The following is a 72,089-nucleotide window of genomic DNA, read 5'->3' as shown; positions in this document are numbered from 1 at the left end:
GGCATTCCGATTCAGCACATATTTTTCTTTAGAGATGAAAACCTTTGCTATTGCTCCCTTGTGATCAAGGACATACAATAGAAGATTGTTTATTTATTTATTACTGGTATTTATAAAGCGCCAACAGATTCCGCAGCGCTGTGCAATTAGTGGAGCACATACAATATACACACACAAATACAAAAGGTAGAAAGGGGCTTCCCCGTAAGCTGAAATGTTGCCATTTAAGCTCTTTTATACAAAGTGCATAGGTAGATAGCCCGTGAGCTTACAATCTAAAGGATACCGTGGGGATTTGAGACAAGAGGTAGCAGGGGAAGTTTGAAGTGACGGCTAAATAAGGAAACAGAGAGTTGCAGCTGTTGGTAGAATATAGAGGGAATGAAGAGGTAAGTGAGTAATAATCTCAAACAGCTGGAGGAGCAGGCTATACATTTAGGGGGAACCTGGGTGGGCCGCTATAAATTTAGGGGGAACCTGGGTGGGCGAGAGGAGGGGCAGGTGGGCGGGTGGGCGAGAGGACGGGCGGGTGGGTGGTTGGGTGGGTGGGTTGAGCCGAGTAGAATTGTAGAGGCTTGCAGTAGAGATGTTAGGGGAAATGGGCCTAGGGAGGGAGTAGAGGTAAACAGTTATAGCAATGTATTTACAGCTAGGAGTGGCAAGCATGGGGGGAGGAGTGGGAGGGGACAAGTTGTGATTTACAATTTAGAATTTTGCCAATCTAATCCAAACAGCCAGATTATTAATTAATGCATGTAGCTGCAAGTATAAGATACTACAGTAGTACACTATAGATAACAATGAAAACATTATTATAAAGAAGTAATCTAGTGGCAAAGGTGAAAGAAATCCGGTGGAGCATCTTCTGAACTCCAAGTTTGTACCTTAAAGCTGTAGCGTTCAATTGTAGAGGCTTGCAGTAGGGATGGTATGGAAAATGGGCCTTAAAGCTGTAGCGGTGTCAGGCATAGCTCCCATCATCATAGCACTGTATGGTAAACAGGGAAAGTACGGTGATTACTGAGTACCACTCCACATCGTGAATCTAGATTTCTATGCATTTTGGAATCAGGAATATTTTAATACCTCAGTTATTAAGATAGAAAATAATTTGTAAAACATGCTGTGCTGAGATTGCATTAAATAGTGCTTACTATGACAAAATGTCAAGGTTTTTGAAACCTGTATTACAACACACAGAGCAGATTGATTGCACACACACTTCCCTTAACAGCTTCTTACACTGGATACCTTTTGTTCTGGTTTTTAGTTTATTTTTTCACAATAGGAAATTAAAGATTGATGTATTGCAATGCTTGGGAAAACTAACTGTTGTAAATAATGTTACTCCTGCCTATATCTATAGACCATTGAATACAGTTTAACATACATTGTTGATGCATGCATTAATTCCAAGAAATCACTTTTCCACAGTTCTCCCAGAATTCACCATATTTCCTATATATTCACCAATCCCGAATTTTAATATTCTAGTGTTCATACCAGTATACAGGAGTCCACAGGGACATCATAATATATACATGACATTGGAAGTGTGGGAGGTAATTATATATATCATATTTCGTGTTTTGAAGCATGGGATATATATGTGACATTTTTAGTAACTGAATGTTTGCATTGCTTACAGATAAATAAACCCTTTTCTTTATTCATGAATATGTTTTGTATATTATCTCCATTTATTAAACTCTTCACTAATTAGTTTTTTAAAGGGACACATGTATTCCTAATGCTATATTGTACCCTACCTAAATAATTGCCCCCTCACAATGGAAGGGTTAAAAAAAAGTTTAACTTACATTTAACTTTCCTTACATCCAACAGCTTGTTTGTTTACTGCTCCACCTCCCTGGCTGAGATCATCAAGGTTGATGATCTCAGCAAATCCAATGCTTTTACATATAGGGAAGCATCAGGGGCAAAAACACCACGCTGCTCTTATCAAGTGTTCTCTAAGAGAGTCTTTGGAGCCGTAACTGAGTTTAATTTAACACTAATGAGATCATTGCCATTACTGCAAAATGGCAATGTTTTCAGTTGCATGGATAAAAAGATGGGGACATTGCACCAAGACCACTTCACTGGGATGATCTCAGTCTATGGAGTCCCTTTAATATTTTAGGACCCCCTAAAGATGATTTTATATTTATTTCTAAAAAAGTTGATCATCTTTTAAGTCATACCAGTATTTTTATTGAAAAAAAGTCTTGTCATTACTAGTGATGTCGCGAACATAACATTCTGCAAATGTTCGCGAACCCGCAAACCGGGCGAACCGCCATAGACTTCAATAGGCAGGCGAATTTTAAAACCTACAAGTTGTTTCAAGGGGACTAACACCTGGACTGTGGCATGCAAACTCCGATCCGCGGCTGCATCTTGCAGCCGCTCAGTAGATAACTCCCTAATTCCCACGGTATTAGGGAGTTATCTACTAAAAGGCTGAAAGACCTAAATTGGTCTTTCAGCCACATTTACTAATACTAAGTAAAGATTACTTAGTATTAGTAAATTCTGCCCCTACTCGCTATACCACGAGTAGGGGCATGTCTAGTAAGCAGTGAGCAGCCAGTGACTGCTCACTGTAAAAAAAACACACAAAAAAAACAACCTATTGGCTCCCACCCCTGTGCGACGGGTGGGGGCCATAAATTACAATGGGGGAGGGGACCTACTGCCCTCCCCCCGGCCCCCACCCTTGAGCGGTGGGTGGGGGCCATAAAGATAATGAGGGGGGGAACTACTGTCCTCCCCCCCCCGGCCCCCATCCCTGGGTAGCGGGTGGGGGCCATAAAGATAATGAGGGGGGACCTACTGTCCTCCCCCCGGCCCCCACCCCTGGGCGGCGGGTGGGGGCCAAAAGATAATGAAGGGGGGGACCTACTGTCCTCCCCCACCACCCCCACCCTTGCACGGTGGGTGGGGGCCATAAAAATAATGAGGGGTGGGACCTACTGTCCTCCCACCCGCCCCCACCCCTGCGCAGTGGGTGGGGGCCATAAAAATAATGAGGGGGGGACCTACTGTCCTCCCCCACCCCTGCGCGGTGGGTGGGGGCCATAAATCACAATGGGGGGACCTAATGTCCTCCCCCCTATCCCCCACCCCTGAGCGGCGGGTGGGGGCCCTAAATACTAAAAAGGGGGGGACCTAAGGTCCTCCCCCCTGGCCCCCACCCCTGAGCGGCGGGTGGGGGCCCTAAATGCTAAAAAGGGGGACCTAAGGTCCTCCCCCTGGCCCCCACCTCTGAGCGGCGGGTGGGGGCCCTATATACTAAAAGGGGGGGTCCTAATGTCCTCCCCACCCGGCCCCCACCCCTGAGCGGCGGGTGGGGGCCCTAAATACTAAAAAGGGGGGACCTAATGTCCTCCCCCCCGGCCCCCACCCCAGGTGACTAGGGGTCCCCAAACTCCTAGTCACCCCCTCCCCCCCAAAAAAAAATAATGAGGGGGCGACCTTTAACTAAGTACCTGTAAAAAAAAAAAAATTAACATTCGATGTTTTCTTTCTTCTAAAATCTTCTTTTTTCAGCCCCAAAAATGGCCAAATAAAAAACCATAATAACCGACGCAATTAACAAAAAAACCCAAAAAATAAAAAACCAGCGCAAAAAAAAAAAACCCTGTTCACCCGGCGAGGGCTCCGCGCAGGCTGAGCTCTGCAGTTTTGAGGAAGGCTTATAAAGCCTTGCCCCGCCCTGCAATTAGGCTCAGAGCACGCTGATTGGTGGGTTTAATCCATCCAATCAGAGTGCTCTGACAGGTAAATGAAGAGACTGACAGGTAAGTCTCTACATTTACCTGTCACAGCACTCTGATTGGTTGGTTTGAAATCCACCAATCAGAGTGCTCTGTGTCATTTTACACAGCGTGGGAAAGTTCTTTGGAATTTTCCCACGCTGTGTAATTTTACTCATAACACTCTGATTGGTGGATTAAGTAACCATTCAGAGAGTTATGAGTCAAATTACACAGTGTGGGAAAATTCCAAAGAACTTTCCCACGCTGTGTAAAATGACACAGAGCACTCTGATTGGTGGATTTCAAACCAACCAATCAGAGTGCTGTGACAGGTAAATGTAGAGACTTACCTGTCAGTCTCTTCATTTACCTGTCATAGCACTCTGATTGGATGGCTTAAACCCACCAATCAGAGTGCTCTGAGCCTAATTGCAGGGCGGGGCAAGGCTTTTTAAGCCTTCCCCCGCCCTGCAGAGCTCAGTATGCGCGGAGCCCTCGCCGGGTGAACATGGATTATTTTTTTAGCGTTTTTTTTTTTTTATTGCGTTGGTTATTACGGTTTTTTATTTGGCCTTTTTGGGGCTGAAAAAAGAAGATTTAGAAGAAAGAAAACATTGAATGGTAAGTTTTATTTTTTTTACAGGTACTTAGTTAAAGGTCCCCCCTCATTATTTTTAGGGTGAGGGGGTAGGTAGGGGGTTAATTTTTTTTTGGGGGGGAGGGGGTGACTAGGGGTTTGGGGACCCCTAGTCACCTGGGAGGGACACACATTTTTTTAGGGCCCCCACCCGCCGCTCAGGGGTGGGGGCCAGGGGGGAGGCCATTAGGTCCCCCCCTTTGTTAGTATTTAGGGCCCCCACCCGCCGCTCAGGGGTGGGGGCCAGGGGAGAGGACCTTAGGTCCCCCCCCCTCTTAGTATTTATGACCCCCGCCCGCTGCTCAGGGATAGGGGCCAGGGGGGAGGACCTTAGGTCCCCCCTTATTAGTATTTAGGGCACCCACCCGCCGCTCAGGGATGGGGGCCAGGGGGGAGGACCTTAGGTCCCCCCCTTATTAGTATTTAGGGCACCCACCCGCCGCTCAGGGGTGGGGGCCAGGGGGCAGGACTTTAGGTCCCCCCCTTTTTAGTATTTAGGGCCCCCACCCGCCACTCAGGGGTGGGGGCCAGGGGGGAGGACATTAGGCCCCCCCTTCTTAGTATTTAGGGCCCCCACCCACCACTCAGGGGTGGGGGCCGGGGGGAGGACAGTAGGTCCCCCCATCTCATTGAGTAAACTTTGACAACCCCCCCCGCCCCCACCCCCGAGCGGCGGGTGGGGGGGTTGTCTAAGTTTACTCAATGATATGGAATAGGGGGCAGACCGAACATCGCATATGTTCGCCCGCCGTGAACTATTCGCCGACGAACTGTTCGGGAAATCTCTAGTCATTACCACTTAAAATAACAACAGGAATTTTCCTAATACCATGTTTATATCTATTTCAGCAGTTCATTTATTTGTACACTTTCAGCAATGGGTCTTTAATTTTAGGGTCTGCTTTCTATAAACCTTTTTTCTCATAATAGAATTCTAATGAATTGCCGGTTTTGGCTCATTTTTCAATGCGAGAAACAACAACAAGTCAACATATATCCTGTCTATAGCCTTTAAAGCAACAGATATAGTTTTTTAAGTATCTGACTTTACTCTTGTTATACAGTTAAGTATTCTTCCCTTGATACTATTAAAAGATCATATTTTAATTTATTTCATTACCCCTGTGTCCTGCTGTTACACTTGATGAAATACACACCTCTCCTCTATACCCTTGTTTGGGAAGCACAGACTTGCTTCCCATAAGAGGTTAAAAGTCCCCAAACTTTATGTTGGATTTATGGTATATAAAAAAACCTTATAGTTTCTCTTTTGATTCTCAAATTGAGGGTTAAGGGTAGGGTTTGGGGTAGGGTTAGAGCTATGGGTAGGGGTAGGATTAGGGGTAGGGTAATTGGTAGGGGTAAGGTTAGGGTTAGGTGTAGGGGTTAGGGAATTGGTGAATTCCCGAATTGCTGAAGTCCGGAAGTGCCGAAGCCCCGAAGTGCCAAAGTCCGGAAGTGCCAAACTGCCGAAGTCCCGAATTTTGGAAGTGCCCGACCGAACCGAAGTGGCAAATTGCTTGAAGTCCCGAATTTTGGAAGTACTGAATTGCCGAAGTCTCGAATTTCGGAAGTGCCGAACCTAACCAAATTTGTTGCCCATGCACATCCCTATTTGTAAGACAGACTAAGTGAATCTCATGAATGTCTTCTCATGTTGGTTTCCTGATTGTTGTGTACATAAATAAAAATAAAAGCAGGCACTGAAGAGATGACAATATAACACTTTTATTGAAAATAATTAAAACATATCTGTGGCGAAACCAACCTCGCCACTGGGCCCTGGAAAAGCCTGTTTGCTAGCCTCCTACCTACTGACTATGGCCCCTGGGTTATTTGGGGCATATTGTACTGTATATTGCTGCTACTGGCCCTTTTAACAGCATCTATGGACACATTGGGACTTTTGGGACTACTGTCCCTTTAAGACTGTGATACATATTCTAGTGTACTGCCTGTAATATTATATGTGTATTTGTGTGTTAAGTTTATCCTGGGTGATTTGTATGCAGCATTCATCTGATTGTTCGGTAGAATCACTCCATTCAGTATATTGAGTGAAACTACCGAACAACCAGACCACCCAGGAATAAGTGTGCCTCCAATTACACGTTGGAGCCGAACACGTGGCGGCGGCCATCTTAAACTACCGAACAGCGGTGTTTTGCCGTCGAGTGTCTGGAACTGAAATCGGACACTCGACTAGGCAAACACCGCTGAGACCTCCAGACTTTCAGGATTTCGTGGGGAAACTACCGAACGGCCCGCCGTTCGGTAGAAAGAAACTCACGAACTAGGGGATTCATGCGAATCCCTCTTAGTCTCTATAACACCAGTAATTCGTCTGTTTCATTCCCTTGTTTGTGACCAACCGCAGGGCCAAAATGCATGGAACTGTTTTCGGATACTTTACCCATGCGGTCGGTCAAATCTTTGGAACCCCATATCTCCCGAACCGTTTATCCGAATGAATGATTTTTTGGATATGTTGTCCCCCTGAATAAGGGCTATCCAGCGATGCTGGATTTAAAGGTGTACCCCCTGTTTTTGGGGTACATCCAGAACCTGGCTAAAAATGTGTGCCGTATAATTGGGTTTACTGTTATCTGAGGGGAGGGGATGTGTGGGTGGAACCCTGTATGTGATTGGTTATTTTATGCCTCCCCCTGGGTGTGGCCTGTAAGTGTACAAGTGTAATAAAAGCCAGGCTGGATGAGCCAGTCCAGAGTTCCTGTTTTACCCTCAAAGTGATGTGTCGTCTCATTATTGGGGGAAGGATTTATTGCATGCTGTTCCAGTTGACTGCTAGGAGTACAAGCCTATTCGTATGGTTCCTATTCAATGGTCTACAGCATTCATATGCTTGGGAGAATTTAAAGGTTTCTCGGATTCAGTGATTGTGGTGTCTGCCAGAGTGCTTGGAGTCCTCAGGAAGCGCCAGGCGATCCGTTACAATATCTAATTGCCACTGGGGTTCAGCATTGCAAGAAAAAAAAAACACCATAACAATTAAACAGGTTATCTTGAAGCAAAGTGTTATACATCTGGCTGTTTAACAAATACTATGCAAAACACCCAGAACACCAGTGGAAACAATATTTAAAGAGACACAAAAAGACTCCTCTTTGTCATCAGAAATATAGCAAAAATGCAAATATCAAATATCCTGCTGTTTAACCTATTGAGCTGACAATCACTTTTTCTTTATACGTTGAGCATCAGCTATAATAATATAAAAGATGGTCATCAAGAGAGGTTTGCTATTGAGGGGGCGGAGTCTGACCGCCAAGCCGAACAGACGTGGGGAAGAAGAGCTCCCGCCGGGCAGGCGGCACAAAGGGCACAAACGGAGGCTAAACAGCCTAAAACGTCCACCGAGGGCACTGTATGAACCGGGGGTATTCTCCTCTACCGGGTGATACCTCCCTGGAACCCGTCGGGACCAAGCGACTGTACCGCCGGCTGCGGCCTACTAAGGCGAGGGCCGGAGTGAGGCGGCCGCTCACTCCGGCATCGGAACCCCCACAAGACCTCGTTACTCTCCTACCCCCCCCCCTGGACCGGTGGGGTCATCCCGGTCCCCACTTGACAAGTGGATTAAACGTCTGGGCAAGGGAGACTAGCCACAAGGCCTGCGGGGTGACAGTGCCGCTGGGCCCAATCCAAGATGGCCGACCGGCAAGGCACTCAGAAGGAGAACACAGGCGGTCATCTACCTTCGCATCCCCTGGAAATCCTGGACCAGCTTTACCTAAGCTTCTGCACGACCCTATGTGACAGAGGGGTACCCTCTAGCCGAGCAACCCGTTTGGTGGCCTCATGGCTCCGGCCCGCTACACGCCGTCGCCATTTTGACTTCCCACTCCGAGTCTACCATGCGGCCACCCGACCACACAGACACAACAAGCCGTCAAAGCGGGAAACTGCTCCAACCTACCCGGACACAAGTACCCGCTCCCACTCAACAGAGAGCGAGCCCGCCGGGCAACCCTCTAGCTCAGGCACCTTACCTGAGCGCAGACCCTCAGACCAGCAGGATCCTCACCGACACCATGGGGCCTTCTCTCTGCACCACTCTGATGCACAACAGACACTACCGCGGTACCAAGCCAGAAAAAGGCTGCAGCGACTTCTCTCATACCCGCATCCACATGATGGGAAGACAAACCAGAGCACCAAACTGACGACCACTCCACCACTGGAGATGCCCCCCAAACCGGAGAATTCATTGAGGCTGGAACACAGCAACCAGGAGAAATGATCGCACAAGGCATTGGCTGAGACACGGGCATTGCAGGACTCTAGGGGTCTGACGGACACTGGCTGCTACCTCAGGTGCCCCCATTTCACAGAAAACATCATAGCTCCCTGCAGTTCACAACTCAGATGCTAGCGAACTGGCAGAATGGACACTCTTTTAGTTAATGTTTTTCGTTATCCTAATGGCATCTTAGCAACATAATTAAGCCTGTTAAACGCTCTAGCATTGTCTTTAGTGTTAATATTCTATAGCAGAGGCGGCCCTCTAATTAGGCGGTTTAGGCGGCCGCCTAAGGCCTCGCGCTGGCTGGGGCCTCGCGGCCGCCTAAACCGCCTGTTGGCAGAGTGTGTCAGGTCCTCGGTCAGTGACCGAGGACCTGACACCAGGAGGGGGCCCGGCGGGTTGCCCGGTATGCCGCCGGGTGCGAGGCCCCTCCTGGCTGCCCGGCCACCGCAGACACCGGTCTGCAGCTCCGCAGTCAGCAGAGCTGCAGACCATGTGTCTCGCGAAAACCGGCCAATCAGAGCGTTGCCGCGGGTTACCACGGCAACGCTCTGACATCTCGCGAGATTACATGGTCTGCAGCTCTGTGGAGCTGCAGACCGGAAGGCAGCAATGGCCACCAGACCACCAGGGAGCCCACACTGTACCACCAGGGAAGGGTGACCACCAGGAAAGGTAGGCTCTCACCCCCCTCAGCCTTACCCCCCACACCACCCTCAGCCTCACTACCCCTCAGCCTCACTACCCCCACCACCCTCAGCCTCACCCTCCCACCACCCTCAGTCTCACTACCCCCACCACCCTCAGTCTCACTACCCCCACCACCCTCAGCCTCACTACCCCCACCACCCTCAGCCTTACCAAACCCACCAGCCTCAGCCTCACTAACCCCACCCTCAGCCTCACCATCCCCCACCCTCAGCCTCACTACCCCCACCACCCTCAGCCTCACTACCCCCCACACCACCCTCAGCCTCACTACCCCCCAAACCACCCTCAGCCTCACCCCCCACCACCCTCAGCCTCACCCCCCACCACCCTTAGCCTCACTACCTCCACACCACCCACAGCATCACCACCCCCAACCACCCCCCCTCAGCCTCACTACCCCCCACACCACCCTCAGCATCACCACCCCAACCACCCTCAGCCTCACTACCCCCCACACCACCCTCAGCCTCACTACCCCCCACACCACCCTCAGCCTCACTACCCCCCACACCACCCTCAGCCTCACTACCCCCCACACCAACCTCAGCCTCACTACCGCCCACACCACCCTCAGCCTCACTACCCCCACCACCCTCAGCCTCACTACCACCCTCAGCCTCACTACCCCCCACACCACCCTCAGCCTCACTACCCCCCACACCACCCTCAGCCTCACTACCCCCAACACCACCCTCAGCCTCACTACCACCCTCAGCCTCACTACCCCCCACACCACCCTCAGCCTTACTACCCCCCTCACCACCCTCAGCCTCACTGCCCCCCACACCACCCTCAGCATCAGGCACCACCATCCCCCACCACCCTCAGCCTCACCATCCCCCACCACCCTCAGCATCACCCCTCACCACCCTCAGCATCAACCCCCCTCACCATCAACCCTCACATCACCCCCTCCCTCTCACATCACCCCCTCCCTCTCACATCACCCCCCTCCCACTCACATCACCCCCCTCCCTCTCACATCACCCCCCTCCCTCTCACATCACCCCCCTCCCTCTCACATCACCCCCCTCCCTCTCACATCACCCCCCTCCCTCTCACATCACCCCCCTCCCTCTCACATCACCCCCCTCCCTCTCACATCACCCCCTCCCTCTCACATCACCCCCCTCCCTCTCACATCACCCCCTCCCTCTCACATCACCCCCTCCCTCTCACATCACCCCCTCCCTCTCACATCACCCCCCTCCCTCTCACATCACCCCCCCTCCCTCTCACATCACCCCCTCCCTCTCACATCACCCCCCTCCCTCTCACATCACCCCCCTCCCTCTCACATCACCCCCCTCCCTCTCACATCACCCCCCTCCCTCTCACATCACCCCCCTCCCTCTCACATCACCCCCCTCCCTCTCACATCACCCCCCTCCCTCTCACATCACCCCCCTCCCTCTCACATCACCCCCCTCCCTCTCACATCACCCCCCCTCTCACATCACCCCCCTCCCTCTCACATCACCCCCCTCCCTCTCACATCACCCCCCTCCCTCTCACATCACCCCCTCCCTCTCACATCACCCCCTCCCTCTCACATCACCCCCCCTCCTTCTCACATCACCCCCCCTCCTTCTCACATCACCCCCCCTCCTTCTCACATCACCCCCCTCCCTCTCACATCACCCCCCTCCCTCTCACATCACCCCCCTCCCTCTCACATCACCCCCTCCCTCTCACATCACCCCCTCCCTCTCACATCACCCCCTCCCTCTCACATCACCCCCCCTCCTTCTCACATCACCCCCCCTTCTCACATCACCCCCCCCTCCTTCTGACATCATCCCCCCCCTCCTTCTGACATCACCCCCCCTCCTTCTGACATCACCCCCCCTCCTTCTGACATCACCCCCCCTCCTTCTGACATCACCCCCCCTCCTTCTGACATCACCCCCCCTCCTTCTGACATCACCCCCCCTCCTTCTGACATCACCCCCCTCCTTCTCACATCACCCCCCCTCCTTCTCACATCACCCCCCCTCCTTCTCACATCACCCCCCCCTCCTTCTCACATCACCATCACCCCTCTCACATTACAATCACCCCCCACACCATCACCTTCCTGTCACCATCACCCCCTCTCACCATCACCCGCCTCTCCTTCTCACCATCACCCTCCTATACACACAACACACTTCAAGCAGCTACCCCATACACATAGGGTCTCAGACAAAAATGCAAACATGCTCACAGAGACATACATTCACACACAAGGATACTCCGTCACACACACTTTAAGGCACATACAGAGGTAAACTGTGCATCAATGTGTATATGTGACACTTTTTTGTTAGTGGGGCCTCATGTTTGAGTTTCGCCTAAGGCCTCATAAAGTCTAGAGCCGCCTCTGTTCTATAGACATAATCATTTTTATTTTAGGCCCACGAGAAGTGACAAATGTAACCTGCTAAATAAGTAAGCGACAAATGTCTAGGCGACCAAGGTGTAAGCGTCAAATGTTCAAGCGACAACGGTCTCAGCGACAGTTTAAGCTAATAATCTTAAAAGACCTAGCATTATTTCTGCACCTAAATACATGTGTTCAGTTCTTAAACAAAGCAATCTAAATGCCTAGACAATGAAGCGATGTTACTCAATATTAATCATAAAATACTGCTATTAATCGACAATTTAACTCACTAAGTACTTAGCGTGTATTGGTCACCTAACAAGCATGCCTGAAGGTCAACCGTATAATACTGTCATGTCAGAACGTGAAAATACCTAGGCAATGTTAAGTCACACTGTTCATAACTAGATACTGTTCTTCTCTAGCATAGGTGATCTAGCAATGTTAAGCAACTAACACCTTTATTATATTTTACTATATCTAAGCCTACTCTGATAACCTCCTGTTTAGTTCAGCATGTTAAACTTAAAAAATTGTGCGAATTACTATGCCACTGTCTAACTTTTAAGACATCTGAAATACGCTGATGTGGCGTCTGTTGTTATATTATGTTCATCTGCACAACAAAAATAAAGAATTGAAAAAAAAAAAGAGAGGTTTGCTATTAAGCTTGCCTTGCCACACTACAGCCCTTGCTTTTGGAAAGGTTATACAGTATAGTAAATAAATAAATGTATAGCTGGTGAAATTATCTCTTTTGTTCCCACAACACCAAGAAAATTACCCTACTTTAGTTTTCCTAAATTGAGGTAGCCATTGACTACCATCTAGTACAAGACTGCCAACCTGCGGCCCCCCAGATGTTGCTGAACTACAACTCCCATGATTCTTTCAATGAAACAGATAGCCAGGGGATCATGGGAGTTGTAGTTCAGCAACATCTGGGGGCCGCCGGTTGGACAGCCCTGATCTAGTATTTTTCTTCTCTCCTAGGATTGTGGCCATATCTTCATTTCCCATACCTTGTACAAATAATCCAGTGTTTCGCGTTTGGACCTGAAAAGGTCTTCTTCTGTGTGCTATAGACTTCGTCTGGATCTTCATGCTTTTTATTCCAAAAGCGGTTTCACCCTAATTCCTCGTGGCATCTTCTTCCAGGATATCATTTCCGGCACACTAGTGTCACTTTTGGAATATAAAAGCTGAAGATCCACCAGCTATCATTCTTCACTTTTATCATACTATTTTACGCTTCTCTTTGCAGTCTTCCCTTTCAAGGGGACTTATTACGTGGAAACGTCCTTAATGAGTCCATTCAGAAGGCAACTGATGGGAAAAAAAATCCTTTCTACCTCAAGAAAAAAGGAGACCAATTTCATCATCCTGGAGAAATAAAAGATACAGATATCTGTCCTTTCAGGAAACTAGAAGCTACAGACCTGAAAGGAAGTACTCTAGAAGCACAAGCTGGAGGAGTCATCCTCAGACAACTGCTTCTAAGACCTGAAGAGAGAAAGGATATCATTTCACATAGCAACTATAAGAGAATATAACCATATATCATGGTTTGTCCAAGATTATTGTGAGCTAATAATAACTAAAGTAGAAAAGCTACAATTTCTGGGGAAATTGTGTGGTGTTCTTGCCTCCACCAGTAGTCTTCATCTGGAGTGGGCGGAGTAACTGGGTCTAGTGGCTTGCGTAACTGTTGTGTGGTTGGAGTGGCTGGAGTAACTGTGGAAAGGTTGGACTGGGCAGAGTAACTTTATGAAACATCGATTAGCTGTATTGTTGTAACATTGTATGTTACTGTTTTTCTGTTACAGGTATAACGAATTGACTAACATGGAAATATATTTATTAAATGTGATAGTGCTCACTTTTGTGTTATCAAAACTGTAGGAATGATAGCAGTTTAGAGAATGTGTTTCATCTAGCAGCCTCTGTGTTCCAGAACACTCTGCTGGCGGCTCACACACCTGGGTTCCTATGGCAACTCACTCTACAGCAAGGGCAGAGAAGAGCGGTTAAAAACAAACTGCTCCAAATTGCTCACTTCACTGACGGTTGCCATCTTCAAATGGTCGTAGTTTAAAAACTATACATCATCCTTTATATTGTGAGAATCACAAGACCAAGACCTACATTTTGATGCATAGTATGTCTCTGAAATATTAAAAATGAAGGCACAGTCGCAGTTTAGAAATTGCCCTTCAAATTTGAGGTGGCTAGAGTGGAGTTTCAATGAATGTCAATGGACGGCGTGAGTTGCAAACAAATGGTCATATTGTGAAAACTATCAGGACTATGGCTTAGCCGTGCCCATATTTAGTGGCAGCAGGGATAGCTGGACGTTTTGATATAAGATTTGTGTAGGTGGGCTTGATAATGAGGGAGTGGTGGCAGTTTCGAAATCCTGTCCTGATTTTTCAGCTTTTGCCAGCTCCCACTCTAGTTTTCAACATTCCGCCATTCATTCCTATGGGACCAATTTCGCTACAAAAACGACGATATTTCGTGAAATATTCGGTGAAACGTTCCACAAAGTAGTAGCAATCCGATCAGGAACAATCCGCACGTTTCTGTATATTACTGTCTATGTAGTGTAAAAACTGTGGGGGAGTTAGGGTGGTAAATTTGGCTATAATAATAAGAATAATATATATGTGAGATAATAGTAAGTGGTCTTGCCATGCAAAAACACTTAATAACAGACTAGTAGACATTATTGCTAACTTTTATTTAGTGTTTTGCTACTTTGCTATTTAGTGTCCCAAGCTTTGATTACTCTAGTTTTGTTTTGATTACTTCATCGTGGCTGCAGTGTGCGCCATAGGCTGGGCCTGCCGCTTTTTATTGAAGACCATCAGGTACCACCTGTCACCTTTTCCTTTCAAAGACTGCTGAAACAAGATGTTTTATTATTTTTACATGCTTTGTAAGGCAAACTAAGTGAATCACATGTATAACTTTCTTTGTTTGTTCATGTTTTCTGTACATAAAGTAAAAATAAAAATATCACCAGGCAGGGAAGGGCTGACGGAATAATACTTTTATTATTTTATTTTTTTTTTTAATTATAAAATTGCCACTGGGGCTTCTTCAAATAAAGCACCATAAGAACCGGATAATAAACACCCCCTGCAGCAAATCCTGTCGCTTTTTGTGTATAATGCTTACACTTCAATTGAGTGTCACTCTTATGGGGAGAACAATGTTAATTCATAAGTTAACCCTGAATTGAATTTCACTCTTATGTGGAGGACCAAGTTAGTATGCGAGCTAACCCTTGTATTTTAGCAACGGGTGTATATTATTATTTTTTATCATAGTATTTCCTGCAGCACTTTACAAGTCTGGAAAAAAAGGAAAAGAAAACATGAGATAAATTAAGACACCGCAAGATAACCCTTAGTGACCAGACCGCTTTTCAATTTTCTTACCGTTTGGCTGTAATTTCCCTCTTACTCGTTTACTGTACCCACACATATTATATACAATTTTTCTTGCCATTAAATGGTCTTTCTAAAGATAACATTACTTTCATCATATCATATAACTTACTACAAAAAAAATTATTTATAAATATGATGACAAAATGTGAAAAAACACACTTTTTCTAACTTTGACCCCCAAAATCTGTTACTCCATCTACAACTGCCAAAAAATACATGTGCTAAATAGTTTCAAAATTTTGTCCTAAGTTTAGAAATACCCAATGTTAACATGTTCTTAGCTTTTTTTTGCAAGTGACAGGGCAACAAGTACAAGTAGCACTTTGCTATTTCCAAACCATTTTTTTTCCCCAAAATTAACTCAAGTTACAATGTAACACTGATATCTGTCAGGAATTCCTGAATAACCCTTCACATGTATATATTTTTTTAAAGGAAGACAGACTAAGATATTTAACTTGGGGAATTTGACTCTTTTCATTCTCTTTTCATGCAACCATTTTACCACCAACCTATGCCAAATTTTAAAAAGTAAAATAATTGGTAAATTTTTTGACATAAATAGCAATTTAAGAAGACATGTACTGAGCACTTTAACCCCTTAAGGACACATGACATGTGTGACATGTCATGATTCCCTTTGATTCCAGAAGTTTGGTCCTTAAGGGGTTATGGGTTACTGCCAAGTTTCGGAAAGTTGCAGGTTCAAATATAGGGATTTCCCATTTTCAGTTTTTACATTCTGAAATTTGCCAGTGTAACGGACCGTTTCGCTCACAAGAGGATAAAAACCGTTTGGGCGATAATCCCCTTTCAGATGGACCAGCAGCTACTGCAATCACCAACCTCCCGAACTCCAAACTGCATGTATTCACCAACTCTCGAACAAGAGACACACGAACCCTGGAAGCAGCCGAACAGGAAAAGCAATACGAACAGCTTATACTCCTGGCAATCGGCATACAGTAAAATTCCCCCCAAGAATGAGACAACACTTCACTTTGAGGGTGAAAACAGGAACTCCGGTGCTGGGACACGCAGCCTGGTGTTTATTACAGTTGTTGCAAATACAGGACCGCCCACAGGGAGGGATAAAACAACCAATCATATCACAGTTACACCCCACATATTCCCTCCCCTTATCCTAATGGGAAACTCAATTACACATACAGTTAAAACATACTTTCTACCCAACTTTTATAACTCTAAAACCATACACCCAATCTCCATAAAAATAACATATTCAGACTCAGCATACTTTAAACATAAACATTCTCAAAAATCATACAAATCCCTCCAGTATATCAAACGTTAGACGGAAGTTCTTTTATGACCGACCGCAAGCACATTTTCTTGCCAAAAACAGTTCCATGGATTTGGGCTGTGCGGTCGGTCAGTTTCCTGCATAAAAATGGCTAAGTCCCGTTCGAAGAGTTGCCGGTAATTCGACTTTAGTCGAAGTGTCGAAGTGGAGGCGATGGTAAGGGTCGTCAGTGTTCGATGTTAAAATGGCCGCCGCCACGTGGTCCTTTGTCCGATGCCGGTCACTTCGACGACTTCGACAACTTCAGTAACTTCGGCAACTTTGGCACTTCGGCTGCATCCGAAGTGCCATAGAAAAAGTGCCAATCCTTCTCCCACAGTAATTGAAGGGCCAGAATGAGTGACATGCACTCTGTTAGGACCGAACACTGTTTTTAAAGGCCCAACCTCCCAGGGCCATAGTCCAAAGGCAGTAGGCGGGCAACCAGGCTTCACAGTGGCGAGGTTGGTTTTGCCACAGCCAGGTTGGTTACATTGCCTTTGAGACTGTATGGCATTCCAGGAATGAGTATTACCTCCATCATGATATACCATTTGCAAAAGTAGACAACCCAAAGTATTCAAAATGGGTTATGTCCAGTCTTTTTTAGTAGCCACCTAGTCACAAACCCTGGCTAAAGTTAACATTCATATTTGTTTTTTGCATTTTTCACAAAAAGAACCCTGCACTTTCACTTATGATATATACAGCATTATACATTGTATGGCTCGAAAAACTCATATTTGTGTCCAGCAATGTCTTTCAAGTTCAAAAGTACCCTCCGTGTTCAGGTTTTATGTTGTTTTGGAAAGTTACAGGGTCAAATATAAGGCTTGATATATATATTAATATTATATATTAAATATAAGACTTGCCCATTTCAGTTTTTACTAATTGAAATTTGCCAGATTGGTTATGTTGCCTTTGAGACATTATGCCAGCCCAGGAATAGGTATCACCCCCATCATGGCATACCATTTGCAAAAGTAGACAATGCAAGGTATTCAAAAATGGGTATATCCAGTCTTTTTTAGTAGCACAAACACTGGCCAAAGTTAGCATTCAAATTATTTTTTTGCATTTTTCCCACAAAAACTGCCAGCTGTTTTCAGGTCACAGGTCTCGCATACCAACTCTACAACCTCAAATGGCACACCTTACAATTACTAAGCCTCGTTTGGCCTGTTTTAGCTTTTTTCTTATGTACTTTACTAGGCCACACTACCACAAATCCTAAATACAACCTTTCATCATAAATACAAGAACCTTTAGCTTCCACACATTTGAGCTACATTTGGCTCTATTACATAACTACAATCTTAAACGGTTACACATACATTTATATTCCTCGATTTGTGAATAATATATAGTCATTACTTATCGTTACTCATTAAATAAATAAGTTAGGGTGATGACTAGTGATGTACCGAACTGTTCGCTGGCGAATAGTTCCTGGCGAACATAGCGTGTTTCGAACATATGCACAGTTCGATCCGCCCCCTATTCGTCATCATTGAGTAAACTGTGACCCTGTGCCTCACGGTCAGCAGACACATTCCAGAAAATTAGCAGCAGACCCTCCCTTCCAGACCCTCCTACCTCCTGTACAGCATCCATTTTAGATTAATTCTGAAGCTGCATTCTTAGATAGAGGAGGGAAAGTGTAGCTGCTGCTCATTTGAAAAACAGTTTTTCACTGTAAGCTAATAGCAGTCAGTGTCCTTCAAGCGGGTGTCAGGCCTTCAGCGTGTACTCTGCCAACCTCTGCCAGTCCACTTTGCCACTCATATCTGGTGTCACAATAGCGTGCCTTTAAAAGAAAAAAAGTTTTTCACTGTAAGCTAATAGCAGTCAGTGTCCTTCAAGCGGGTGTCAGGCCTTCAGCGTGTACTCTGCCAACCTCTGCAAGTGCACATTGCCACTGACATCTGGTGTCACTATAGCGTGCATTTAAAACCAAAAATGCTGTTATAGATTGAATAGCAGTTACTTGTCTTCAAGCGGGTGTCAGGACTACAGCGTGTACTCTTCCAACCTCTGCCAGTGTACTTTGCCACTCATATCTGGTCTCACAGAATAATGCCCAATTTTCAGAGGCCACGTACCCTGAACTTGAAAAGTTCTGAGGACATAGTTGACTGGCTAACACAGGACACCCAATATTCTACAGCTTCCGCTCGGAACCTTGACGCACCATCGTCCTCCAGCTTAGCTTCGGGCACCTCTCAAGATACCACTCACCCGCCTGCCGCCACCACCAACACTAGCACCACAGCCGCTTTACTTGGTATGTCCGAGGAGTTATTCACACATCCGTTTGAAGAAACGAGTGATGCGCAACCATTATTGCCAGAGGATGTAGATAACAGGGATATGTCTCAGTCAGGCAGCATTACACACATTGACGTACGGTGTGATGATGATGATGTTGTACCCGCTGCTGCTTCCTTTGCTGAGTTGTCAGATACAAGTGAAGCGGTTGATGATGACGATGCGTCCATGGATGTCACGTGGGTGCCTGCTCGGCAAGAAGAAGAACAGGGCGAAAGTTCAGATGGGGAGACAGAGAGGAGGAGGAGACGAGTTGGAAGCAGGGGAAGGTCATCGCAAGGAGCTAGTGGCACAGTCAGACAGCATGCATCGGCACCCGGGGTCAGCCCGACAGCACGCCAATCAGCGCATGCTGTGTCCACCACCAGAATGCCGTCATTGCAGAGCTCAGCAGTGTGGCATTTCTTTTGTGTGTCTGCCTCTGACAACAGCGATGCCATTTGCAACCTGTGCCAAAAGAAACTGAGTCGTGGGAAGTCCAACACTCACCTAGGTACAACTGCTTTGCGTAGGCACATGATCGCACATCACAAACGCCTATGGGATCAACACATGAGTACAAGCAGCACACAAACTCAAAGCCGCCATCCTCCTCCTGGTCCAGCATCTTCAGCCACGTCAACCACTGCTGTCCTCCTTGCCCCCTCTCAACCATCCGCCACTCTGTCTCTCACCTTAAGCAGTTCCCGCTCATCTGCCCACAGTCAGGTGTCTGTCAAGGACATGTTTGAGCGTAAGAAGCCAATGTCAGAAAGTCACTCCCTTGCCCAGCATCTGACAGCTGGCTTGTCTGAACTATTAGCCCGCCAGCTTTTACCATACAAGCTGGTGGAGTCTGAGGCGTTAAAAAAATTTGTGGCTATTGGGATACCGCAGTGGAAGGTACCCGGACGAAATTTCTTTGCACAAAAGGCAATCCCCAACCTGTACTCGATTGTACAAAAGGAAGTAATGGCATGTCTGGCACACAGTGTTGGGGCAAGGGTCCACCTGACCACTGATACCTGGTCTGCAAAGCATGGTCAGGGCAGGTATATCACCTATACTGCGCATTGGGTAAACCTGCTGATGACTGCCAAGCATGGAATGCGTGGCTCTGTAGAGGAGTTGGTGACACCGCCACGACTTGCAGGCAGGCCTGCTGCCACTTCCTCTACTCCTCCTACTCCATCCTCTTCCATAACCTCCTCGGCTGAGTCCTCTTCTGCTGCTGTGTCTTGCTCCACATCAACGGCACCCCCCCAGCTCCCCAGGTACTATTCCACATCCCGGATACGGCAGTGTCACGCCATCTTGGGTTTGACTTGCTTGAAAGCAGAGAGTCACACCGGACAAGCACTCCTGTCCGCCCTGAACGCACAGGTGGAAAAGTGGCTGACTCCGCAGCAACTGGATATCGGCAAAGTGGTTTGTGACAACGGAACAAATTTGTTGGCGGCATTGAAGTTGGGCAAGTTAACACATGTGCTGTGCATGGCACATGTGTGTAATCTGATCGTACAACGCTTTGTGCATAAGTACACAGGCTTACAGGATGTCCTGAAGCAGGCCAGGAAGGTGTGTGGCCATTTCAGGCATTCCTACACGGCCATGGCGCACTTTGCAGATATCCAGCGGCGAAACAACATGCCAGTGAGGCGCTTGATTTGCGACAGCCCGACACATTGGAATTCAACACTCCTAATGTTCGACTGCCTGCTCCAACAAGAAAAAGCCGTTAATGAATATTGGTATGACCGGGGTGCTAGGACAGCCCCCGGGGAGCTGGGATTCTTTTTGCCACGTTACTGGACGCTCATGCGCAATGCCTGTAGGCTCATGCGTCCTTTTGAGGAGGTGACAAACCTAGTCAGTCGCACCGAAGGTACCATCAGCGACATCATACCATTTGTTTTCTTCCTGGAGCGTGCCCTGTGAAGAGTGCTGGTTCAGGCCGTAGATGAGCGTGAAGAGGAAGAGTTGTGGTCACCATCACCACCAGAAACAGCCTTATCAGCATTGCTTGCTGGACCTGCGGCAACGCTGGAAGAGGATTGTGAGGAAGAGGAGTCAGAGGAAGAATGTGGCTTTGAGGAGGAGGAGGAAGACCAACCACAACAGGCATCCAAGGGTGCTCGTTGTCACCTATCTGGTACCCGTGGTGTTGTACGTGGCTGGGGGGAAGAATATACGTTCATTGAGATCACTGAGGAGGAGGAACGGGAAATGAGTAGCTCGGCATCCAATCTTGTGCAAATGGGGTCTTTCATGCTGTCGTGCCTGTTAAGGGACCCTCGTATAAAAAGGCTGAAGGAGAACGACCTGTACTGGGTGTCCACGATACTAGACCCCCGGTATAAGCAGAAAGTGGCTGAAATGTTACCAAATTACAACAAGTCGGAAAGGATGCAGCATTTGCAAAATAAATTCAAAAGTATGCTTTACACAGCGTATAAGGGTGATGTCACAGCACAACGGGAATCTAACAGGGGAAGAGGTGAAAGTCATCCTTCTCCTCCCACGACCACGCCAGCAAGGACAGGACGCTTTAAAGATGTGTTGTTGATGGAGGACATGTGCAGTGTTTTAAGTCCTACGCATCGCCACAGCCCTTTGGGATCCACCCTTAGAGGACGACTCGACCGACAGGTAGCAGACTACCTTGCCTTAACCGCAGATATCGACACTCTGAGGAGCAATGGACCCCTTGACTACTGGGTGTGCAGTTCATGGAATATCCAATAAAAAGCACTGTTTGAGTTTTTCTGTAATGGTATGTATGTATAATAAAAATCTTCAGATATAAAATGGAAAAGGCTCAGAAAATAGTCAAAGCCAGAGCAAAAAAATGTTTTGGGCACCCCTACTAGCTATGCCAGCTGAAGATCTACCATGTGTCCATCCTTGCAGTATTTTATTTGTAAGCAATGTTTGTGTGTTAGTGGATGTCTGCCTCTGTGTGTGTGTGTGTGGATGTCTGCCTCTGAGTGTGTGGATGTCTTTGTGTGTGCATCTGCTAGTGAGTGAGTGAGCTTCTGTGTGTGTGTGTGCACATCTGCTAGTGAGTGAGCTTCTGTATGTGTGTGCATCTGCTAGTGAGGTAGCTTCAGTGTGTGTGTGCCTGCTAGTGAGTTTGTGTGTGTGTGTGTGTGCCTGCTAGTGAGTGAGCTTGTATGTATGTCAGTGAGCTTGTCTGTAGGGATCGTGTGTGTGTGTGTGTGTTAATGAGCTTGTCTGTAGGGAGCATGGGTGTGTCTGAGCCTGTCTGTGGTGAGAATGTGTGTGCAGTGAGCTTGTCTGTAGTAAGCATGTCTGTGATCGTGAGCTTGTCTGTAGTGACCATATGTGTGTCAGTGAGCTTGTCTGTAGTGACCATGTGCATGTCAGTGAGCTTGTCTGTAGTGAATCTGTGTCAGTGAGCTCTTCTGTAGGGAGCATGTGTGTGTCAATGGGCTTGTCTGTAGGGAGAGTGTGTGCGCATCAGTGAGCTTGTCTGTAGTGAGCGTGTTTGTGTGACAGTGAGCTTGTCTGTAGTAAGCTTGGGTGTGTATCAGAGTTTGTCTGTAGTAAATTTGTGTGTACACCAGTAACCTTGTCTGTTTGTGTCATTGAGATTGTCTGTCAATGAGTCTATGTGTGTGCGTCAGTAAGATTGTCTGTGTCTGCATGTGAGTATACTTTACTGTATAATTTAATTACCCTGAAAGGACTAATATTTTGAATTAGAAAAATAAATATGCCAATAATATATATTGTGATGGACCGCTGGCTCTCCGACCGAGTACCTCCGCCAATCGATGCTCCTAGTGCTTGCCGAGGACTCCAAGCACTCCAACCGACGTCATCAGCACTACAGACCCCACTTCCAGCGATGCAGCTACGCCGGGGTCTCGCCGTCCATCACCCAACCTAGACCCAAGGCCAGGATCCAGCTTCCAGTGGGCAGGCCTCTCTTCCTTAAGAGAGCGTAGCAGGAACAAGAACAGCTCTTACAAGAGCTTACCCTGGGGAGTATAGTGTGATTATAGCAATCCCCAGAGTGTACTTATCCCATCCCCCAAGCATGAGCCAAGGCTTCAAGAAAGCTTCAAGCAGGTCTGTTTAATGAGCACCAAAGGACTTTCTTTTATACAAGTTTTCCCACCAGGTTACCACCCACGTGCAGAGAATGGGATACGGCTATACAGTCTATAGAGGGAACATACAAAGAAAAAAACAATAGTGTGATACAGTATATACAGTGAATTGTGCGCTTAATTGGATGCACTCACGAGATAATAGAGATAGAAGAGCATACAAGGTGCCTCCCCAGGAAATATAGGGGGATATTGGTATCCTTTGCCAATGTCGAGCAGCCAATGGGACACAGGACTCCAGGTGAGTAGTAGTAGAAAAATGCGAGATTTTATTCTTTTTTAAAAGGTGATACAACACCATAAAGATAAAATATAAAAGTGCAGCAATAGGTCCAACGCGTTTCGTTCAACACAGGAACTTCATCAGGGACCGCACAATAAAAGAAATCACCAGCAGTATTGCAGATAGTAAAAAAACACATCCTACTCACCCTAACAATAATCACTATAAATAGGGCTAGTCCCAAAGTCCCATTTGTCCAAGAAGTGGGGGTGTCTTCCAAATAGCTCTCCATTGGTCTAGGGAAGGTATCCTCCAGCTGATTCAATTTTCGGCATATTGATGTTCAAAAAACGACCGCGTTTATTTCAAATACCGGAACCGGAAGTGGACAATTTCAATCACTTCCGCGTGTCACTTGCGTTCCACGTGCGTTCCACGTGCGTTCCAAGAGCAGTCCGCACATGCTCAGTAAGTATTACATGATTATCTCAATCGGAAGCATCCTCATACATTAGAAACTAACACCAAAAGACTTAAAACATAATTGAAAGTGCAATAAATCTCTAGAAGGAGAGAAAGGTGGATTAGTATACAATGTACAAACATCATTAATTACTTAAATAAATTTCAAATTATAATATAACAAATTTTCGTGATTTAACCCCATTGTATGATATCTGCAGGTCTGTTAAAGGTACAAACACCTACTCTGCAGATCTATTAAAAGTGACATACCCTTCATAAATCCATTTGGGTCACAAGCCCTTACTATAAAAGATTATTAACATAGTGGACTCCTTTAGGGTCCATTAAAGTTATAGACACCTCATCTACAAGTGTATTTAAAGAGATAGACTCCTTTATGAATCCATAAAAGTGACCAGCACCAATTGAAATAAAAAAGTGAAAAACATAACCGGTAAAAAAATGTTCCCTCAATATTATTAATTATAGATGGTAATAAATACCTAATCGGTACACATAACCGTATAGTGTGAACTACATTCATTATTTTTTTTTTTTTTTTTTTTAGAACTAGTTCTTTCATATATAGTATTTATATTTTTGTCTTTTTGTCTTAGGTCTCTTTTTTGTATAGTTTGTATATCTATATGTACATTGAGTATGACCGTTTAATCATATCCCCGAAAAAAAGGGGGGAAGGAGAAAGAGAGGTATCCTTGGTATCCCATAAAATGAATAAATGGTACTCCTGATTCAAAAGGAACTTCTAAGAAAGGAAAGTGGTTATAGTGGTTACTCCAAAAAACACACCAGATCAATCCCGATATGGTACCTGGTGGTACACAGGACATGCAGTTAAAATAGCCAATCAAAGCAGAACAGTACAGTCAGACACTCCCGGCCAAGGCACACAAACCCTCCCTTCTGCCTGTGATGTAATTACTAAACACAATGAGCTAACTTAATTATCACAGGCAGATAAATATACAGTTTTACACAATATTCATAACTTTAAAAGTATACATCACATTGAAATAAAACTTACATCCAGACCAAGCATCACTAGGGGACAAACATATTAAAAAATCACCCTAATCTGTTCAGAGGTTCAGGAGATAGGTATAAGTCACCTTTGACCGACCGCAAACATGGCTTTCCTGCCCAAAAGAGTTCCATAGATTTGGGCTGTGTGGCCGGTCTATTCATCCCAGTAAACTTCAGCGGTGTTCATGCCGTTGAGTAGCCGATTTTAGTTCCATGAACTCGACGGCAAAACACAGCTGACCACGTTCGAATGAATCAAAATGGCCACCGCCACATGTTCGGTTGTCGAATGGCGGCCACTTCGACTACTTCGGCTGAATCCGAAGTGCCATAGTAAAGATTGTAGAATTGTGCCATTTCCATTTAAAGGGCCAGAACAGACTTTTAAGCACCAATAAGTCCAAATAGCGTTTTTAACTGGCAAAGTCTCCCAGGGACCATAGTCACATGGCAGGAGGCTGGCAATTAGTCCTCTCCAAGCACAAGTGGCGAAGGGCACTTTGTCATATGTATTAAGGCCTTTTGGCCTGTAATTGTGGGAGGGGCGTATGACACACCTCTTCCCTACTTAAGGGACACCCCTTACCTGGCTCCATATCGTTCGAGGTCAGCGCTGCATCATTTCCACTTCCGGGTCATCCAGATGCCATTTTACCTGATTACTCCATGAGGTTTTTTAAGCAGAGCTGTGTCAGGAATCCAGCCACAGGCTTTTCCGGCCTACCACTTTCTTTCTTCAATCCATCGCCGTGGATGGTGTCCAAGTGACTCACAAACTGTAAGTCAACCTACCCGTTATGCCAGGCATCAGTCCCACGGCACCATGCACGGGTCAGGTCCTCACTTTACGGCTGCATTTTGTTTAAGTCTGTTCTAAAACCATTGCATGTTCATGCATATCATTCGTTTAAACCCCCTACCGGTCTTTGGGTGTACTACAGGCTTCTTAGACATTATCGCATTTCATGTACAAACCAACGAACCACTGCATTTTCGCCTACACACTGACCCCTACCGGTTATTCGGTGTACTACAGGCTTCTCAGACATTATTGCATTTCATGTACAAACCATCGAACCACTGCATTTTCGCCTACACACTGACCCCTACCGGTCATTCAGTGTACTACAGGCTTCTCAGACATTGCATTTCATGTAAAAAACAACCTTGCTTCATTTAAATGATTGTCATTTCGGTTTGTGTTTTCTGGTCGGCACTTATTCATAGTATATTCTATGCACGATTGCTGTTCGCATTAAAATGCATATGGTTAAGCTATTCATGCTAACTTCTGTTTCCCTTCATACTAAGATTCGGTTATTCTGCTATGTATTCACATAGATCTTTTTCGTGAGTTACATTTCATCATTTCATGTATTTACATTTGGTTAAAAAGTTGCTTGGTTAAATAGACAGACCATTTTCATGCTATTTTTAAGGTATCACTTATTACATCAAGGGTATGAAACCAGCTAACGTTTCTGTATAGACAGTGGACTCCCACGCTTACTGGAGTTTTTTTTTATAATTATCCATTTCATTACAATTAAATCAGCCTACGTTACAGGCCTCATTTCTTTGTTGTTAACCATGACACAAGGATTTAATTCCTTTTCATGCATACTCGGGTTGAATCACACGTACTGATCCAACCAATCATACGTTTCCTGCACAGTAATCGGTTAAACTTTCAAATACTTATTTTACACGATCTTAGGTTGTCTATTTTGTTTCAGTTTGCTTATTATATATATATGGTTTTAATAATAATAGTTATTTTATTTTACAATGCAGATATTAAATGTATATTACAGTTATGGTTAGCCTACATTACGGCTCCTTTTTCTGTCATGCTCGTACGACATACCACGAGTTCAAGGACATGGTCCTATTTTCAAAGAGTATAATGGAGATATGATGTTATTACAACCATGTACATTACGATTACATGGCACTAACTATTCAGGCCATTTCTTATCATACTCATACGATATACCACGAGTATATAAGAACACGGTCCTACCTTCCACAGAGGGTTTCGGGTTGAATCACACGCATTGGTTCAACCACTCATACGTCACGTTACAACATTTTCTGCATAGATTGTCATTTCACATAATTTCACATGGCATTTACAAACTCAGGCCTTTTCTTGACACACTCAGACGACGTAACACGAGTATTCAAGAACACGGCATATACGTCTCACAAGACTTTCGGTTTTTGAATCACACGTTCTGGTTCATACATTCATACGTCACTTTACAGCAACATTTATGATTCTGCATATTGTCACTTCACATTAAAAAGTCCCTTGCATTCCCAGATCAGTTTAGTGACATGCATATCATCTGATCACCTTCCATATATACACATTACACGGCCAATCCCCTGCTGCCAGGTATCGGACTCAGCGTAACGCTTGTCACCAGGCATGGGCAGTCATGTCACTATCATACTCATAGATTTTACACCTCCCACACATACTGCTAGAAGCCCTAATCCCAGCCTATACAGATTACACAGCTCTCACAGGATCCATTCTCACTCTATCCCTTTTTAGGTTTATCCAGGTTTTCATACCTGTCGAATCTCAAAACTTCATACATACTACCAGGTACGTAAGCCTGCTCACGTTGTAGTTCACATACGTTTCATTCTTCTAGGCCATAGAGTACTGGCAAGTTAGGGTATAGGCCCAAATAGGTACCTCCCTTCTTGGCATTTCTGCCTATCGTTTAGTGGTCCGCGAGGCCAACACCCCGCCTCAACGTTTCGGAGGCAAACGCCATCGGGCCACACGTGAGTTAGCCGCCTCGCAATATTATAGAGAGGGCCTCACCTGTCACTCCCTCCCCCTGTTTTCTTTTACTATCACCGAGAGGCCTACGATTCCTGCCACTACGACGGGTGGCCTCAATAACCCCTCGCGCCAACTCATAGACAGAGCCTCTCATAGCCACTTGGCAACTAGCAGGGCCTCACCTGTCACAAAACAAGCTTAATTTTTCACCTTTCAGGCCTAGTTAGCCTGCCAGTATCACCCCTGGGGAATCGGTCACTACACCCCTTACCATGGCTGGGTCGGCCGCTGCGACCCCTCCAGCACTGGTTGAGTTGCAATCACTTTCTACAGCCATCTGTTTCAGGGCACATGCTAAATCTGTGTCCAAATAAAATGTATCCCAAAACTATACTTAACATCAATAAACATTTCTGTACTTACGACATTACTGCCACATCATCCATCTAGACATTTGGTGGAATTCATTATCTTGGGTCTATCAGAATGATTCACACAGGCCTCATACACATGCCTTTCGGAATCCTGGAATGTCCTAATTTACAATCCGCACAACAAACCCTACAGCGGTGGAGACACTCATAGCCAGGAAGTGGCAGAGGACTTCCTATGGGGGCCCTTCCAGTCCCCTCCGTTCACCACATGGCGGACAAACCCCATCGGTATTGTCACGGGGAAATCTTCTCACAAACAGAGACTTATCATTGATCTATCAACACCTCACACCTCTGCCACTCCTAGTCTGAACTCCCTCATACCCTCTGAGGAATTTTCACTGCAATATTCCACCATAGATCACGCCATTACGGCTATCATGCAGGCAGGGGCCGGAGCATGGCTCAGTAAGACTGATGTCACAATGCTTTCAAGTTACTGCCTATCCACCCTACACTGTGTCACCTGCATGGTATCAAGTGGGCAGGGAACTACTATTTTGCTCACGTTTAACATTTAGGTTCCAAAGTAGTCCGGCCATTTTCGACGTATTCGCCGAAACCCTATGCTGGTTTTATTAAATATAGCCAGATGCCCTACAGTTATACATTATCTGGATGATTTCTTACTGGTCGAGGAGAATATTTCCCCTCCCAGTAGCCTAAAAGAAACCATCAGTCTATTCGAACAGGTGGGTGTCCCAGTCTCCTCCACCAAGACTGAAGGACCAGGCCACCATGCAAGCTAGCCTGCCACGCCCAAGGTAGAAAACATTCTGATCAACATAATCTCTACATACAACTCGGTACTTGCAACCGCAAGAATTACAGTCTCTGCTTGGGTCACTGAATTTTGCCATTCGCATCATACCTCAAGGCCGGGCTTTCATCTCACAACTCCTTTACATGTTTCCCACTTTTAGACATGATGGACACAGGTCACCCCTGGATACCCAAGCCACGGCAGGCGTAATTATGTGGAGAAAATTTTTTAACTACCTTGAATGGTAAAAGCATGTTCCTTCCAAAATTGTCTGACTCCTCACCTACCATTTGGTCAGACGCGGCGTCTACCACAGGTTTTGCAGCAATTTTTCAGGAACGAATGGCTTTGGGGCAGCTGGCCTTCAGAAGTTCAGGACATGGAGGGTTTTTCCACTACCTCAGCTCTGTTTGAGATATATCCCATCGTGACGGTTGCCATGGCATGGGTGCATTTATGGGCAGGTTCGTCTGTACGTTGCTACTCAGACAGCCAAGTAACTTGTCACATTATAAACAAGGCCGATCCAAATCACTGACTATTATGAGATTCTTGAGGAAACTCACTTGGCTGGCTGCATGTCATAATTTTCTCTTGTTTTGTATTCATGTTCCAGGTGTATGTAACACTGCTGCTGACAATTTGTCTCGCTTTAATTTCCAGGCTTTTCGTCAAATACTCCCGTCAGCCGCACTCACAGCCACGAACACCCCACTATTCCACCATCTAGTAATGGACTAGATGCTATTATGCAACATAGCAGAACATTGTCCCAATTAGCACTGTCTACTAATACCCGGGAAACTTACGATAGAGCTTTCATTTGATTTAAAGATTCCTTTCTGAACACAACATCTTACAACCTTTCATCGTGACATCCTGGTTGGGCTTTGCTTCTTTTTGCCACCTCAAACTCAAACTATCATACAACACAATCAAACCATATCTGACAGGCATCCAACATCACATGCTAACTTTACAACCAGACAAATCAAGTGTCCTCCTACCAATTAAGAACATCCTTAGGGGTATTTAGAGATCCGAACCCCCACGTACGGCCCAGAGGCTACCCATAGATTTCCATATTTTTAAAGACTTATACAATTCACTAGATTTAAACCCTTTGCCAACAACACAAACCTCATCGTTAAAACCGCCATATACGTAGCCTTGTTTATGGTTTCTTGAGACCAAGAGAATTTACCGCCATCAGCACAAAACAGTCCACTCACATCCTACTTCATTCACACTTAACAAAACACATGGACTATTATATCTTGACTCTGCCTCACTCCAAAACCAGTCAACATGCACTTTCAGTAGAGGTTAAGTACTATCCTACTCACAACAGGTGTAGCCCCGTCAAACTACTGGACTCATATACCCAGCATAACAACGAACCACCATCTCAACCACTTTCAGTCTACAAGGTTCGGTACTCACTACCACCACCTTTATGACACACGTCAGGTCTTTACTTACACAGCTGGGCCTCAAATCAGCTAACTATTCGGGCCACTCCTTCCGCATAGGAGCGGCCTCCACAGCATCCAGTGCAAACATTCCAGTTCATGTTATCAAGTCACTAGGGCGCTGGAAATCATCGGCTTACTCTAGATACATACCTAACCCGGTACAAGAAGTAAGAAATGCCTTTCAAGACATGTCTGGTTAAAGTATGTATATTGCTGGTATGTAATAAATTTGATTTTCTACTTTTGCCCTCTTTATTTACAGGCCTACCTCATCGTCGGTTCCGGCACACCACAACCGACTTGCTCTTTTAATACCATCCTACACTTATCAGTGTTTGTATCTTCTGTACTATCATGAGCCCTTAACACAAGTATTAAGGCCTTTTGGCCTGTAATTGTGGGAGGGGCGTATGACACACCTCTTCCCTACTTAAGGGACACCCCTTACCTGGCTCCATATCGTTCGAGGTCAGCGCTGCATCACCCTCCCACCCACTCCTCATTATTAACTCCTTTTCTCTTTACATTTCTTCTTGGTGGGCCCTCTTTATTTACAGGCCTACCTCATCGTCGGTTCCGGCACACCACAACCGACTTGCTCTTTTAATACCATCCTACACTTATCAGTGTTTGTATCTTCTGTACTATCATGAGCCCTTAACACAAATATATATATATATATATATATATCACATACTACATTGCACAATGACTTATGGGGCTGGCATAATTTTTTCCCAGGGCTGCTCCGTATCCTCAGTCCGGCCCTGTTGGTCCTTAGGAAGGTATACTTCGCCCCCTCCTTTGTCAGAGGGTTTTATAATTAAGTCTTCTTTCTATTTCTCACCCAATAATCCCTCTAGTTTACTACCTACTCAAGGTACATAAAAACCAAACCAACCCGTCCGGAAGACCCATTATTTCTGGCTTTGACTGTATCTCATCAAGGATTTCAGAATACATAGACATCTTGCTCCAACCAATAGGGTACAAAATTGTTCATATTTAAAAGACACTATCCATCTATTACAAAAATGGAATAATATTAAAAGGGAAGAAAATTTTATTTTAGTCAATTGTGACGTCAGCTCTCTCTACAGTATAATATCCCATAATAAAGGCATTGAGGCAGTTCAAAATTTTCAAATCAAATTTTAAAGAAGAACAAATTAAGTTTACCTTAGAAAGCATTCACTTTATCCTTACCAATATTTTTTTTTGGTTTAAGGATTCATATTTTTACAGTTAAAGGGAACGACAATGGGCACCAAGTTCGCACCCAGTTATGCAAATCTATTTATGGCTTTCTGGGAAGAACAATTTATATATAATTACAAAGGAACAAAATTCCTTTTATTTGTAATTTTAATGGTAAGTACAAAAAAGTCTGTAAATTAATTAACCTTTATTGGCCTATTCAACAGGACAACCCCATTTAAAAAAATATATATTACCTATATATTACCTATACATATTACCTTCCTTCCTGTCTATAGTGGCTGCAAAAACATAAAAAACATACTAGTTCAGAGCAGTTTCAGAACTACTAGTTCAAAAAAATTCCTTTAACAAGGTATGGGACTTTATGGTTTGGGCTATTGTCTTGCATGTAGAGAGACTTGCAGTAAAAAACAACATATTGTAAATTTTGAAGATCATATTGATAAAACCTATAAAATTAAGGATCGACTTACTTGTTTCTCTAAAAATATTATTTATGTATTAAAATGCCCGTGCAATCTAATTTACTTTGGTAGAACCATAAGATGTTTACATACACGAATTGCCGAACACATAAGAAATATTAAAAAAGGTTTAGAAACACACACTGTGTCACACCATTTTTAAACCCACCACAATCAAAATCCAAAACACCTTTTCTTCTGTGCCATCAAACTAGTTACATAGTAACATAGCTGAAAAGAGACTGGCGTCCATCAAGTTCAGCCTTCCTCGCATTTGTTTTTGCTGTGAAAAAAGATTGGAGGGGAGGAGATTTTAATACTAAAATCGGAATAGAAGAAATTGAATTTATTTTATTCAGTTGTAATACTTTACTACCTGATGGATTAAATCAAGATTTTGAATTTTGTCATTTCTGAAAATAAATCTAGATCTCCATTTCCATTCATCGTTTTATAAATCCCCACCCCTCCTTTTTTTTTTAAATTATGAAATCCTATGCATTTCCATCTATTGCTTTCTTATACTTTTAACACTATTTGAGTTTACATTGGATTTTTTTTTATTAATAATTACTTTCTGACTTTTTTATTCTGAAATCCTATGCCCCTTTATTGATTACTTTGTATCACTATTTAACCTTTTATTTCTTGTCACATTATGCATATTGTTCTTTTAAAAGCAGTTACTTTTTATTATGTATGCAGTTTTATTCTCCTTTAGACATACTCATTACTGTTATTAGAATTATTATTATCTGTACAGACTCTTTAAGACTGCTATACCAAGAAGTTAATACTATTTATGTCGCCCTTTTTGGACTATTGTGCAAGGAGATGATATTAACGAGCAATGGAACGCATTGTGCGTTCTACAAGAAGGAAGTAACTCCGATATGTCATCACCTGACATTCTTCACACTCCAAAACATCATCACGCCACACACGTGATACTTTTAACGTTAGTATGAATAAATACATCATTATAAGGCGCCGAAAGACCAATGGAACGCAATGGTGCTAGCAGTGATCAAGCAGCAGGGAAAGGGTTATTTTTTTTAACTAAAGGGAAAGGAATTTTATACTTAAGTATAACTTTGCAATAACGAAGGGACACAATGTAGCACCGATCCGTCTCTCTCCACTTCACAAACCCACACGAGGTGGAGGGAGGCGGATCAGATATCCCAGCAGCATTGTGACCGCTGTGACTGGCTGTCACAGCGATCACATGGGCTGGGATATCCGGATTTGCTGCTGCTGGTCTGCCCCTGACTCGGAGGGACCCAGCAACAGCGTTAACCCCGCGATCGCCGGAACTGCGGCGATCGGGGGTTAATTTTAACGCGTGACAGATGAGGTCCGTCACTCGTCATTAACGCATTCCCCTGAGTGACGGACCTCATCCGTCACTCGTCGTTAAGGGGTTAATTGTTTGGTGTGCTCTCCTGCCCTGCTAATGCTTGTTACCAACTAAGTAGTTTTGGCTATGGAGCCTGCATAGCACCCTCTGTTGGTAGCAACAGCTATATGCACTACCTGAAGAGCAAGATGGGCTAATTTGCATATTCAGGTAGATGTGTGATGTGATGAGACCAACCTCGCCACATTGCATTGGAGGAGCCTGGTTGCCCGCCTGCTGCCTTTGGATTATGGACCGGCAGCTAAAGGGTTAATTTTACTGTGCAGAAGGATTTATTTCTCCCTTTCTGCACAGCCGTTCGGTAGATTCTATCTAACGAACAACCAGCCTGTTTGCAACCTCCCCAGAGCCGTGGGAAGCCGGCCGGCGCTGTTAATTGGCCACCCAGAAGCTGGAGTGTGCTGCCAATTTACCTCCCTGAAGCTGCGGTTAACCGCTTGTTACTAGGTGGCCGCTGTTACACTTAGCGGCCGCTAGGTGGCGGTGTTCTGGAGCTCCCCGGGCAGCCAGTGCTTTTCTGCCCGGCTTTCATGCACCAAAATCGGACACTTTTACGTGCAGGCACCGCTGAACCTCCAGCCCCTGGTTCTAATTCGTATGGATTTGGTGAATGCAGGGAAATTCGGTAGTTTGTATAGGTGAATGTTTTAACCCAGATAGCCATGCCATGGAGCATATTAGTGTAATTAAAGACTTTGGCTCCATGGCAATTAAACTGTATTCGTGTGGTCTGAGTGCCATTCACCTAATAATGTGCACTCAGACCTGAGCTATCTGGGGATATGTTACATGTCTGTGTTTTATGTATAAAATGTGTCTTTATGTATTTTAAAGTGATAGTCTGTCTTTGTGTCCCCACGTGTGTAATGGAGTTTTGCCTTTGTCCTGGGAGATAATTTAATTACTTCTCCAGGGCAGAGAGGAGGAAGCCAGGATGCATTGTGGGGATGTTTTACTGCTGTATGTCTGTAATTGGTACTTGTCTGTCCGTTGTTACAGTCTTCCATCTGGTCCCCTAGGGGAGTGTCCACCAGGTGGGAGACCTGCATAAATACAGGGGCAGGTAGCCCTCAATAAACAGACCACTGCTTGACCCTCAACCCGGAGCCTTGTCTCGTTCTTGGGGGGATTCACTGTATGCTGATAGGGACTGACTGCCAGGAGTATAAGCCGCTTGGGAGCTTTTCCTGTTCGTCTGCTAGCAGCTATTCGTGTGGTTCCAGTTCGGGAGTTTGGAGTGCTACCTTATTCCCGTGTATGCAGTTCGGGAGTTTGGTGCATTCACCTATATCCAATTCATGAGTTTTGGTGATTTTACAGTAGCTGTGCCTGTTTGGAAAAGGGGATTATTGCCTAAACGGATTTTAACCCCTTGTCTGCTGAAACGGTACGTTACATGCATATCGCTAACTCTGCAGGCAGGAAATATATTTTAAGTTGTTGTATGTTATCTGCTATGATTTGGTTATTTTAATTTTATTAAATTTGTCACAGCAATCTAAGTGTAATGAGAATATAGGCTAGCCCTGAGTAAAACATAAAGCTGTTTATGTTAGTTCCTTTTGGGACTGGTTGTCCTGTGGATTTTTAGGGAATACAGTAACAGAGTCTTTGGACCAGCTGCACAATCCCTTTAGCCCTGGGATAGATCAAGAGAGCTAGTCCTGAGAGCCTCAAGTGCCTTTATAAAGGTAATATCAATCACTATAAGCAGAGCTGCAGAGGAAAAGGTAGAGAGGATGATACATGCCTGGAAGAAGAGTCTGAGAAGAGTCTGGTTGGGTGGAAGAGTTCTGTAGAAACCCAGTCGACTGGGGCTGAAGCGTTCCAGGCTCCGACCCCAGCGGCTAGGAAGCAGATTAGGCGGAGGTACTCGGTCCAAGTACAGGAGCTCCATCACTGTTAGGAAAACAGAAAAGGTAATCTAATCTACCTTAACTTGGCAAGGAGACCAGGTCATGACCATTAAATAACGTAGCCTTGATTTGTTCATTTCAGAGTAAATTAAAGAAAAACATCTCAATCAGTCTGTTGTCATGACATAGACAACTTAATCTTTATATGGACTAAAACTTAAGGTTAAACATGACATATACAAGGCCCTGACTTGGTGTCACATTACCTAGGACAAAATGGCGTCTTAAAGTCTAAACATCTTCTTTACCTATTTAGGCAAGAAGTCAGTTTGATGAGTAAAGGAACATTGTATACAAAACAATATTTTCAATTTCTAACACCTTGTCAGTTTGCCAAATCTCTTAAAGACAAAGTACACAGTTTAAGAAATACAACTTTTAATTCTTCTAATAACCTGCAATATATGAAAATGTCCATAACATGTCTAATTTACAAGAGGTCAGCAGAACAAAAATCCCCTTTAATTTAACGTTTTAATATTTCATTTTACTGGGTTGGAGAACACAAGTTTAGCGTTGTGAAATATAATGCGGAATTTATACTAAAGGCTCTCAGAGATGCAGGGTGTTCACTTGTGAGATTTGAAAGGGGGAAAAGTAAGTCAGGATCTCACCTGGTAGACTTTGAACATGTTGGCTATATTGTAGCCCGTAGAGAAACAGAGATCTAAGTAAAGTAGTACAAAAACCTATAAAACTATACCCTTTCTTTTCCTACCTTCTTTAATTTTACAACAATAAACACAAACCAGCTTTCACCTTTACCTTCATGCCAGTCCTCACACAGTTTAGAAAAAGTTCTCTGTTGATGGTTTTTGTACATATTAGGCAGGTAGCTATATGTACTGTATGTGTGTATTAGGCTCCCATACAGGCAGCATTTTATCATTTTGACGGCAGTTTTCGGACCTATATTATTAGAATGCATTTAACGTTTGTGTGGCACTGACAGTATGTTGCAAAATATGTGTGTGGCGAAACCAACCTCGCCACTGGGCCCTGGAGAAGCCTGTTTGCCCGCCTCCTACCTGCTGACTATGGCCCCTGGGTTATTTGGGGCATATTGTATTTTATTGTGCGACTGCTGGCCCTTTAAGCACAGTGAATGGTATTTCATTGTACTGCTGCTGGCCCTTTAAGAACTGTCTGGGGACATATTGAGACTTTGGGTAACAATACCCTTTAAGACTATGGCCCCTGAAAACGTATGGACTTTTATTTGGTGTGTATGGCCCTTTAAGAACCGTCTGGGGACATCTTGTAACTTTGGTGAACAATGCTCCTTTAAGACTATGTCCCCAGACCTGTAAAATAACTTGCCCCTGGCTTTCCCCCACTTGGTTCAGTAAATAGGGCTTACTGAACCAAGTACCACACAGGTGGACCACCCAGAAGCTAAAGTGTGCAGCAATTTACCTCCCAGGCTGTGAGGTTACTACAGGTTAATTGCACGTGGCGGCGGCCATCTTTGTTCAGTCGAATGCGGTCAGCGGTGTATGCTAAAGATTCTGTGGAACTAAAATCGGCTACACATTTTGCTGAACACCGCTGACCCTTACCTTCCCCATACTGAACTTGCAGCTCCAGAGACTAAGTCCCGTTCGAAATGGCGTCGTTTTTTCGCATGAAATTGACCGGCCGCACAGCCCAAATCTATGGAACTGTTTTGGGCAGGAAAATGTGCTTGCGGTCGGTCATAAAGGGACCTCCAGCTAACTTTTGATCCGCTGGAGGGATTTGTCTGATTTTTGGAAGGGTGTATGTTTAAAGTGTGCTGATTCTAAATATGTCGTTTTTGGGAAGATTGGATGTATGGATTTAAAGTTATAACACATGTATAAAAACTGTAGTTTTCCTGGCTGTAATAATTATGTTAACTGGTTATCTGAGGGGAGGGGATGTGTGGGTTGTACCATGTATGTGATTGGTTATTTTATGCCTCCCCCTGGGTGTGGCCTGTAAGTGTACTCTTGTAATAAAAGCCAGGCTGGATGAGCCAGTCCAGAGTTCCTGTTTTACCCTCAAAGTGATGTGTCGTCTCATTATTGGGGGAAGGATTTATTGCATGCTGTTCCAGTTGACTGCTAGGAGTACAAGCCTATTCGTATGGTTCCTATTCAATGGTCTACAGCATTCATATGCTTGGGAGAATTTAAAGGTTTCTCGGATTCGGTGATTGTGGTGTCTGCCAGAGTGCTTGGAGTCCTCAGGAAGCACTAGGAGCATCCTTTAACGGAGGTACCAAGTCGGGGTGCCAGGTGATCCGTTACATTGGTGGCAAGCGGTGGGATGGCGTCCTAGTGTGAGGTAAAGCAGCTCAGAGACACTGTTTGGATTTACAAATTGAGGGCAACGCTAGCACTCGTGCAGTGCCCCTGGGAGCAGACTAGTATGGAAGGTTCTGGCTCTGGAGATGATTGGCTGGCCGAGGTGAGGCAGCGAGTGGCCGAGTATGGGGATGATATACCCATGGAGACACGCCGGGTGATCTGGAACCAGGTCATGGCCGAGCGAAACACAAGGCTGGACCGAGAATTCCGTTTGGCGAAAGAGAGGAAGTATGCTCAGCAGCAGGAGCATTACAGCAGCCGAGTAGAGGCTGCATCCGAAGAGGTTAGCCGTCTTTCCCTGAGGCAGCGGGAGGAACCCGAAGTGGGGGTCCTCATAGACTGGTCCTGTGAGGAACCACAACAGGCAGGTAGAGATGGGACCAAGGTCTCTCCACCTGGATGCTGGGCAGCCGGCCCAGATCCCCAGCAGCAGCCAGAGTTGCCAGGTGGGGAAGCAGGTGGCCCTTACTCACAAATGTTGAGGGGCCTCACGGATTGGTCCTGGGAAGACCCACAGATAGCAGGTGGAGATGGGACTGCGGTCTCTCTACCGGCCCTACAGGGATGCTGGGCAGTCGGCCCAGATCCCCAGCGGCAGTGTGCGTTACAGGGAGCTGAAGGTGCCGTTCTTGCTCCCCAGCGGCTGTCTACGGTTCAGGGAGAGGAGCCTGTTATCTCCTCTCCCCAGCGGCTGAAGGTGTGTAAGGGAGAGGAGTTTGTTATTCCCTCTCCCCAGCGGCAGCGCAGCTCACCAAGGGGAGACAGTAAGCCCCACACCAGCACAGATGGGACCGTGGTCTCTGCGCCCAAGTTACAGGGAGCTGAAGGGGCCGTCCTCGCTCCCCAGCGGCAGTGTGATTTGTTGGGAATTGGGAGCCCAGTCTCCATTCCCCAGCGGCAGAGTATCCAGCAGGGAATAGAGAGCCCAGCTTCCTTTCCCCAACAGCAGGACTCTGTGTTGGGAGGAGAGACAGTCGGTCTCCCTCCGCAGAGACTGGAAGTATGTATGGGAGAGGAGATTGTTACCACCTCTCCCCAGCGATGGATCATTAATGTACAGGGAATAGAGAGCCCAGTCTCCATTCCCCAGCGGCAGAGTGTTCTAATGGGAGAGGAGCTGGTTACCACCTCTCCCCAGCGGCAGCTTAATGTACCAGGGGGAGACTGTAAGCCCCACAACTGTGCAGATGGGACTGTGGTCTCTGCACCTACAGCACAGGGTGTAAGGACAGTCAGTCCTGTCCCCCAGCAACAAGGCTGCTTAGCCAAAGGGGAGACAGTCGGTCTCCCCCACCAACAGCGGAGCTATGTATCCAAAGGGGAGACAGTCGGTCTCCAGCAACCAGGCTCCAACTAGACTACTCCCGTGGTAGTGCTGGCACCAGGGCAGAGTACCGCTGGTCTCTGCCCACTCAGCAACCCACCAAAACAGCCTACCAGTCCCCCACACAGCCGTGGTGAGGCCCCTGGACCTGGACAAGTTTTTCCCTTACTCAGGTGTAGTAACCATTTATTGTGGGTGGGCTGTACTGCTGTTTCTGTTTTGTGGGTGGGCTGCTGGACTAACAAGGGCACTGACCGGCAAGAGGTCAGGTACCCTGTTAGTCTGTTTGGAAAAGGGGAGAAATGTGTCGAAACCAACCTCGCCACTGGGCCCTGGAGAAGCCTGTTTGCCCGCCTCCTACCTGCTGACTATGGCCCCTGGGTTATTTGGGGCATATTGTATTTTATTGTGCGACTGCTGGCCCTTTAAGCACAGTGAATGGTATTTCATTGTACTGCTGCTGGCCCTTTAAGAACTGTCTGGGGACATATTGAGACTTTGGGTAACAATACCCTTTAAGACTATGGCCCCTGAAAACGTATGGACTTTTATTTGGTGTGTATGGCCCTTTAAGAACTGTCTGGGGACATCTTGTAACTTTGGTGAACAATGCTCCTTTAAGAATATGTCCCCAGACCTGTAAAATAACTTGCCCCTGGCTTTCCCCCACTTGGTTCAGTAAATAGGGCTTACTGAACCAAGTACCACACAGGTGGACCACCCAGAAGCTAAAGTGTGCAGCAATTTACCTCCCAGGCTGTGAGGTTACTACAGGTTAATTGCACGTGGCGGCGGCCATCTTTGTTCAGTCGAATGCGGTCAGCGGTGTATGCTAAAGATTCTGTGGAACTAAAATCGGCTACACATTTTGCCGAACACCGCTGACCCTTACCTTCCCCATACTGAACTTGCAGCTCCAGAGACTAAGTCCCGTTCGAAATGGCGTCGTTTTTTCGCATGAAATTGACCGGCCGCACAGCCCAAATCTATGGAACTGTTTTGGGCAGGAAAATGTGCTTGCGGTCGGTCATAAAGGGACCTCCAGCTAACTTTTGATCCGCTGGAGGGATTTGTCTGATTTTTGGAAGGGTGTATGTTTAAAGTGTGCTGATTCTAAATATGTCGTTTTTGGGAAGATTGGATGTATGGATTTAAAGTTATAGCACATGTATAAAAACTGTAGTTTTCCTGGCTGTAATAATTATGTTAACTGGTTATCTGAGGGGAGGGGATGTGTGGGTTGTACCATGTATGTGATTGGTTATTTTATGCCTCCCCCTGGGTGTGGCCTGTAAGTGTACTCTTGTAATAAAAGCCAGGCTGGATGAGCCAGTCCAGAGTTCCTGTTTTACCCTCAAAGTGTTGTGTCGTCTCATTATTGGGGGAAGGATTTATTGCATGCTGTTCCAGTTGACTGCTAGGAGTAAAAGCCTATTCGTATGGTTCCTATTCAATGGTCTACAGCATTCATATGCTTGGGAGAATTTAAAGGTTTCTCGGATTCGGTGATTGTGGTGTCTGCCAGAGTGCTTGGAGTCCTCAGGAAGCACTAGGAGCATCCTTTAACGGAGGTACCAAGTCGGGGTGCCAGGTGATCCGTTACAATGTGTTTGAACTTCTACGTTATTATTATGGAAATGCTTTGATGTATTGTAAGATAATCATATAGTCGCAAATAATCTCTTCTTCTATCAATATGTCTGCACAGGGTGGAAAAATAAATTGAAAAATGTCTAAAAATTGTGCAATGTTTTTCTTAGCTACCAAAAGTAAAAAAAACATTTGCAAATTTAAAAAATGTTATAAATTTAGCAGAAAAAAAGTAAAATATATTGGGGAAAAGGCTGTCGTCATTGAATCTCTTCCTATCCTCGTACTCATAAACCAAGCAAAGCAATTGAAAATGTAATGGGGAAGAGTCTGTTGTCATTGATTCTATCCCCCGAGCAAGGCAGTTGGAAGAAGAAGGCACACTGTCGCCTTTTCCTTAGAACCCTACTTGCCATATGAGTATGGTGTGATGGACAGAAGTAATGGCAAAAACAGAAAGCAGGAGTTTTGGATGAAACCTGGAAGTGAGCTCCACCAAGTATGTGCGTGTGTGTGCCTGTGTGTCTCTGTTCCATTTAGAATAACAGAGCACAATCTCTGACAATCTAGACACCGTGGAGGAAAGAAAAAGAAATAAAATAAAACAATAAAACTTATACTATACATACATTAGAAAATGATACATTTGGTTCTGATTTGGTGTCACATTAACCTAGGAGAGAATTATGTCTTAAAATCTAAACATCTTCTTTACTGTGAAGAAAAGGGGACTACATCCGACCTTTTCTTCTATTTTTGTGTATTTTGTTTCATTTTTTTATGCCTAGTGGATTATTAGTTTGGCAGTTTGTAACTACCGAACCCCGACCTCCCTCCTGGCTTGTTATGATCTAAAGCACCAACAATTAAGTGTTCCCTGGGTGGCCGCTGTTCGTATAGCCGAACGCCACGTGGAGAAGAAAGCGGCGGCCATCTTGTTCGCACGAGGCGAGTCAGCGGGACTTGGTCGTCGAGTGTCTGGAACTAAAATCGGACACTCGACCGCACGAAGTACCGCTGGGAACTACCGAATGCCCTCTTCTCCTACTTACTGAACAGCCAGAAGAGCGGCATTCGGTAGTTATGTTCGTACGGACCAGGGGAATAATCGCTACTATGAGCCAGGAGGGTATCTTCGGTACTTTGACCGTTTTTCGCCCTTTTTCCCATTGACCGACCGCACACGCTGAATTCGTGGAACTGTTTTGGGCAGGAGCCTCGTGTGTGGTCAGTAAAACAAGACTTCCACACTTTTTAAGAACCCCTGAACCGATCTGGGTGAAATTTGGATATGTTTACCTCCCAGATCGGGGCTATCAGGGGATGTGTATTTTGTGGGGATACCTTGTGGGGAAAGGGGTGTTCCAACTTTTGGGTAAAATGTGTGTCCTCTGCCTGGAGATAATTGATTTACTCCTTAACTTATCTCAATATCTCCCGGGCAGAGGGAGGGCGTGTATTAAGAAAATACTGTACAGTGATTGGTAATATGTTTGTTTGTTTTGGGAGGTCCTCTTGCATGAGGATCCCCCATAAAAGCCAGCCTGTTTCAATAAAGCTTTAGTTCTGTTACACCCTTCATGAAGTCTTGGCTCATTTTTGGGGAAAGAATACTCTATCTACTGGGAAGGATTGTCTGGGAAGCTGTATTCATCTCTACCCCTGCTGGAGCTATAATCACTAATACTCAGCAGCTGGGAAAGGAACAAGGGACCGCAGCACCATCACCACTGCAGGTCTTAACATTTACCTATCTGGGTAAGACGTCAGCTTGATAAGTAAAGGAATATTGTATGAGAAACAATATTTTCCATTTTTAACAACTTGTCAGTTTGCCAAAATATTTTAAAGACAAAGTACACAGTTTCAGAAATACGTACAATGGTGTCATGACCTGTAGTAATATTAGCCATTCATTGTTTTAAGGTTTCTTTCATTAATGAATGTTTCTTCTGAATTCAAATTTGCATGCCATTAAGCAGGGGCGTAACTCGGGACTGCTGGGCCCCTGTGCAAAAATTAAAGTAGGGCCCCCTTGTCACTCCACCTTGTGCATATTCTCGCTCCTCATCACTCCCCACTAAGCAATACACATGTTTGGAATGTGCGTAGTTCCTTTGTGTGATTGTACTGTTGCCGAGTGAGTCTTGCATGTATGTGTGTAGTTGGATGAGTGTGGGTGTGTGAGGGCTGGCTGAGTGTGATTGTCTTTGTGGCTGTTTGAGAGGGAGACAAAGAAACAGAGAGGGAGATAGAGAGTGCCAGAGGAGACAGAGATATAGGGAGAGAGGCACACAGCGAAAAGGAGAGACAGAGAGAAAAAGGGAGACAGAACTACACATGTAGAGAAATAGAGGGACAGAAAGGGGGGAGAGACAGAGAGTGACACAAGGAAAGGATAGCCTGAGACAGTTAGAAATCTAGAGAGTGACACAAGGAAAGGAGAGCCAGAGACAGCTAGAAAGCTAGTGAGAGCCAGCGAGTGACACAAGGAAAGGAGAGACAGAAAGGACGTGAGACACACAGAAAGAAGAGACAGCCTCAGATGTGTGCAGGGAGAAGTGAGGTATAGTATTTCACTCACCTTGATCCAGTGCTGCAGGCTGGAGCAGGGCTTTCTGGGGGCCTTAGGTGCCTGCGGGGCTTGCTCCGAGCTCTCCTGTGCAGGCTGGATGATGTGGGCATCCTGGGAACTGAGGGAGGGGAACTGCAGGCAGGGTAGGAGGCAACTCTGGTCACACATAAGCTACACTTACTTTATCTAAGGCCTCGATTTGATACGCTTTCTAAATGATAAAATGCTGTTAGTAACGCTTTCCAATTAATTGTGTCTATAGAAGTCACCATTAAAGTCGGAGTGATTTGTGTAGATAAATCTTTTTTTTTTTTATTAAATTGAGGCCTAAGTCGGTTGAAGTGTGCCGGAACTAATGGATATGCAGGCCTGTTTTAAAGAGGACAATGAAGATTATGACGCACAACTTTATTTACACAAATATGTCTTCTCTGAGAGGAGTCAAAGATGACCCCAAGTCTGAGAGCTGTGGATGAGGAGGGCTGGCGAGAGTGCTACGGTGGAGAGTTGAGTGTGGAAGATAATAATGCTGCACAGAAAACGAATACTTCAGTTTTGGTTAATTTGTTCATAATATGAGGACATTCATTTATGAATATATGTGCAGAGAGGAGAGTCAAAACATCCATTACGAACTATGAACCAATTCACTTAATTGTCTGAAAAGAATGTAATGACTAAACCTGGCCACATTGGTCCCTATGTCTGTGCTGCTGGTTTGATGGTAATAATTTCAAGCAGCATTGATATTTTCCTTAATTTGGGAATATTCTCGGTTTCTTGTGGCCAATGGCGTTCCAATCAACAACCCTGTTAAATAGCTGCATCTGCTTATAATGTAGTTATGTTATCTGTCATTTGGGGAAGTAACATGACCCTTCTATTCCAATTAGGCAAGAATGTGGCCAACATTTGTAAATCTACTTTGTCTTGGATGTCCAGTATCATCCTAGAGTCGTCGTAGAAGAGTCTTGCAAAACATTAAACGTTACAACAGTCTCGAAACAAGGATGATCCTCATACTGAAGCTAAGAGTCCTATCATATAATATACACCGTGCCTTAATTGATCATAGATATCCCAGGAGGAAGCACATGCTTTTTTCTGCCTACCCTTATACCTGTATGGTATGTATCCTACTGACAAACACCTATTATCCTCTAACAAGCTCCTCCAGAGCTTAACGTGAATGATCTGGGGCTGCAGACATTATATCCATAATTGCTTTTATAGCTCCATTCACAAAATAAATAGAATACATGAATGGAGCTATCCATAGGCTGATAGCTCCTGTGGTGGAGCTGCTAATAATTCGGCAACTATTTCATTAATGTCATCTGAAGAATGAACTTCCTCCTGAGTGTTTAACTAAGCCTGGAAATCACACATTTTTTGTGAGTATTACTTGTTGTAAAATACCCTAATTATTTTATGGTAAAACACTACAGAATAAGTTGGCACTATATAAATGTTAATAATAATAATAATGCAGTGGCTTGATAACATTTAATTCTTCTTATGTTTTGAGTAAGGCGAAGTAAAATAATCTACAATTATGGCATCACCTTCCCAAATAAAAATCAGACTGTCTATATATCTGCACAAAAACAAGCAAAAAACAAAACAATAACATGATTCGTAAGACAAACTAAATGAATCCCATGAATACCTTCCCATGTGTGTTTCTTGATCATTGTGTACATGAATAAATAGAATAACCAGGAGGCAGTCAAGGGCTAAACATATATCACTTTTATTAAAAAATAATTCAAACATTGGCGCTTGTGCTACAGCCCCAAAAGAAACACCATAACAATCAAATATAATAACCATCACGCTGCACTAAATCATAACGCATTTCATGCCAATATAAACACTTATTCATACGTATTATGAGTCTCAAAGTTTATGATCAAAGAAAACCAAATATGGAAAAACATAAAATGCCAGCATGGGAAAGAATATTTATATAAAACATAAAAGAGATTACCATTATATTATTATATCCATGCATAACAAACAAAACAAAAAAGCATATAAACACCCGAATACTGCCACCTGAATGAAACTAACTACATATATAGTATTTTTTTCATAAGAGTTACAATAAACTTGACCTGAATGTGTATATATATTAATATCAATATATAATTAAAATGAAAAAAAAATATGTATATTTAACAACAAACAAGGAAGTGTACTCACGAGATTTGTTGTAGATATCAGGTCCTTGTCCCCTCACACACCTACCTCGTGTTCCCACGCTGCGTCTCTCATTCACTCCACTAGGACTCCGTGCCGAGCGCACCCCCCCAGGCAGCGCGGTCGGTACAATCACCCATGCCGACCGCTCAGCACCTCTGTTCGCACGAACGCCACTTACCAGATACAGAAGGAAGAACTCCAAGCATACGAAGGCCACCTCTGTTCATGCGAATGCTAGTCACGTATACTCCAGACAGAACTCAGTTTGTACGGATGCCGGCTCCTGAACACAGCAAGTACAGAAGTCTGTTCATGAGAACGCTGCTGCTTTCACGTGCGACCAGACAGAAGGAAGACCTTTAGGAGAATCAAAGGGCACGCATGCGCACCGACACAGAGCCTTTTAAAGATACAGAAGGGGAAGAGACCTGTGGGAGACCACCCACTTTCCCTATTTAAGTCGCACACACGCTTCACTCTTCGCTCAGTTGTACTGTGCTCCTGATTGTGTAAAGACCTTCAGAGGATTCTGGATTCTGGATTCTGATCCTGTTCCTGATTTTGACCCTTGCCTGTATCATTGCTTCTGAACCTGTGCCCCCATTCCTGACCTTTGGCTTCCCCGACTATTCTGTTTGTCTAATCCTTTGATACTGCGAACTTGGTTCTTTGCCTTCAGCATCTATCCGCATCTAGGGCTCCGTCCACTAAACTGTGTTCCTGACACTAGATGGCATAGATAAGATATAGCAGATCTGCTTTGCAACATGCTTGAAACAATGTATAAAGTTCTAATAGCTGCATTTAACATTGTGCTCAAAGACTATATCCATAATAGAAAAATTAATGTCAAAAGAAGAGTATAAAGTAGGATGCTATAATACAAAGACTCCAGAAACTAGAAATGTACCTATCCCCAAAGATCAAACTTGCAGCAAAACTCATCATATATTTTAGGCTAAAGTAAACCACATACATTCAGACTAGGTTGTACCTATTTTTCATGATCTCTAGTACAGATAACAGTGGAGAGGATTTATTACATTTAAGCCGCTCAGAAATATTGTGTAGAGTAAAAAGAAAAAGAGGCTAAAGTTGCAGAGAAATGTGTATCAAACTGTGACCAACAGACTCTGAATCCATTCACGTAAGTGATGTTACTTACCACTAGGGGGCATAGATAGAGCAAGACAGGCCTGCTTTGCAACAAGTGAAATGATACCATACTATATCAAAAAAGCTTCTCATAACTACTTTAAAATTGCATTGAAAGAGATCCTCCACTGACTACATTTAGACCACAAAGCTGGTTCACTCCAAGCTTCAAGGAAGTGATCAACGTTGACTTGTTTGAACAAATGAATACTGATAACATTTAAACACTATCGTCGCCACCATCATTCATCAATAATTTATCTCCCGAAAAGAAAAAATGCTGATTCAAGAACTCAAAAGGAACAAAAGCTTAATAATAAATTAATATTTTATTATTCGACAAAGAATAATACATTTAGATCTGAATGGATCACCTACAGGACACCTCCTGCTATAAAAGGTTACCAGGAGATCCCACAACCACGTTTGTAGACACTATAACAAAAATCTTGACTCTAGCTAAGAACAATAATATCATAACCCAGCATGAGTTGAAATATATGTTACCAAATAGTACACCCATAATATGTAGAAAGTCCCTATCAAGGGTGTACTAACGTTCTACTGTCTACCCAAGGCTCACAAGGATGTTGCAAACCCTCTGGGTAGACCTATAGTGTCTGGTAACAACTCACTAACTGAATGAGCCAGTAAATTCCTGGAAAAATTACTACATTAATTTGTTATAAAACTTCCTTCATTTATTCAAGACACCAAACTAACTTTGAAGAATCTAACGGTTCCACCTTACACTCTCCAGTAGCTAGGTGGTTTTCCTAAAACTCTATAGTACTACACCTAATTTGGTTAATTCAATAATCTATCTTGATTACCTGCATAGGAATAACCATTGCATAGATGGCCATGTTTTATTTTTTCTACAATATTACCTTTCTTCTGTTTAAGTTAAGCTAGCTTGTTTAAGAGCAGTTATCTGTTAGCTTTCATATAGATAGATGCCCTCAATGTCACTATTCGTCTAAAAGCAATTAGCTCTTACCTTTGATATAGATGCAGTGCGGGAATAACGTATTTGATCCCCTGCTGATTTTGAACGTTTGTCCACTGACAAAGAAATGGTCAGCAGTCTATAATTTTAATGGTAGGTGTATTTTAACAGTGAGAGACAGAATAACAAAAACAAATCCAGAAAAACGCATGGCAAAAAAGTTATACATGTTTTGTTTTGTTATTCTGTCTCTCACTGTTACCATTATAATTATAGACTGATCAATTCTTTGTCAGTGGACAAACATCCAAAAGCAGCATGGGAAGGAATACCCTTTTACCTCACTGTAACATGAGAAACAGATTTCTGCATAAATTATTAGACTTCTGCATTCAGTTTCAAATAAATCTTGATTTGTCTGAATGTGGGGCAATCTGCAAGTCATCCAAATTTCAAAACTCTAAAAGACCCAGTGCCTTTCCTGCCTGCTGCCTCACTACTGCAATATTGTGTCAATAACAGCATCCCAACATATCTCCTGCTATCTTAATACCTATACACAAGTAGACTAGGGGACAATCGCACACTTGCCCTCAGGCTAGCCATTCCATAATTAAAGGGTTCTGTTAAGATCATATTAAACCAGGCAATTGAAGGTCAAGTCATTTATTAATTTCTCCAGAACAGTGACTTGACATTATTTTCCTCTGATACACGCTTCTCTTTATGTACCGGTACCTTTCATATTCCATGATGTTTAGTGTTAAAGGAACACTCTAAGCCTGCTGTAGTAGTTATGGCACTAGGGGTGCCTTCATGCTCCCCCAATGTAAGTAGTAAAACCATTTAGTAATAGTTTGACTTCTTGTGTGTGGTTTTCCGACATTTTGCTTCCTGCTTCTTCACAGCAAGAAGTGAGAGCCAGAAACTCCTTTCAGGAGCTTCTGTTGGCTCTCCATTCAGGGTCAACTCATTGTCCAAAAGCATCAGTTAATCTCTCTAAGCCAGGGGTAGGTAACCTTCTGCACTCTGGATGTTGTGGACTATATCTCCCATAATGCTCTTACAGCTGTAATGCTGGCAGAACATCAGGGAAGCTGTAGACCACAAAATCTGGAGTGCTGAAGTTGCCTACCCCCGCTCTAAGCTCAGGAGCTAAACCTTGCCTTGCCAAGCTTAGCTCAGAGCTGAGGGCTTCTGGCTAAGAAGAGGCTGCAACAAAGGCAGGGTGTGGTGACTATTGGAACACAGGCAAAAAAAAATCAATTGGTCACTACTCTACTAATTACATTGAGGGACACGATCACTCCTGGCACCATAGTTAATATGGAACATGGAGTGTTCCTTGTAATGTGAAGGTCAGCATTATTGTAAGTATATGGAATAGTAATAAGGTTATTGTTAGGACTCCTTTAATCATAGGACAGATGGATGAAATGAATAGTCACAGCCAGGCAACAGATGCAATTTGAGTCTGCCACTATTAATTTAACTTTGGAGGCAACTAAATTAAAAGACCAGCAACTGCCAAAAGCATCTACCCTCTGGAAGAGTAACTTCCACTAATCCCGGCCATGTATTTGGCATTGATAGCAATTAGGGGTCCAGGTTCGATTTCGTCATGATGGCCATCATACATTGCATTATGGGAAACAACTATGTGGATAGCATAACAATCTGTGCAGAACAGTATTCAAAAAACACTGTTTGCCCATTGAAGTAAACAGCAATGCAGGTCAATATGTTTCAAGTTAAATTGTTTAAAAATTAATTTGGTCATGAAGGAGCTAATGTACTTTCTACTAAATCTGAGTACACACCAATTGTAATCTCATGTGGGGTATCATCTGCTCACAGCCTTTATTTACCAGCTCTTAGCAAAAGGTCCAAATGAAAAGGGAAGCCATCACATGGAGAAATGTCTAATGAGGTTTGATGATCTCAGATTATAAAACATGGGGTAAAGGTTCCATCTTTCAACACTCACACAAAGTCTTCACCATCCAGACACTCGACATTGGCGTGATGGCATCCAAGGAATATAAACATTATCATGATAAAGAGTATCATCCGTCCCTTTTAGTAGCAACATATGTTGGAGCAGATAAAAAGGAAACCAAAGAGGAATTTCTGGAAGTACCAATGAAAATGCTATATGATGTACTCTCATCAGGTGAGTGAATACAGGTAATATATAATAATACAGTAATATTTATGACAATTAAGGATCTTTATTGCACCTGGGAAGGTAGGGCTGCCGTAGTAACTAGTAACCAATGCATTATAAGTAGTTACCCAAGGTATTTTGCCAGTTGTAGTTGGATTCTAGTTAGCTTGGAGGTCCATTTTTGGGAGTTTTGGGTCTTTATTTGCGTAATCGGACATCATTGTACTATGTTATATCTCGTAAAATACAAATCAACAGAGCAGGTCTACTGTATCGTATTTCTTTGCAGACTGTTTGATTAAAATCGTATTAAGTTATTAAGGTAGTTAACATTTATATCAATACCTTAATTTGCCATCTAAGGGCTAGATAGAGTGATTTTTGCAATCATTTACCACCAAGCTGGTTATTGCTAAAATGGCTGCAGTGAATATTAGCTTGATCAATGCTACAAAAAGTAACATTCAGCTACAGGTATTTAGCAGTTTTTAACATTTCCCGCATAAATTAATAGGAGATGCAAAGGTAACTCCAGGTCTCCATGCTAAATAGTAAAAATGATCATCTATGGATCTGATAAAAAAATTACAGCTGGCTTGTTTAGGTGTAAATAGAAAACAAAAAATCTGTGAAATCTGTCAAAACTAATATGATGAGAAAAGATCTGAGCAAAGCAAGCAATTGATATGGTTCTGGTTCAGTTGCTACGGCATTGAATGGAGAAAACAAACATTTTTATTGAGGTATGCTTAATTTGCAAAACAGGAAGTGCTTACAGTGTTATTCACTGCAGTGAGAATTGTCAGGATTTCAAGGTGAATTCAGAGTGAATTTCAAATTTATGGCAAACATAACTGAATGGTAAACATTTCTGACCTAAAGAATGTTCCCAGTTTGGCTAATCTTGGATGATTGTTCTCTTGCCATGAGAAGTGTTCCATCGGGAGATCCCTCCGATCGCAGTGACGTTTTTAGAGCACCTTCACCAGTTTCCACACTCAGCTTTTCATTCCTTCATCAATTAAATTACTTCTTTTTATTTGGGTAATAGCAATAGATACTGTTAAACTGCACGTTTAGTCCCAAAAACTGAGGTAAATATATATTTTAAAGTTTCATTTCAATATTGTCTAATCATTATATTGTTTTACTTCACTTGTGGTGCAATTTAATGCAGGTTCTATCAAAGGAGACACTGCCATTGACTTTACCGTCGGTCCATCACTCGGCCATCTGATGGTCATACCTGATTTTTTTAAAGAGATTATTTTAGTGGATACGTCTGATGCAAATATAAAGGATATGAACATATGGTTAAATAATAAGCCGGGAGCCATTGACTGGACTCATGCAGCTATGTTTGTCTGTGATCTGAAAGGTGCAAGGTAAGGCAGATAATGATATAAATGGTAACTATTATAATATATTGTATGTAGACAACATGTCTGTAGAGAGCTTGGATGCAATAAGGAACAAGACAATATATTTTATTTTTAATATATATTTTAAGCTCCATATTATTTCTATATATTATACAAGTTGTCTGTATTATACTTTTTGAATGTGCCCCATTTTAAGTAATATTTATGTAAATATAGAGTCTATTTCTCCATACTGACCCTCTGCCTAAAGGCAATTTATTGCAACCGCACAGTGAAGCCCAATTTTTACACAGTTCTATACACAAGAATAACTTTAAAGGCACACTGTAGTCACGGTTCTGCTTCATCTGATTGAAGTGGTTATAGTGTCTGAAGTCCACTGCGGCCATCCTTCCATTTAGTGTTAAACTGTAATTAATATTTAAATGATAAATGAGAATATCATCCCCTCTGTGCTGCTTGGGCTAATGAGGAAGCATTAGCCTAAACAGCAATGGGTGACTGTGATTGACTATGAGTATCAGCTAAATGCGTTCAGCCTATCACAGCGCCCACTTCTGGTATGACTTGGTATTGCTAGAAAGAAGTGTGTAATTTCTGGCTGAGCAATACCTTCAGTGGGGACCTGAGCTGTGGATAGCTATGGACCCTCATTTAGTGTTATACTGCTCAGAATGGTTTAACTTTGAATGGAAAGAAAAGAGGCAGGGAAATCCAGGCACTATAATCACTTCAATGAAATTAAACAAAGTACTGCTTGCAGTGCCCCTTTAAAACAAGAGATATTTTGAAAACTAAAAAGTAAAAAAAAAATAGAATGACTTTGCTAAAGATTTGTGTGTCGGACCACCTGGCACGCCGACTGGGTACCCCTGCCAATCGTGCTCGCCGAGTACCCAAAGCACTCCACCGGACACCATAACCACCGTAGCCCCTTCGCCACCGTAGCTTGGCTGGGGTCTCGCTGTCCCTTCTTACCCTGGACCAAACTCCTGGTTCCAGCTCCCAGTGGGAAGACCTCTCCTCCAAGAGAGTATAGCAGTCTAGCTCTTACAAGAGCTAGTAATATTATAGCAATGCCCCCCACTCATGAGACGAGGCTCTATGCTGTGAAGTCATCTGGTTTAATGGGAGCCTTTAATGTAACTCCCCATGAAAGGGGTTTTCTTATTCACATTCCAGGGGTATTCCCAGCTGGACCTGAGAGGAGACTAGTTACAAGCAAACATTCCACACACTCCTCTCCTGTGCTTGAGAGATAATTACTTGAGCAAACAAATATATAATTAGATTATCTCTCAGGTACAAAAACATACAATTTAACAAGCCCCAAAAGCACCACCAAACACACAAAAACCCCACAACAGTCAAATTCCCTGATAGCCACCACCTAGGTGAAAACATATACAAAATCACCCAGATCGGTTCAGGGGTTCAGGATTTTTATGGAAGTCAATTATTTGACAGACCGTGCACATGGTCCTATGCCCAAAAAAGTTCCAGGGAATCAGGACTAATGGTCAGTCTCTTTTCGGACCTAAAACACCAAACGGAATCCTTAAATTACTTTTAAAGTACGTTTCCACCAAACAGTGCCTTTCTAAGTGGGGTAGAGCCTAAGGCGATAATTGAAGTCCAGCGGTGTTCGGGAGTTTCTGTGTCCGATTTCAGTTCCATGAGATTCATACCGCTGCCTGCGTTCTCGGGAACAAGATGGACGCCACTTCATGGTCGTTCATGCGAACAGCAGCCACCCAGACGAACACTTAGAAAAGTGGAAAGTGTTACAATTAGGCTTAACAAGCTCCTGGGTGGTCTCTGGTTCATGCGTCTATTCAGTTCCCGAACAGAATAGAGTCATTGCACGGACAAAGTATTTTCATATGGTTTTTATAGGGTACATAGTCAAGCAGGCCCCTCCAATATCAAGTGGCAGAGGCATTTCTGCCACAATTTGTATTATGTTGTCATTTAAAATACTAATGTATTTCATGAGGATCTATTATAGCGTTTAAAAGTACAATATTGAAGTTTACTTTTCATTTTTTATGAATAAGCAGCATATTGTTTTTTGTGAACATTGAAAGGAACAAGTGAAGAAAAAAATGATAAAATGCGTTGTCAGATGAGATTACCCTAAGAAAAACGCATGGCTGTTTGTTTTATAACTAATATATTAGTAAAAACACTAGTTTGTCTTGCAGCCAAAGTTGGAAAGATCAAGAGGAGAAATTAAGAAGTGCAGTGAAACGCGTTGTCAAATGGAATTGCACTGAAAAAGATCAACTTGCTTCTGTCAATTTGCCTCAAGCTGATTTTCTGATCAGCTTATGGGCATTGGAAGCTATTAGCACAAATCACAAAACATTTCTCAGTAACCTGAAAAAGTTGTCATCCTGCCTGAAAGTTGGAGGCCATCTATTTCTGTCTTCAGTTATCAACACAACATATTTCAAGATTGCCGAACACAAGTTTTCTGTGCTGAACATCAGTGAACAGTTTCTACAGAAAGCTCTACGAGATACTGGGTTAAGTATTGTGAAATCTGAAACCAATGAAAATAAATCAAATACTCACTTGGTGGATCATTCACAGGTTACTTATCTTGTAGCGCGCAAGGAAACAGTGGTTTAACGCATAACAGTACTAAATCACCACTGGATACGTAATGGAAACTACATTCTGTTCCAATATAGTACACACTGTTGGGCAATCCCAAAAATTTTACATGCAATAAAGAAAGAAATATATACTAATTAAGAAAGTTTCACAATATTGTGTGAAGTTTAATAAAAATCTTAGTCCTAACAAATCATATTGTGTAAAGTGTTAACTTATGACCTACCTATACACGCTGTCATAAAACCATATTTTATAGAAACATAGAATGTGACGGCAGATAAGAACCATTCGGCCCATCTAGTTTGCCCAATTTTCTAAATGCTGACCGAGGACCTGACACCAGGAGGGGACCAGGCAGCTTGCCACCCTCAGCCTCACCACCCTCAGCTTCCCTAACAGCCTCCCCACCACCCTCAGCCTCCCTATTAGCCTCACCACCCTCCCCACCACCCTCAGCCTCACTACCCCCCACCACCCTCAGCCTCCCTATTAGCCTCACCACCCTCCCCACCACCCTCAGCCTCACTACCCTCCACCACCCCCACCACCCTCAACCTCCCCCAAACCTTCAGTCTCCCTACCACCCTCAGCCTCCCCACCACCCTCAGCCTCCCCACCACCCTCAGCCCCCCCACAACCCTCAGCCTCCCCACCACCCTCAGCCTCCCCACCACCCTCAGCCTCCCTATCACCCTCAGCCTCACCACCACCCTCCCCATCACCCTCAGCCTCCCTACCACCTTCAGCCTCAGCACCCTCCCCACCACCTTCAGCCTCACCACCCCACCACCCTCATCACCCCCCCACCACCCTCAGCATTACCCTCCCTCACCACCCTCAGCATCACCCCCCACCATCCATACCACCACCCCCCTACCCCAACCACCCGTAGCATCACCCCCTCACCATCCTCGGCATCACGCCCCACCCCCGTCAGCCTCACCCCATACCACCCTCAGCCTCACCCCCACCCCCCTCAGCCTCACCCCCTCACCACCCTCAGCCTCACCCCCTCAGCCTCAACCCCCCTCCTTCTCACATCACCCCCCCTCCTTCTCACATCACCCCCCCTCACTCTCACATCAACCCCCCCTCACTCTCACATCAACCCCCCTCCTTCTCACATCACCCCCCCCTCCTTCTCACATCAACCCCCCTCCTTCTCACATCACCCCCCTCCTTCTCACATCACCCCCTCCTTCTCACATCACCCCCCTCTCCCTCTCACCATCACCCCCCTCACACAATCACCCCCCTCACACCATCACCCCCCATACACCATCACCCCCCATACACCATCACCCCCCATACACCATCACCCCCCATACACACAACACACTTCAAGCAGCTACCCCATACACATACGGTCTCAGACAAAAACGCAAACATTCTCACACACAAGGATACTCTCTGTCAGACACACTCTGAGGCACATACACAGGTACACTGTGCATCAATGTGTATATGTGACACTTTTTTGTTAGTGGGGCCTCATGTTTGAGTTTCGCCTAAGGCCTCAAAGTCTAGAGCCGCCTCTGTTTATTTGTGTGCCAGTGTGTGTATGTGTATCTGTGTGTATAGGTAAGTATGTGTATCTGTATGCCAGTGTGTGTGTGTATCTGTGTGTCAGTGTGCATGTGTAGGTATGTGTGGAACTATGTGCCAGTGAATGTATCTGTGTGTGTGTGTGTGCCAGTGTGTGTATGTGCAGATATGCGTGTGTGTATCTGTATGCCAAAGTGTGTATGTGTGTATCTGTGTGCCGGTGTGTGTATGTGTAGTTCTGTGTGTGTGTGCCTGTGTAGGCATATGTTTGTACCTCTGTGTGTATGTGTCACTGTGTGTACATGTGTGTATCTGTGTGTTATTGTATTTCCATGTCTCTGTATGTGTGGCCGCATATGTGTACAGCCTCCTATCCCCTACTAGAGTTTCCTTTTTTCTCCACTACAGCACTTTTCACACCACCACAGCTCGCCACCAGTGTCCCTCCTGATATTTGGTTCTGGATCCGCCCCTGTCTCCAGTCGCCACTCCGCAGATGGCTACTAGAGGTGCTTCCTGGGGGAGTGCTGCACAATGTGCAAAACTAACATTTATTCCATGCATCTCTATGAGGAGATGCTGATTGACCTGGATGCTGTTTTGTTCCGCCCCCTGCCCCACCTCCTTGGAAATCTCAGCTAATCCAATACTTTCCTATGGAAAAGCATTGTGATTGGCTCAGGGACAGAGCGAACAGCAGCAGACTGGAATAAAGGTAAGATTTTACTATATTTAGGGGGGAAAGGAAGAAGCAGGAGGAAGCCAGATAGTGATTTTAACACTATAGGGTCAGGAATACATGTTTGTGTTCCTGACCCTACAGTGTTTCTTTGAATGTGAGGGATACAAGGGGTTAAAAGGAGTGTCACCCCCTCAATTGCTATCCACTAACCATTCAATTTGTGCAAGTCCTGAGCAGATGCTGTCTGTGCACAATTGCTGTCTCTGGACAATTCTGAGCACAGCCACTAAAACAAACATGTGAATGAGGCTGTAAATGAACTGATAGCAGCCACAATATGATTGTTATCAGCATATTGGTCACTTACACTAATCAGATCTGACAAATATAACTGTGGCTGGGAGCTGAACTAAAGCCCTGCTGGCCTGGGATTAATGGGATGTAATCAGACGACCTAACTCAAAATGAGCGGTGGTGCCCCTTCCTGGTCTGAAACTGAAACGTGACCAACTTTTTGTTTGGTATCTTTTTCATTTTATAGTTTTAAAACGTCCATGGTGCATTCAAAATGGAGGCACGTCCAACCCAGGAGACCATTTACTGGTTAACGAGCTCTGTTCGCTTTGGAATACAAAGCAAAATTTTCTAGCATTTTTCTACTGGTGAGAAAAGTTCCAATCCTCCATAGAAATTAGACCACATTTGTTATATTTGTACGGAAATCAGAAAGTTCCCAGAAGCTATTCCGTAAGTACATTTACATTGAGATTCCAAAGCAAACAGCGAGTCTAGCTTCAAATGAAATCTGAGCTGTATTTATTTGATAGAAATAAGAAAATCATATTTTTGGGTACAAATTTATCTGACGGTAATGGAAATGTCTTTCAGAATCAGAAAGTAGAAGAAAAACCCATCAGGTTTGGGTAACCTCTAGAACTTTAACTGGAAACATCGGGACACCCATTATTTAACCAGCCTTGGAGTTATATTTGATAGAAGATGGAATGCCGGGGAGTTATGACAGCAAGCTGCAAATCTACTGGTTCTTATCGACAATTACACAATTACTTAGTTCCTGAAGTTGAAAATACCGAAGTCCATCAATTTTGACATTTGCCGGAGCTATAAAAGTATGCAGAGCAGAGAAAAAAGAAATAAAATGTACTTTAACAGCTTAATGTTTTCCATCTTAGGTTCTTTTCCATTTGTATTAATAAAAAAAACTAAACAACGATTTCTGCATTTTTGAGTCTTTAGAATTTTTTCAACTTCTATTACATTTAATCTGATTGTCCTTTTGCTTCTTTTTATGACATTACTCATCGTTTTAAAATAATCACTCTTTCACGTTTTCTTTTTTTCCCCCTAACTGTGTATATTTATTCAGTAACATGAAATACAGTTTATTTCTTATGTATTTTTTCTTTCTTTAACGAAAACGACTCTTTTCTTGCAAAATTTCGGCAATAATTGTTTTAGCATTTGTTCAGCTGTCAAGGTTTTGTTGAGTCTAAAATGGCAAAATAGGGGGTTTAGGTTTATTTACTAAACAACGAATTGTGGGTTAACCGACAGTGGAATTGCAAATGTTAGGCTGCATTAGCTAAACTGGAAAAAAATATCTCATACTTAAAGGGTTACTCCAACCACCAGGATCACTTCAGTGATTTGAAGTTGTGATGGTGGTAGGAATCTGTACGTGCATCGTTTCTGCTTAAAATGTTGCACACACAAAGCAATCTGCATTTTTGTGCTAGAGGTTAGTAACACCCTCAGCACACGAGACTTTTGCAGCCCAGAACTGTGCACGTTGACAATGCTTGTATTGGATGCTTGCAAAGAGAAGCATGTTCTCCTCCTACCTCTCTCCCTCCTTTACTTAGTTGAGCCTTCCCCACCTTCCGATCCCCTCAAGAGAACTTGTTGTGACAGTACTAGTCACCATCGCCTGGGGTTTCATACAGACATTGTATGTAGGACCCTGGACTATTCCTATGTTTAAGTCACCCTGTGTCCATTGTGGGTGCAGGGTGTGTGTGTGTAATGTGATTGTTTGGGGTTACATGTTAGTGGTTTTTGTACTGTCTTGCTTGACTTACAGGTAAGTCAAGCAAGACAAGACAATGTAATAGAACAGCAGGAAATGTTAGCAGAGTGCTTGGTTGTATAGGGAGAGGTATTAGCAGTAGAAAGTGGGAAGTGCTCATGCCATTGTATAGAACACTGGTGAGACCTCACTTGGAGTATTGTACACAATACTGGAGACCGTATCTTCAGAAGGATCTTGATACCTTGGAGAGAGTTCAGAGAAGGGCTAGTAAACTGGTTCATGCAGGGCCGGCGCTTCCTATAAGGCGAACTAGGCAGCCGCCTAGGGCGCCATATAGGAGGGGGCGCCCTGCGCCCCCATCGCCGGCCCTTTAAATACTGCAGCCGTCTGAGCGCTCTATAAAGAGCGCTCTATAAAGCACTCTATAAAGAGCGCTCAGGAGGCTGCTGCACTGCCTCACCTCCCCTTCCTGTAGCGTGGCCGAGCTCCTCTCCGGACCGGAGAGGAGCTCGGCCATGCTACAGGAAGGGGAGGTGAGGAGAAGGGGGGAGGTGGGTAGGAGAAAATTACAAGAAGGGAGGGCGGAGGAGAAAATTACAAGAAGGGAGGAGAAAATTACAAGAAGGGAGGGGAGGGGAGGAGAAAATTACAAGAAGGGGGGGGGGGAGGAGAAAATTACAAGAAGGGAGGGGGGAGGAGAAAATTACAAGAAGGGAGGGGGGGAGGAGAAAATTACAAGAAGGGAGGGGGGGAGGAGAAAATTACAAGAAGGGAGGGGGAGGAGAAAATTACAAGAAGGGGGGGGGGGAGGAGAAAATTACAAGAAGGGAGGGGGAGGAGAAAATTACAAGAAGGGAGGGGGGGAGGAGAAAATTACAAGGAGGGAGGGGGGAGGAGAAAATGACAAGGAGGGAGGGGGGAGGAGAAAATTACAAGGAGGGAGGGGGGAGGAGAAAATTACAAGGAGGGAGGGGGAGGAGAAAATTACAAGGAGGGAGGAGAAAATTACAGGGGGGGGAGAAGAGAAAATTACAAGGAGGGAGGGGGGAGAAGAGAAAATTACAAGGAGGGAGGGGGGAGAAGAGAAAATTACAAGGAGGAAGGGGGGAGAAGAGAAAATTACAAGGAGGGAGGGGGGAGAAGAGAAAATTACAAGGAGGGAGGGGGGAGAAGAGAAAATTACAAGGAGGGAGGGGGGAGAAGAGAAAATTACAAGGAGGGGGGAGAAGAGAAAATTACAAGGAGGGGGGAGAAGAGAAAATTACAAGGAGGGGGGGAGAAGAGACAATTACAAGGAGGGGGGAGAAGAGAAAATTACAAGGAGGGGGGAGAAGAGAAAATTACAAGGAGGGGGGGAGAAGAGAAAATTACAAGGGGGGGGAGAAGAGAAAACCACAAGGAGGGGGGGAGAAGAGAAAACTACAAGGAGGGGGCAGAAGAGAAAACTACAAGGAGGGGGGCAGAAGAGAAAACTACAAGGAGGGGGGCAGAAGAGAAAACTACAAGGAGGGGGGAGAAGAGAAAACTACAAGGAGGGGGCAGAAGAGAAAACTACAAGGAGGGGGGAGAAGAGAAAACTACAAGGAGGGAGGAGAAGAGAAAACTACAAGGAGGGGGGGGGGAAGAGAAAACTACAAGGGGGGGAGAAGAGAAAACTACAAGGAGGGAGAGGGCGGAGAAGAGAAAACTACAAGGAGGGAGAGGGGGGGGAGAGGGGGGGAGAAGAGAAAATTACAAGGAGGGGGGGAGAAGAGAAAATTACAAGGAGGGAGGGGAGAAGAGAAAATTACAAGGAGGGAGGGGAGAAGAGAAAATTACAAGGAGGGGGGGGAAAGAGAAAATTACAAGGAGGGGGGGAGAAGAGAAGATTACGGGGAGGGTAGAAGATTACAGGGAGGGAGGGGAGAAGAGGAGAAGGGGAGCAGAACACGCGGGGGGAGATGAGAACACAGGGGGAGTTGAGGAGAACGTGGGGGAAGGAGAGACCACTAAAGGAGAGGGGGTTGAGGAGAACGTGGGGGAGGGAGAGACCACTAAAGGAGGGGGATGTTGAGCAAAACGTGGGTGAGGGAGAGACCACTAAAGGAGGGGAGTGTTGAGAAGAACATCGGGGAGGGAGAGACCACTAAAGGAGGGGGGGGGGGTGAGGAGAACGTGGGGGAGGGAGAGACCACTAAAGGAGGGGGGGGGTGAGGAGAACGTGGGGGAGGGAGAGACCACTAAAGGAGGGAGGGGGTGGTGGAGAGACCACTAGGGGAGGGGGTGAGGAGAGACTGCTAAGGGAGGGTGGGGAGAGCAGAGACCACTAAGGGGGGGGGGGGGTGGAGGATAGACCACTAAGGGTGGGGGGGAGACCACTAATGGAAAGGGGAGAAAAGTCGGGGAGAAAAGGAGACCACTAAGGGAGGTGGGGAGGAGGAGAGACCACTAAGGGGCAGGGGAGATCTCTAAGGGACGGAAGGGAGAGCTCTATAGGACAGGGGGCAGGACAGGGAGCTCTTTCACACTACGCACACACACACACACACAATGCATCCCTATACATACTCAGAAACACACAATGCATCCCTACACAAAGAAACACAGCATGCTTCCCTTACACACTGAGAAACACACAATGCATCCATTACACACAAAATGCAACCCTTACACATAAAGACAATGCATCCTTTGCACACATACACAGAAACACACAATGCATCACTTACACACACATGCAAACACACATTGCTTCTCTTACACACACACAGAAACACAATGCATCTCTTACACACACAGAAACACACTTTGCATCCCTTGTGCATACAAACACAGATTCACACAATGCATCCCTTACACACAACAAGAAACACACAATACATCCATGGGCGTCCGCAGGAATTTTTCCAGGGTGGAGGCATAATTGTAATGACATCCATGCTTGGCCCCTTTTTGACAGTGTCATGAAAGGGAAGGAGCATAGTCATTTTCACATAAAGCCAGGGTGAATAGCTTTTTTACAACTATGATGTCAGGAATATATGTTTGTATTCCTGACACTATAGTGTTCCTTTAATCAAATTAAAGGAACATTCTGGTCACCATAACACTAAATGAAAATGCTATGATGCAAGGAGGCCCCTGGGCGCTCTCTTTCCTTTAAGGGGTGAAACCACTCTCAAATGGTTTACCCCCAAAGGCTTCCTCCAGGTCCAGATCTCCAGGTCGCTCAGTGGTATTCAGCTTCTTAAACAGAGTGTCAGGAAGTGCAGATTGACGTCAGGCATGGGTGCAGCTGATTGGCTAGAATGGTCAGCTGACGCTCTAAGCCAATCGCTGGTTCCCGATTCATAAACATTTTTACGTTTTCATGAATGGGGAGCTACTGATTGGCTTAGAGTGCCAGCTGACCCTCTAACTAAATCAGCGGCACCCCTACCCAGCGGCCCTCTGTGTTTCCTGACACTCAGTAAATTAAAGTGAACACATTAACACTGATATTTTTTTTTTACCTGGGGAGATGAGAAGGTCCAAAGTTTCCCTGTCAGGCCCAAGTACCAAAGTCTTAAGATGTGCTGTCCAGAATGAAGTGCTCCAATCTCATTTTCTTCTCCTTCATTTGACACAGTCTTCTTTTTCTTCTGAGGCTCCTTCTGCAGAGGCGGCTCTAGACTTTATGAAGCCTTAGGTGAAACTCAAATGAGGCCCCACTAACAAAAAAGTGAAAAAAATAGAGTTGCAATACATGCACACTGTCACATATACACATTGATGCACAGTTTACCTGTGTATGTGCCTGAGAGTGTGTCTGACAGAGAGTATCCTTGTGTGTGTGTGTGTGTGTGTGTGTGTGTGTGTGAATGTATGTCTGTGAGCATGTTTGCGTTTTTGTCTGGTACCCTATGTGTATGGGGTAGCTGCTTGAAGTGTGTTGTGTGATGGTGAGAGGGAGGAGGATGATGGGGAGAGGGATGATGGGGAGAGGGATGATGGGGAGAAAGATGATGGGGAGAGGGATGATGGGGAGAGGGATGATGGGGAGAGGGATGATGGGGAGAGGGATGATGGGGAGAGGGATGATGGGGAGAGGGATGATGGGGAGAGGGATGATGGGGAGAGGGTGATGGTGATGGAGGTGATGCTGAGGGTGGTGATGCTGAGGGTGGTGATAGTGAGGCGGTGGTGCTGAGGGAGGGGGGATGCTGAGGGTGGTGATAGTGAGGGGGGTGATGCTGAGTGAGGGGGTAATGCTGAGGGTGTGAGGGTGGTGGGGGGGTGATAGTGAGGGGGGGTAATGCTGAGGGTGGTGACGGGGGGTGATAGTGAGGGGGTGATGCTGAGGGTGGTGAGGGGGGGGTGATGCTGAGTGAGGGGTAATGCTGAGGGTGTGAGAGGGGTGATAGTGAAGGGGGGTGATGCTGAGGGTGTGAGGGGGGTGATAGTGAGGGTGGGTAATGCTGAGGGTGGTGGGGGGAGGGTGATAGTGAGGGGGTGATGCTGAGGGTAGTGAGGGGGGTGATGCTGAGTGAGGGTGTAATGCTGAGGGTGTGAGGGTGGTGACGGGGGTGATAGTGAAGGGGGGGTAATGCTGAGGGTGGTGACGGGGGGTGATAGTGAGGGGGTGATGCTGAGGGTGGTGAGGGGGGGTGATGCTGAGTGAGGGGTAATGCTGAGGGTGTGAGAGGGGTGATAGTGAAGGGGGGTGATGCTGAGGGTGTGAGGGGGTGATAGTGAAGGGGGGTAATGCTGAGGGTGGTGAGGGGGGTGATAGTGCGGGGGGGTGTTGCTGAGTGAGGGGGTAATGCTGAGGGTGTGAGGGTGGTGGGGGGGTGATAGTGAGGGGGGGGGTAATGCTGAGGGTGGTGAGGGGGTGATAGTGAGGGGGTGATGCTGAGTGAGGGGGTAATGCTGAGGGTGGTGAGGGGGGTGATAGTGAGGGGGGGTAATGCTGAGGGTGGTGAGGGGGGTAATAGTGAGTGGGTGATGCTGAGGGTGGTGATAGGGGGGGGGGTAATGCTGAGGGTGGTGAGGGGGGTAATAGTGAGTGGGTGATGCTGAGGGTGGTGATAGGGGGGGGGGTAATGCTGAGGGTGGTGATAGGGGGGGGGGTAATGCTGAGGGTGGTGAGGGGGGGGTGATGCTGAGGGTAGTGAGGGGGTGATGCTGAGTGAGGGGGGTGATGCTGAGGGTGTGAGGGGGATAATGCTGAGGGTGAGGAGGGGGTGATAGTGAAGGAGGGTGGTGGTGAGAGGGGTAATAGTTCCCCCCCATCCCTCACTTACCTGCTCTGTAGGCTGCCTCTGTGCTGCTCCCCTGCGGTTTCAGTGATGAGAGAGAGGCAGGGATAAGCTGTAGCTTCCTGCCTTTCAACATTCACAGCGCCTTCTACTGGCCGGCGCCGGTATTGCAGTGTATTCTCACACAAACCAAAAATAGCAGCACAAGCTGAAAAATCCCCTGCGGACGCCCATGAATACATCCCTTATACACAAACACACACTGCTTTCTATCCCTTATACACAAACACACACTGCTTTCTATCCCTTATACACAAACACACACTGCTTTCTATCCCTTATACACAAACACACACTGCTTTCTATCCCTTACACACAAACACACACTGCTTTCTATCCCTTATACACAAACACACACTGCTTTCTATCCCTTATACACAAAAACACACTGCTTTCTATCCCTTATACACAAACACACACTGCTTTCTATCCCTTACACACAAACACACACTGCTTTCTATCCCTTACACAAACACACACTGCTTTCTATCCCTTACACACAAACACACACTGCTTTCTATCCCTTATACACAAACACACACTGCTTTCTATCCCTTACACAAACACACACTGCTTTCTATCCCTTATACACAAACACACACTGCTTTCTATCCCTTACACAAACACACACTGCTTTCTATCCCTTATACACAAACACACACTGCTTTCTATCCCTTACACAAACACACACTGCTTTCTATCCCTTATACACAAACACACACTGCTTTCTATCCCTTATACACAAACACACACTGCTTTCTATCCCTTATACACAAACACACACTGCTTTCTATCCCTTACACACAAACACACACACTGCTTTCTATCCCTTATACACAAACACACACTGCTTTCTATCCCTTACACACAAACACACACTGCTTTCTATCCCTTACACAAACACACACTGCTTTCTATCCCTTACACACAAACACACACTGCTTTCTATCCCTTATACACAAACACACACTGCTTTCTATCCCTTACACAAACACACACTGCTTTCTATCCCTTACACAAACACACACTGCTTTCTATCCCTTACACACACACACACACTGCTTTCTATCCCTTACACAAACACACACTGCTTTCTATCCCTTACACAAACACACACTGCTTTCTATCCCTTATACACAAACACACACTGCTTTCTATCCCTTACACAAACACACACTGCTTTCTATCCCTTATACACAAACACACACTGCTTTCTATCCCTTATACACAAACACACACTGCTTTCTATCCCTTATACACAAACACACACTGCTTCCTATCCCTTATACACAAACACACACTGCTTTCTATCCCTTACACAAACACACACTGCTTTCTATCCCTTATACACAAACACACACTGCTTTCTATCCCTTACACAAACACACACTGCTTTCTATCCCTTATACACAAACACACACTGCTTTCTATCCCTTATACACAAACACACACTGCTTTCTATCCCTTATACACAAACACACACTGCTTTCTATCCCTTATACACAAACACACACTGCTTTCTATCCCTTATACACAAACACACACTGATTTCTATCCCTTATACAAACACACACTGCTTTCTATCCCTTACACAAACACACACTGCTTTCTATCCCTTACACAAACACACACTGCTTTCTATCCCTTATACACAAACACACACTGCTTTCTATCCCTTACACAAACACACACTGCTTTCTATCCCTTACACAAACACACACTGCTTTCTATCCCTTACACAAACACACACTGCTTTCTATCCCTTATACACAAACACACACTGCTTTATATCCCTTACACAAACACACACTGCTTTCTATCCCTTATACACAAACACACACTGCTTTCTATCCCTTACACAAACACACACTGCTTTCTATCCCTTATACACAAACACACACTGCTTTCTATCCCTTATACACAAACACACACTGCTTTCTATCCCTTATACACAAACACACACTGCTTTCTATCCCTTATACACAAACACACACTGCTTTCTATCCCTTATACACAAACACACACTGCTTTCTATCCCTTATACACAAACACACACTGCTTTCTATCCCTTACACACAAACACACACTGCTTTCTATCCCTTACACAAACACACACTGCTTTCTATCCCTTACACAAACACACACTGCTTTCTATCCCTTACACACAAACACACACTGCTTTCTATCCCTTACACAAACACACACTGCTTTCTATCCCTTACACAAACACACACTGCTTTCTATCCCTTATACACAAACACACACTGCTTTCTATCCCTTACACAAACACACACTGCTTTCTATCCCTTATACACAAACACACACTGCTTTCTATCCCTTACACAAACACACACTGCTTTCTATCCCTTATACACAAACACACACTGCTTTCTATCCCTTATACACAAACACACACTGCTTTCTATCCCTTATACACAAACACACACTGCTTTCTATCCCTTATACACAAACACACACTGCTTTCTATCCCTTATACACAAACACACACTGCTTTCTATCCCTTATACAAACACACACTGCTTTCTATCCCTTACACAAACACACACTGCTTTCTATCCCTTACACAAACACACACTGCTTTCTATCCCTTATACACAAACACACACTGCTTTCTATCCCTTACACAAACACACACTGCTTTCTATCCCTTACACAAACACACACTGCTTTCTATCCCTTACACAAACACACACTGCTTTCTATCCCTTATACACAAACACACACTGCTTTCTATCCCTTACACAAACACACACTGCTTTCTATCCCTTATACACAAACACACACTGCTTTCTATCCCTTACACAAACACACACTGCTTTCTATCCCTTATACACAAACACACACTGCTTTCTATCCCTTATACACAAACACACACTGCTTTCTATCCCTTATACACAAACACACACTGCTTTCTATCCCTTATACACAAACACACACTGCTTTCTATCCCTTATACACAAACACACACTGCTTTCTATCCCTTATACACAAACACACACTGCTTTCTATCCCTTACACACAAACACACACTGCTTTCTATCCCTTACACAAACACACACTGCTTTCTATCCCTTACACAAACACACACTGCTTTCTATCCCTTACACACAAACACACACTGCTTTCTATCCCTTACACAAACACACACTGCTTTCTATCCCTTACACAAACACACACTGCTTTCTATCCCTTATACACAAACACACACTGCTTTCTATCCCTTACACAAACACACACTGCTTTCTATCCCTTATACACAAACACACACTGCTTTCTATCCCTCATACACAAACACACACTGCTTTCTATCCCTTATACACAAACACACACTGCTTTCTATCCCTTATACACAAACACACACTGCTTTCTATCCCTTATACAAACACACACTGCTTTCTATCCCTTATACAAACACACACTGCTTTCTATCCCTTACACAAACACACACTGCTTTCTATCCCTTATACACAAACACACACTGCTTTCTATCCCTTATACAAACACACACTGCTTTCTAGCCCTTACACAAACACACACTGCTTTCTATCCCTTACACAAACACACACTGCTTTCTATCCCTTATACACAAACACACACTGCTTTCTATCCCTTATACAAACACACACTGCTTTCTATCCCTTACACAAACACACACTGCTTTCTATCCCTTACACAAACACACACTGCTTTCTATCCCTTATACACAAACACACACTGCTTTCTATCCCTTACACAAACACACACTGCTTTCTATCCCTTACACAAACACACACTGCTTTCTATCCCTTACACAAACACACACTGCTTTCTATCCCTTACACAAACACACACTGCTTTCTATCCCTTATACACAAACACACACTGCTTTCTATCCCTTACACACAAACACACACTGCTTTATATCCCTTATACACAAACACACACTGCTTTCTATCCCTTACACAAACACACACTGCTTTCTATCCCTTATACACAAACACACACTGCTTTCTATCCCTTATACACAAACACACACTGCTTCCACTACACACAAACACACTGCATCACCTACGCAAACTGGTATCCCTATACACTACATACCATAAGCACACACATTAGATCCTCTACAATAACACATAACACATCCCCTACACACTCCACTCCCTGTGAGCGAACTCATGGGTGGAACATGTAGGTGGACTTATGGGTGGGCCTTATGGGCATACTCACCGTCAGGCCCTGGGGCCCAGACCTTGAGCTGTGTAAGGGGCCCCCCAAAAATGGAGCTGCTTCCTGTTCTCCCAGAACATTGAATTTTGTGACCACAGTTACAAACAGCCTCCAGAGATCCGGTTCTACACCAGACCAGTGGAGCCAGACTGCAGCTAGAGCCCATCATCATCCTCATCTGATTGTAAGTAGGCAATCTAGTATATTATTAGTGACACTAATCTCTAATTTATCTCACATTAAAGGGACACTATAGTCCCCAGAACTACTGCAGCTTAATGAAGTGGTTCCGGTGTCTATAGCCGGTCCCTGCAGGCTCTTTAATGTAAATACACCCTGTGTGCACCACTGGCGTTAGTTCAAATGGCAGATCATATGGGTAGGGCATTGTGATGTCACGAAGGGGGGGGGGGGGGGGGTGGCAAATCTTTCTTTTGCCTAGGCCCTGGGTTCATGGATTGCAGGATAAAACTTACCAGGAAAGGTTAAAGGATCTTAAAGGACCACTCTAGGCACCCAGACCACTTCAGCTTAATGAAGTGGTCTGGGTGCCAGGTCCAGCTAGGGTTAACTAATTTTTTTATAAACATAGCAGTTTCAGAGAAACTGCTATGTTTATCAATTAGTTAAGCCTTCCCCTATTTCCTTTAGTGGCTGTCTCATTGACAGCCGCTAGAGGCGCTTGCGTGATTCTCACTGTGAAAATCACAGTGAGAGCACGCAAGCGTCCATAGCCGACGGGGCGGAACGGAGGCGGAGAGGAGGAGGAGAGCTCCCTGCCCAGCGCTGGAAAAAGGTAAGTTTTACCCCTTTTCCCCTTTCCAGAGCCGGGCGGGAGGGGGACCCTGAGGGTGGGGGCACCCTCAGGGCACTCTAGTGCCAGGAAAACGAGTATGCTTTCCTGGCACTAGAGTGGTCCTTTAACATGTAAAGCTTGGAGGAAAGACGAGACAGGGGGGATATGATAGAAACATTTAAATACATAAAGGGAATCAACACAGTAAAGGAGGAGACTATATTTAAAAGAAGGAAGAAAAACTACCACAACAAGAGGACATAGTCTTAAATTAGAGGGACAAAGGTTTAAAAATAATATCAGGAAGCATTACTTTACTGAGAGGGTAGTGAATGCATGGAATAGCCTTCCAGCTGAAGTGGTAGAGGTTAACACAGTGAAGGAGTTTAAGCATGCGTGGGATAGGCATACGGCTATCCTAACTATAAGATAAGGCCAGGGACTAATTAAAGTATTTAGAAAATTGGGCAGACTAGATGGGCCAACACATTCTATGATTCTATGTTTCTAATGCTTACATTTAACTAGGTGGATTGGGCTGTGGAGCCCTTACAGCGCCACCTGTTGGTTGCAAGGATCCAGCAACCGCTGTATGCACTACCTGAATAGCAAGGATTGCTAATTTGCATATTCAGGTAGATTTGCATATTGCTAATTCTGCAGGCAGGAGAGATATGTTCTGTTAATTAATGTCTTCCCCATCCTTGTATAAATATGTTATTATGCTATAATAATATCCGGTATATTTTGTGGCATATTTTGGTTATTTGAATTTTATTATGTTGTATTATGTAATGAACATATGGGCTAGTCCCAAGTAAAATAAAGTATTATATGTTAGTTCCACTTAGAACGGTGTCCTGTGTGGATTTTTTGGGATCCCAGCCATAGAGTTGTTGTACCTGTTGGCTGGTTGCATGATCCCTCTAACCCTGGGATAAATCAAGAGAGCTAGGCCTGAGGCACCTAAAGCACGTGCCTTTGTAAAAGCAATAGAAATCAAATTGCAGTCAAAAGGGGTGATACATGTCTGGAAGAAGGACTGCAGTGGAATAGGCAGAGGGGACGATACCTGCCTGGAAGAAGGACTGCAGTGGAATAGGCAGAGGGGACGATACCTGCCTGGAAGAAGAGCTGCAGTGGAATAGGCAGAGGGACGATACCTGCCTGGAAGGAGAGCTGCAGTGGAATAGGCAGAGGGGACGATACCTGCCTGGAAGAAGAGCTGCAGCGGAATAGGCAGAGGGGACGATACCTGCCTGGAAGGAGAGCTGCAGTGGAATAGGCAGAGGGGACGATACCTGCCTGGAAGAAGGACTGCAGTGGAATAGGCAGAGGGGACGATACCTGCCTGGAAGAAGGACTGCAGTGGAATAGGCAGAGGGGACGATACCTGCCTGGAAGAAGAGCTGCAGTGGAATAGGCAGAGGGGACGATACCTACCTGGAAGAAGGACTGCAGTGGAATAGGCAGAGGGGACGATACCTGCCTGGAAGAAGAGCTGCAGCGGAATAGGCAGAGGGGACGATACCTGCCTGGAAGAAGAGCTGCAGTGGAATAGGCAGAGGGGACGATACCTGCCTGGAAGAAGAGCTGCAGTGGAATAGGCAGAGGGGACGATACCTGCCTGGAAGAAGGACTGCAGTGGAATAGGCAGAGGGGACGATACCTGCCTGGAAGAAGAGCTGCAGTGGAATAGGCAGAGGGGACGATACCTGCCTGGAAGAAGAGCTGCAGTGGAATAGGCAGAGGGGACGATACCTGCCTGGAAGAAGAGCTGCAGTGGAATAGGCAGAGGGGACGATACCTGCCTGGAAGGAAAGCTGCAGAGGAATAGGCAGAGGGGACGATACCTGCCTGGAAGAAGGACTGCAGTGGAATAGGCAGAGGGGACGATACCTGCCTGGAAGGAGAGCTGCAGTGGAATAGGCAGAGGGGACGATACCTGCCTGGAAGGAAAGCTGCAGAGGAATAGGCAGAGGGGACGATACCTGCCTGGAAGAAGGACTGCAGTGGAATAGGCAGAGGGGACGATACCTGCCTGGAAGGAGAGCTGCAGCGGAATAGGCAGAGGGGACGATACCTGCCTGGAAGAAGGACTGCAGTGGAATAGGCAGAGGGGACGATACCTGCCTGGAAGGAGAGCTGCAGCGGAATAGGCAGAGGGGACGATACCTGCCTGGAAGAAGGACTGCAGCGGAATAGGCAGAGGGGACGATACCTGCCTGGAAGAAGAGCTGCAGCGGAATAGGCAGAGGGGACGATACCTGCCTGGAAGGAGAGCTGCAGCGGAATAGGCAGAGGGGACGATACCTGCCTGGAAGAAGAGCTGCAGCGGAATAGGCAGAGGGGACGATACCTGCCTGGAAGGAGAGCTGCAGTGGAATAGGCAGAGGGGACGATACCTGCCTGGAAGGAGAGCTGCAGAGGAATAGGCAGAGGGGACGATACCTGCCTGGAAGAAGAGCTGCAGCGGAATAGGCAGAGGGGACGTTACCTGCCTGGAAGAAGAGCTGCAGCGGAATAGGCAGAGGGGACGATACCTGCCTGGAAGAAGAGCTGCAGCGGAATAGGCAGAGGGGACGATACCTGCCTGGAAGAAGGACTGCAGCGGAATAGGCAGAGGGGACGATACCTGCCTGGAAGAAGAGCTGCAGCGGAATAGGCAGAGGGGACGATACCTGCCTGGAAGAAGGACTGCAGTGGAATAGGCAGAGGGGATGATACCTGCCTGGAAGAAGGGCTGCAGCGGAATAGGCAGAGGGGACGATACCTGCCTGGAAGAAGGACTGCAGTGGAATAGGCAGAGGGGATGATACCTGCCTGGAAGAAGGACTGCAGCGGAATAGGCAGAGGGGACGATACCTGCCTGGAAGGAGAGCTGCAGCGGAATAGGCAGAGGGGACGATACCTGCCTGGAAGGAGAGCTGCAGTGGAATAGGCAGAGGGGACGATACCTGCCTGGAAGGAGAGCTGCAGCGGAATAGGCAGAGGGGACGATACCTGCCTGGAAGGAGAGCTGCAGCGGAATAGGCAGAGGGGACGATACCTGCCTGGAAGGAGAGCTGCAGCGGAATAGGCAGAGGGGACGATACCTGCCTGGAAGAAGAGCTGCAGCGGAATAGGCTGAGGGGACGATACCTGCCTGGAAGGAGAGCTACAGAGGAATAGGCTGAGGGGACGATACCTGCCTGGAAGAAGAGCTGCAGCGGAATAGGCAGAGGGGACGATACCTGCCTGGAAGGAGGGCTGCAGAGGAATAGGCAGAGGGGACGATACCTGCCTGGAAGGAGAGCTGCAGCGGAATAGGCAGAGGGGACGATACCTGCCTGGAAGGAGAGCTGCAGCGGAATAGGCAGAGGGGACGATACCTGCCTGGAAGAAGAGCTGCAGCGGAATAGGCTGAGGGGACGATACCTGCCTGGAAGGAGAGCTACAGAGGAATAGGCTGAGGGGACGATACCTGCCTGGAAGAAGAGCTGCAGCGGAATAGGCAGAGGGGACGATACCTGCCTGGAAGGAGGGCTGCAGAGGAATAGGCAGAGGGGACGATACCTGCCTGGAAGGAGAGCTGCAGCGGAATAGGCAGAGGGGACGATACCTGCCTGGAAGAAGAGCTGCAGCGGAATAGGCAGAGGGGACGATACCTGCCTGGAAGGAGAGCTGCAGAGGAATAGGCAGAGGGGACGATACCTGCCTGGAAGAAGAGCTGCAGCGGAATAGGCAGAGGGGACGATACCTGCCTGGAAGAAGGACTGCAGTGGAATAGGCAGAGGGGACGATACCTGACTGGAAGGAGAGCTGCAGCGGAATAGGCAGAGGGGACGATACCTGCCTGGAAGAAGGACTGCAGAGGAATAGGCAGAGGGGACGATACCTGCCTGGAAGGAGAGCTGCAGCGGAATAGGCAGAGGGGACGATACCTGCCTGGAAGGAGAGCTGCAGAGGAATAGGCAGAGGGGACGATGCCTGCCTGGAAGGAGAGCTGCAGTGGAATAGGCAGAGGGGACGATACCTGCCTGGAAGGAGAGCTGCAGAGGA

At 45.2% G+C, this 72,089-nt stretch overlaps 1 protein-coding gene across 1 annotated transcript; it reads left to right on the top strand.

The window, feature by feature from the left end:
• The first annotated feature begins 43,436 nt into the window (after positions 1–43,436).
• On the top strand, positions 43,437–53,481 carry LOC134573722 (nicotinamide N-methyltransferase-like). Its single transcript, XM_063433500.1, has 5 exons — positions 43,437–43,547; positions 48,207–48,308; positions 49,306–49,471; positions 50,643–50,850; positions 53,052–53,481. Exons 1-5 carry the CDS (start codon positions 43,437–43,439, stop codon positions 53,479–53,481), a joined length of 1,017 nt encoding a protein of 338 aa, XP_063289570.1.
• The last annotated feature ends 18,608 nt before the right edge of the window (positions 53,482–72,089 follow it).

Source organism: Pelobates fuscus, chromosome 9 (genome assembly GCF_036172605.1).
Source record: "Pelobates fuscus isolate aPelFus1 chromosome 9, aPelFus1.pri, whole genome shotgun sequence".
In the NCBI taxonomy this organism is placed as follows: Eukaryota; Metazoa; Chordata; class Amphibia; order Anura; family Pelobatidae; genus Pelobates; species Pelobates fuscus.
This window is presented reverse-complemented; position numbering and strand designations above follow the sequence as displayed.

Excerpts from the sequence above, each read along its gene's own strand:
- LOC134573722 (XM_063433500.1), top strand. The coding sequence starts at position 43,437 with ATGACCCCAAGTCTGAGAGCTGTGGATGAGGAGGGCTGGCGAGAGTGC. Across the intron at positions 48,309-49,305 it reads TTAATCTCTCTAAGCCAGGG|ACACTCGACATTGGCGTGAT; the intron begins GTAGGTAACCTT and ends TTCACCATCCAG. Across the intron at positions 49,472-50,642 it reads ATATGATGTACTCTCATCAG|GTTCTATCAAAGGAGACACT; the intron begins GTGAGTGAATAC and ends AATTTAATGCAG.